The sequence below is a fragment of the Arvicola amphibius genome, chromosome 11 (assembly GCF_903992535.2).
Source record: "Arvicola amphibius chromosome 11, mArvAmp1.2, whole genome shotgun sequence".
Lineage (NCBI taxonomy): Eukaryota > Metazoa > Chordata > Mammalia > Rodentia > Cricetidae > Arvicola > Arvicola amphibius.
The window spans coordinates 23,876,709-23,948,797 of NC_052057.2; the positions used below are offsets into that span (position 1 = coordinate 23,876,709).

The 72,089-nt window shown below is 42.0% G+C and overlaps 1 protein-coding gene and 1 long non-coding RNA gene across 3 annotated transcripts; both read left to right on the forward strand.

Moving 5' to 3' along the window:
- The first annotated feature begins 4,407 nt into the window (after positions 1 to 4,407).
- On the forward strand, positions 4,408 to 38,267 carry LOC121677373. Of its 2 annotated transcripts, XR_006020930.1 has the most exons (4): positions 4,408 to 4,538; positions 22,352 to 22,504; positions 30,079 to 30,281; positions 34,402 to 38,267. It is a non-coding gene; the product is annotated as an uncharacterized LOC121677373 (long non-coding RNA). The 2 variants fall into 2 exon arrangements; XR_006020929.1 differs by lacking the exon at positions 30,079 to 30,281.
- Positions 38,268 to 60,669: 22,402 nt separating this feature from the next.
- Positions 60,670 to 60,948, forward strand: LOC119825900 (small nuclear ribonucleoprotein Sm D1-like). Its single transcript, XM_038346910.1, has one exon. The coding sequence runs from the start codon at positions 60,670 to 60,672 to the stop codon at positions 60,946 to 60,948; it is 279 nt and encodes a 92-aa protein (XP_038202838.1).
- The last annotated feature ends 11,141 nt before the right edge of the window (positions 60,949 to 72,089 follow it).

A 72,089-nucleotide genomic window follows, 5' to 3' on the forward strand; every position in this document is an offset into this window, starting at 1 on the left:
GGGATTAAAGGTGCACACCACCACTGCCTGGCTCATGGAAATTTTTTAAGTTAGGCTAGCCTAGAACTTGTGAAGTCATGGAGATAGCCCTGAACATCCTATTCTCTGGGTCCACTTCCTAAATGCTAGATTACGGAAGTGTGCCACCACACCTAAACAGAGCACTGAACCCAGGGTTTTGTAAGCACAAGGCAAGTATTCTACCAACTAAGCTCCATCTCCAGGAGGATGCTGAGACCAGCAGCTTCCCTAAAGGAGTGAAGAATCACATTTTGAAATACAGCCATCTGGTTCCAAAGGTCATGTCTTTTATGGGGTAAAGACATGAAGAGTTTAGGTTGTGGATCTTTCCAATTGGTGTGACCTCCGTGTAAGGAATTGGTTCTGACTCAACTATGGATATAAAATCTATAGGATGGACATGTTACCTAAGTTATATTTTTATTCTTTTATTAATTCTTTTTTTTTTTTGGTTTTTTTCAAGACAGGGTTTCTCTGTAGCTTTGGAGCCTGTCCTGGAACTAGCTCTTGTAGACCAGGTTGGTCTCGAACTCACAGAGATCCGCCTGCCTCTGCCTCCCGAGTGCTGGGATTAAAGGCGTGCGCCACCGCCGCCCGGCTTTTATTAATTCTTTGAGAAGATTATACAATATATTTTTCTTTACATTCATCTTCATTCCTTAACTCTTCCCAAATCCTCCCCACCCCCACCACACAACACTATCCCTTCCCTCTATCTCTTCCTCTCTCTCTCCATCTCTCCCTTCCTACCAATGCCAATTCGTGTCGGTCAATGACTTCTGGGAGGGCACTGAATTCATTAAAAACATCTATTTAATTTTATGTGTATGTGTGAACGTTCATTCCCGAGAGCATTTGCATAAACCATATATGTAGTGCCCACAGAGGTGAAAGAGGACATCATGTCCCTTGGGAATTGGGTCACAGATGGTTTTTGAGCTGCCATGTGGATGCTGGGAACTGAACCTGGCTCCCCTGCTAGGGCAGCCAGCACTTTCGACCCCTAAGCCATCTCTGAAACCTCATGAGTAAGATTTTGAACATGGTTTAGTACTCTAAAATAGTTTTGGGAGTTAGTGTAGGCTGGCATAAACTCACGGTTTGGATGACATTGCAAAACACTGAAACAGCAGAGTAGGAAACAGAAACTAAGCCAGGAGGGATGTATTGTGTGTGTGTGTGTGTGGGACTTCTGCTGACCTGTGGGATTCTAGGATCCAGTGGTTTAGGGCACTTTCTGGTAACTTCAGCTGCACCGCTTGTGTGGTTACAGGAGACTGTCTGTTAAAGCGGCCAATGATCTGGTTTTCAGTTGTAATCACCTTCCAAGTCTCCTGCTTGCACTGTTTCAGTGACTGCCTGTCTTTCCTGCCACAGGCATCTTTCAGACTGTTCTCTCTTCCAGAAGCCTTGGCTGGACACTCACATTCTGCTGGTATTTTCCTAGCTTGACTGTGGAACAGAGATACATGAACAGTTGCAAGTAGCTTTAATGCGGAGCTGTCTGGGCTCTGCTTGAAATGGTTTTAATCCGGATCTCTCCCCAAGAATGTCTGTTAGTGCTAGTCATTTGAATGTTAAAAGCGACCCTGAGTTTATAACGCATTCTGTCAAGGTTGTAACAATCACATCTAAGCCTCTGTTTGCTTCTCTCTGTTAAAGGTATTTTCTCTCTCTCAGGCTGGAAATAGGGAGTAGTGGGTAAGAGAGCATACTCTTCTTACAGAGGACCCGAGTTTGATTCCTAGCACCCTTGTCAGGCAGCTCACAAGCACCTCTAACTGAGATTAGAGGAGATTGGGTTCCCTCTAGTGGTCTCTTATGGTACCTGTTCTCAAACATGCATATCCCCTACCCCTGCTCCTGTCTTAGTCTTTCTCTCCTACACACACACACACACACACACACACACACACACACGCACGCACGCACGCACGCACGCACGCACACGCACACGCACACCACACACATGCACACACGCACACGCACACGCACGCACACACACACACACACACACACAGAGAGAGAGAGAGAGAGAGAGAGAGAGAGAGAGAGAGAGAGAGAGAGAGAGAGAGAGAGAGAGAGAGAGAGAGAGAATCTGATGCTCTCTTCTGACCTTCTAAGTATTGGTATTCACTCATACAATATCCCCCATGTACATATAATTAAAAATATAATAAATCTTTGCAGAATATATTCTCTCTGGGGCTTAGGAAGAGTGCTATAACCTTTCAGGCTACTTAGCCTTTCTCTTCCTCTTTAGGCAGGTGTCCTCTTTCCTCAGCTCATTCAACAGAAGGGAGTGAGCTCAAGTAGACTCCTCTCTCCCTCCCTCCCTCCCGCCCTCCCTCCCCCCCTCTGTCCCTTCCTTCATTCGTTTTGTACATTAAGAGCAGGTGGAATCGCAAAAATCTTTGTTCTGGGGACGGGAGGTATAGGTCTGGTACTGGCTTCAGTGCCTGCATTTATCCAGTCAGAACAGAACCCATGTGTCTGTTGTAATCCTGTTAAACCATTGCCACTGAGGTAATGGGAACAAGGAAATCGTAGCTCCACTCCAGTGAGTGAGCTGGTCTGGAAAGCCAGGAGTGAGGAGGTCCTGGCTTTTGCCATTTTACTGAGGTGACAGTGAGACACAGAACCACAAAGTGGGGTGATGTGAAGTCCCAAGAAAATAAAAAGATGAATGGCAAGAAGGTGTAGATCGGACCCAACTTTAGCTAAGTGAACATTAGCATGTTAGTTGGAAAAAGTGTACTGGACTTTTGTAAGAATTTTTCCATCAGTTTATATATAGATATACTTGAATATCAGGGATTATTAGCTGTTACTACTAATAGAAATGCCAGTACACATGATATAATCAGTAAATATGTGCATCTGTATATTACTTTGAAATCTACATAACTCTTAAGGTTGATATTCTCACAGGTAGGGGCTTTTGATAGCTTTAGTTAGTTGGTAAAGTCTATCATAACGTGAAATTTTCCACAGTTTTAGAGACTGTCTTGCTCTGTGCCTGCTGTGCATGTGCATGCTCCCACCTCCTGCTGCACTTGCAGTGTGTGTGTGTGTGTGTGTGTGTGTGTGTGTGTGTGTGTGTGTACATGCTCCCCACCTTCTGGTGTACTGGCTGTGTGCATGCATGCTCCCCACCTCCTGCTGCACTTGTGTGCATGCATGCTCTCCACCTCCTGCTGCTCTTTCTGTGTGCATGCATGTTCCCCACCTTCAGCTGCACTGGCTGTGTGTGTGTGTGTGTGTACATGCTCACCACCTTCTGCTGCACTGGCTGTGTGCATGCAGGCTCACCATCTCCTGCTGCACTTGCTGTGTTCATGCATGCCCCCTACCTCCTGCTGCACTTGTTGTGTGTGTGCATGCTTACCACCTCCTGCTACATTTGCTCTGTATGTGCATGCATGCTCACCATCTCCTGCTGCACTTGCTGTGTGTGTGCATGCTCACCCTCTCCTGCTACATTTGCTCTGTGTATGTGTGTGTGCATATTCCCCACCTTCTGCTGCACTTGCTGTGTGCATGCTCACCATCTCCTGCTGCACTTGCTGTGTGTGCTCCCCTCCTCCTACTGTACTTGCTGTGTGCATGCATGCTCACCACCTTCTGCTATACTTGCTGTGTGCATACATGCTCACCACTCCCAGTTCCATACATCATAGGTAAGTGCTACTGTCTTCAAAAGTCAGTGGACACATAACTCCCAGTTACTCATGTCAAGGGCAGTGGTGTCAAAGTCATGGAAAGTTCAGGTTTAGGTTCAATGGGTCAGCTCTTTGAAAAGTTGCTTATTGGAGGCAGCTCACAGAGGTCTGTTCATGGCAACTTTTAAAGGTTTTTAAAACAAATGAACAAATTTTTATTTAAAGGTCATATAAACATACCCTCAAAGGTTGTGGATGAAGAGTGTACCTGTCACTACGTGAGATGGATATAAATCTATTTCTACCTGCCGACTGCAGCTGATTAACAAGAAGGTTGAAGGCGATGGTGGGGGTCTTAGAGAGACGTGAGCTGAGTGGAGTTTTCTCTTTTTGAGCTTTATTTCCTTTTCTGAGATGTGAAAACAGCATTTCTGTCCTTGATTAAAAGGAAAAGCCCTCAGACATATGGGTTGCAAACCCCACTTCTGCTCCGGGTATCTTCCCTGTGACAGGCAAGTATCTCCAACATCAGAGGACCATGGAAGAACTCAGAGTTCATCTCTGGTTAGGCTGGGACTGTTCCGAGGGTCCCGCCATGCCTGCCCCACCTGTCTGAGGTACATCCTCTGTACAGTATGTGCTGATGTCTCATTATTAACCAGAGACAGTCACACGTGTGAGCCCAGCTCCAGGGAACCAGCTACGGTACAATGCTGAAACAGAATTTTCCACCCCGTGTTTGGCTTGGCCTGATCCCTGCGGTGTCTTGCCAAACCTGCAACCTCCTGTCAGGAGCCATTCAGCCCTGGATGGGAAATATTCCTCATGCTGTTGTCGGAAAGCTGATCTCTCATGGTAAGCCTGGCGGGATGTCTATTTGGCCAGACCCAAGCAGGGAGAAGCCAGGTTTCCCCTGTAAAGAACTCGTCTGCAGTGAACGGTACTTGTACTAGCAAAAATATTTAGGTTTGTGGTGTTGGCCCGGCTGCTCCACTTAAAAAAAAATGAGAAACTCATAAACGTAGAGCTGAAAAGCTCGTTGCTTAAAACTGAGGAAGCCAATGGCTATTTTAGTTTGGTAACCAAAGTAAAACAAGGGGGTACAGGGATGTTATCTTAGAAATAAAAGTTTGTGTTTGGGTCTATTGCCTCAGAGAGCCAATGAAACATCCAGGATGTGAGAGAGGCGTGCGAACAGCTGTGGAAAGCCAAAGGACTAGTGGTCTCAGCACAGGGTGTGTGGGGATCTACATCCAATCCCTGGGCCCAAATCTCCCATCCTGAGGCTCAGCAAGTGAAGCCCACACATTAATTCAGGAGGCATGCGGTATGTTTTATTCATAGCTGTACTGGTCATAGAGCTTAGTTTAAATTTTATAATTATATTACATATATGCATGCCTGGTTGTAGGGATGTGTACTGTGTGCATGCAGGTGCCCACAGGTGCCAGAACAGGGCACCAGGTTCCCTGTAACTGGAGTCGCAATGGTTGTGAGCTGCCATGTGGGCACTGGCGACTGAACCTAGGTTCTCTGCAGTAGCCAGTGCTCTTAACTGCTGAGCCAACTCTCCAGCCCCACAGAAGATAGACACATAGTTCAATAGATGATCACAGAGCACACATCCTCACACTTCTCCACACGTGTCAGAAATAGAACATTTATCAGTATCCCAAGGTTTCATCTTGGACTCCCCAGGGCCACTATTTACCTGTTCCATCTCCTATTTACCTAGAACTTTGAAATTTATATAAATGGAACCAATGGAACCATACAGTATGGCCTTTGGATGCCATTTTTTTTTTTATCTAAAATTAAGTTTCTAAGATACATCATTTACTTCTAAGTACCATTAGCTGCCATTCTCCATCATAGAGAGGATTCAATCACATGAATAACATCTTTGGTCTGTTCTACTGTAAATGGATATTTGGCTTTTTGGCTCCATGCTTCTGTGGTTGTGTGTGTGTGTGTGTGTGTGTGTGTATGTGTGTGTGTGTGTGTGTACATGCGCACATGCGTGCATGTGGCCTTGTGTGCCCGTGTGATATGTCACTTTCCTAGTTTGCTTTATGTTGCTGTGATAAATTCTATGATCCAAAACAACTCGGGCAGGAACGGGTTATTACGGTTTACAGGTTGTAGTCCATCACTGAGGGAAGACGAAGCAGGAGAGGGGAGCACAGACTGTAGAGGAAGACTTAAGTGTTGGCTTGCTGCCAGACTCTTGTTCAGTCCAGCTAACTTTCTTATACAGCCCAGGCCCATCTGCCTATTCCAAATTTATGAGCAGATTCTTCTAGACTACCTACTGGAGCATTTCTCTCTGTACATTTCACTCCGTGGTCCACCTTGATGTGTATTTTGAGTGTACAATGAGGTCCCTGTTAAATTGCCCCTTTTTCCTGTATGGGAAACCAGTTGATTCCAAACATGCTGAGATGATCATTCTTTCTGTTCCTGCCCTTCATGACCCCCTTGTGGGGCATCAGCTGTCTGCACATGTGTTTCCTATTTCTGTGCTGTTGGACTTGTTTGTACCTCTATTTCCATTATATTCTCCTGGTTTCTTGGCTTATGGTTTCCTATACTTTGCGCTTCTGGTGCAGAAGGGAATGTTTTTGTCCTTTTGATTTTCTATGTAAGTGTCATAATCAGCTTTATGAATGCATTATATTTGTAGATCAGTTTGGGGGAAGTGGACATTACAGCAATGTATTTTCAATCCACTGCCAGGGATTATCCTCCTATTCCTTTCATTAAGCTTTTCCCTTTATTGTGTTGTGAAGTAGTATATCTTCTTTTAGATTTATTGCAGAGACTTTGTGGTTTTTAATGATCCTCACGGGCTAATCCCTCAGGAGTAGATGAAAGTTACTTTGGTGACCAAGCAAGCTTTGGTGATTCATAGGGAATCAGTGCCTGTGGAAGGGAGAGCTGGAAGCAGAATCAGGCAAAAGAAGAGATAATTGCCCAAGAAGTATGCCTTAGGCAACCCACTGAGGTGGTCTGAGCAAATATGGTCCCATCAGACAGTCCCACGCTGGGTTGGACTGGTTGAATCCTTCGACTACCCGCAGGTGTTGGATGTGGCCCACCACAGAAAGGTGGTGTCTTCTGGGAGGAGGCTCTTTGCAGATGTTGCTCACAGAACTCCTGGAAGCTAGGGGGATAGGACTTTCTTTGTAACCCGGTGTCTAAGTGTGTAGAGTCCAGGAGCTGCAGCGTGGCTGCCACAGACGGCTTTTTACGCTGTGCAACCCCTCTTCTTCATGCATATTCACGCAACAGCTGCTCTGGGGCTGGGGCGGATTTGGAAACTCAGAACTCCATAGAACCAATACGCTGTCTGTGCGGATGGTGTCAGGATGAGACAGACAGTCCTTCCTCCTCTAGTACATAATTCCGTACCTTTCTAAACTCCAGCTCATCCTAATTTAGGTTTCCCCCAGGGGGTCTTTGTCATCATGCTCTGTTCTAACCCCGCGTGCTTTGCCTGTCACAACCAAGAGGTACCCATAGTTATTTCTACTCAGTTATATCTCTGTCTAACCATTCTTGCAAAGATGTCAACGCTCCTTCTTGCCTGCTGGCCCCATGCCTGGGTGTAGTTTGGAGTTGAAAGGGTCCCTGTTTCAATTATCTGATAAAGTATGAGCTCTTTAGGGATCTAGACCTCTAGTGCTGTGGGGATGAGAATTACAAAGTCACAGAGTGATAGCCACGGGGGGCATTGTTACTGCATTGGTTTTGATACCCTTGGATTTTTCAAATCAAATACAACAGTTGAGTTTTTGATTTCTTACGAAGGCTGCTTTACTGAGGATGAATTCCTAACCTTACACACTGAACTGGTGTGCCAGCTGTGACATTTAGCAATGCCAGAGGCTTCAAACTGTGATCCCGTTGGTCAGTTTTGCTGTTCTGAGTCCACTCTTAGACCCACCCAATAGTCCATCCTTCTCTGACGTGATGCTATGCTAGTGAAGAAGGCATTTTGTGAGAACTCAGAAAATGGTGTTCAGGTGAGACACAGAGGGGCGGGGAAAACAAATCCATACCCAGAATATACGTCGATTTCTTTAGCTGAAATGAAGTCACCCCTGTTTAAGGATGCAAGAGTCCCGTGTTGAGCAAAGGAAAAGTCTCACTATGACAAATTCAAAGTCTGAAAATTATAGCCTGCCTTGAAATGAGCAATGACAGGCATCGGCTGAATTAAAGCTCAGGACAGAGCCGAGAGACAAGCGAATAGTCTCAACCAGAAACACTGAAGAAGAATGAAGGTCAAACCAAGGGCCTGCCCTAACCATGCCAACCAGTTTGCCTCTAATTAAAGTGAGGACCAGAAGCGCAGGAGCTATTCTGCCCCTGTCCTAGCGGCATCCTTGCCGTGCCAGGGCTCTCCTAAGGCAGTGATTGTGTTGTTTCCCAGACCCTGCTGGAGCCACAGATTTATTCTCCCTCTGCGATCTATAGTGGAGCTCCAATTAGCTCAACTTATTTTATTTGATAAATACTTGAATGTTTCCATATTTTGTACATTCTGCAATTGTTCATTTCTCCCACGATTTCCTGTGGAATATTTTCCTTTGGCCTGTAGACCTCTCTTTGGCATTTATTTTAGAGCAATTCTTACAAGATGTAGGTGTTTTTCTTTCCTGAGTTTGGTTGCCGAAGACATTTCTATCTTTTTTTTTTTTTTTTTTTGCATACTTTCTCTCACTGTAGCTCTGGCGACTGTGTTCATGGCTCCTGCTATGTGGTGTTCCACTGTCCCGGGAGCTGCCATTTTCTGTTGTAAGTTGCCTTTATTTACTGAAGCTACTGAATGTTTTTTTTTTTTTTTTTTTTTTTTTTTTTTTTTTTTTTCACCTGGCTACTTTAAGTTTTTTTCTTCTTGCTACAGTTTGGATATGGAGTGTTCTCCACAAATGCTAAAGGCTTGGTCTTGATTTGTGCCACTGGGAGACTTGGGAAACTTCGAGAGGGATTGCCTTGTGGGATATCTCAGAATATTGAGACACCACCTCAAAGGGAATTATAGACCCCCCTCTCTCTTCCTCTCCCACCCAGTCTCCAATATTCATTATGGTAACAGGAAACTGACTAAAACACCGTTGATATCTTTTGCATTTTCATTATGATGCAGGATGCATTGTTGCTTTTATAGTTTATGTGTTTTAGAGAGTGAGCTGTGTAAATGTGTGGACTAATGCCTTTGACCTTTCAGAATATTCTCGGGCAGCATCACATGAAACTCTGGTTTTCCCAACCATTCCTCTCCTTCTTTCTCTTCAGTAACTTGACTATTTATGGTATGTTTATGCTATATTCCATGTACTTGTTCATTGCGATTTTCCATTTTTTCTGCCCTCTAATCTGGATGCTTTAAATTGATCCGATTTTCAGTTCTAATATCCTCCTCAATTTAATCTGAAGATCCCATTTAATTGAGTGGACATATATCTTGGTTTTAGAAACTACATTTTTCAGTTTGATGGATTACGCTTTCTCCCACGTGATTAAAAAAAATAAAGTTTTAGTTTTTAAATGTCTTTGTGTGAGAATCTGAAAGTTCATTGTATCCAGAATATGTTTCTACTTTTTTCCTTTCTCTCTCTCTTTTTTTTGAACATTTAATTATCTCTCTCGGCATGATGAATGTTTAGCTATTAAATCCCAGGTACACCTGGAGAATTACTAAACTGATTTGTGATGTTTTGCCTGACGCTATCTTCCTCAGGTGGGGATTAGGACTAATCAGCCTGAGAGGTCCCCATCACCTGGTCCTGGAGTTCTCTCTTTAATCCTAAACCTTGCCCTTTCAAAGTCTCTGAAGTCTGGCTTATTTATCTGGAGCTGTTTGCTTCGGGGCTCTCTGAACTCCAGTTTGTGTGTTCTCAGTCAGCTGAGGCTGTTGACATTTGAACTCAGATTTCCAGGGTTCTGATCAATGTTTTCTGCTTTACATCTTTGATCCTCTGTTGCAACCCTGACTTTGGCTGGGGTGGGTGGGAGGGAGTGGGGGTTACCCATTCAATTGTATTCAACAGACCTTCCCTCCAGTATCTTGAATACTCCAGTATTCAGATAATTACATGCTGCATTTTCTCCGGCTCTTCTAATAATTTCTGATTAACCAGATGGGAAGGTTGTCTGACATTTTCTACTAAGTCAGGAAAAGGAAACCCTAGTAAATTTTCCTTAAGAAAAATGTATTAGATTTATCACTGTATTCCTCGTGCCTTCTACAATTCTTGACCCATGACGATGCTCAATATTTTTTTAACAAATAAAAAATGCAAAGTAAGCATGAAACACCACTCATATCAGAGTCAGAATTCTTCTCCCCCTCAGGTTTTCCCCCTCTTCCCTCTTCTCCTCCTCCTGAAGTGCTAAGGGCCAAAGCCAGGGTCTTATGCATGCTAGGTAGGTGCTCCATTGCTGAGCCATGTCCCAAGCCCACCAAGCTAGTTTTTGATCTAATGAAGAACCAGGACTTTGTCAAAAGCTCCTTAATGCTTAGCTTTATTTCCAAGACATTTCATAATTTTCTCTTTCTTTTATCTTTACGTCCTAAAGAAAGTCTGGATCATCTCACAGAATCTACTCTTCAATCTTAAATTGCATTGACAACATATATGGTGTTAGAAGTTTGAAGTGTATTTGAGATGTTTGTACCAGGTGAACACTCATGGCCTGTCACTGACGTAACTGCTACACCCTCCAAGAAATCACAAGCTGTGCTAAACACAACGTGTGTTGACAGAGGTTTCTGTCCCACCCAGTCTCACAGCTGTTCAGCCCCAAAGAAACACACAGAGGTCTACATTAGTTATAAACTGATGGACCTATTAGCTCAGGCTTCTTATTATCTCTTATATCTGCCTATAATTCTTATCTGTGTTAGCCACGTGGCTTGGTACCTTTTTCGGCGAGGCAGTCACATCTTGCTTCTTCTGCTTCTGGGTGACTACTGCAGACTGAATCTTTCCTATTCCCAGAATTCTCACCCCGCCTCCATTTCCTGCTTGGTTGCCCCGCCTATACTTCCTGCCTGGCTACTGGCCAATCAGCATTTATTTTAAAATACAAGTGACAGGGTACAGACCATTGTCCCACAGCACATGTGCTAATCCCTCTTGAATCATGATGCACTCAGGGTTGAAATTCTGTTATAAACTTGAAGGATTCAGAAGTGTGTATTGGAAAAAATTTTTTTTAAAAACTTTCCCTCTCTCTCTCTCTCTCTCTCTCTCTCTCTCTCTCTCTCTCTCTCTCTCTCTGTGTGTGTGTGTGTGTGTAGATGCTCTGGAAGCCAGAGGCATCAGATCTCCCTGGAGCTAGGATTATGAATAGTCTTAAGCTACCTGACATGGGTGGAAGGAATGGAGCCCTGGTCCTCTGGAAGATCAACACATGTTTATAACCACTGAGTCATCTCCCCAGCCCCTAATACTCACATTTTAATGAAAATACTTCATTGGATTTGGACAGGTTGGGGATGGGTTGGTGGTACACAGAAGGTTAGTTTATCCAGATGCCTTGTTTGAGTCATTCACGGCTGTTCCCCTTGGCCCGAAGAGGGAAGAAAGGTTCAAAAGCTGTTTGCTGGATGCTAAGTATGTAGCAACTACACTGGTATTTATCTTGTTAGATTTTTTCATTTAATCTGAACAACCAAGGTGCTATTATTCCAGTTTCCAGATGAGGAAACTGAGGCAGGGAAGGTCAAGCCACCATCCCAAAGCTGTGACCTTAACAAGTGATGTAACAAGGGATGTATGTTGATAAAAGTACCACTATGCAGTTGTATTCTTTATTTCAAATAATGAGGGAAGAGTAGAGTTGTCTGATTCTCTGGTCTTGCTGGCCTCAGCACAGTCAAGGGAGAGAAATGCAATATCTGAAGACTTTCTTTCACCCCAGGCATTTATAACTGTCCTTCAGAGAACTCTTTCTGGTAAGCATCAGCGCTTTAACCATTTCCTCCCTTCATGTTATGGTTCCTTTTCATCTTCGTCTCTCCAGTCAGTTCCACCAAATTCAAGAAATCTACAACACTGTGAGGCATTGGAGGACATGTCTCAAAGTATTAAACAGGATGAGGGAGTTTTTCTGCAGTGCCAGGTGGAAGCATCAAGGTTTTTGCAGTTGGGAAGAGTAAATACTGTCCAGACATATCCAGACCAGAAAATCACAGAGGCCACTTTTTGGATGAGTAAAGATCAGAATATAAAAATTAACAACAAGATAGTGATACCAGTAATGTTTGAATTGTTCGTAGGGAAGAAGCACAGGTCATTCTCTGGAAAGAGGTGAGACACTTGATCCAATAGATGACACCCAAAGTTCTATTTCTACAGATATTCAAGGCTGGAAACCAATTAAGATTGCAATAGACTATGAGAGGAGGAAGGAGAGGAAGATGCCCAGTCAGGGGACTGCCTATCTTTGTCTGCTGGTTAACCAACACAGGCTCTTCAGAAAGGGACTCTAAATTGAACTTCCTGCAAATCTGATGATTGATAAAAGTACAGGGAGAAGGAGGAAGGGAGAGAGAGAGAGAGAGAGAAAATATGAAACTATCCTGGTGGGTGTTTCTCATTTGTGTTAGATAGCTACACAGCCAGGCTGGCCTAGAACCCACAGTCTCAGTGTCATTGACTGCTGAGATTAGAGATGTGTGCCACCATGCCTGGCTACCATGTTGTCAAAACATGTTACATTGTGCACCTGGAAGACATTCATGTGAATTATGTAACTAAAACTATGCCAAAAGGAAATTTGGGAATTTCCCAACAGAAACACATCTCTATGCTGTCTGTGTGCTGTGAATATATATTGCTCTCATTGGTTAATAATAAAGCTTATTTGGCCTATAGCAAGGCAGAATAAGGCTGGTGGAAAAGCCAAACTGAAAATACAGAGAGGAAGAGGGCAGGGTCAAGGAGAGAGAGAAAGTCATCCGCTAGGGAAGCAAGATGCTAAAGGACAGGTAAAGCCATGTGGCAAAATATAGATTAATATAAATGAGTTAATTTAAGTTGTAAAAGCTTGCTAATAATAAGTCTGAGCTATCGGTTGTGAATTCTGTAATTAATATAAGCTTCTGATGATTATTTGGGATTGGGTGGTCTGGACAAAAGAAAGGCTCCACCTCCGTTTACATTTCTATTCCACATTACTTTCACAGTTTTTTAACAATACTATGTGAAACAAGTTTAGGCATTAAAATCAATAGAGGGGATATGAGAAATAAAATCTTAATTTAAACCTTTCAATTGTCGTAGCCACTGAAATAAAGCAAAGCATTTAAAAAGTTTATCCAAGTCAAGACTTTTGTCATCTTTTGAACATGGCCTGCTACTTTCTATAACCATTAGATTTTATTTTGCTTGCTAATAGTTTAAAGTTAAACTAATTTTTCTCTATGTTTAATAATCCTTAAGATTTGTGGGTTTTTTTTTTTCGTTTTTAAGCGATATCCTATAAGGTATGTAACATCAGGGCTTGAATACTTTGAAATATTTTATGCTCTGAGACTACAGTTAATTTTAATGTAAAGACTCAGAGATGTGAGTTGTCATTCTTCAGGGACACAGATAGCAATAGCTGCTGGGATATCTATGAAGAGGAGGGGAAACATTGCAGACACCTGTGTACTCTGTTACTCTATGTTCTTCATCATGCAATGCTCAGACCACTCCCACTTTCTCTCTAGCAGGTCCTGCGCTCTCCTGTATGGTCATGACATGGAATATCTAGGGGGCATGCTCTAGAGTCAAAAGGAGGGTTCATGAAAGACAGATGGCATCGTTTCATCAGAGCTCCTCTGTTTTCTCATTCTTGTCGGGCACTGATGCTAGTCTGTCTTTTTGTCTGTCAAGTGGCTCCATTTGAAGTGTCCCTCCTGGCCATTCACCATATTGCTCAGTATGAACTGAGCATTCTGGCCTCATCTTAAAGATTTATTTTATCTTCATATGTATGGATGTTTATGACCAGGTTTGTACCCAGTGCCCGTAGAGGCTGGAAGATGGCATCACATCACATGGAACTGGAGTTACAAATGGTTATGAATGACAGTGTGGATGCTGAGCTGAACCTGGGTTCTCTTTGACAGCATCCAGTGCACTTAGCTGATTCACCATCTCTCCTGCCCATCAGTCAAGTCCTGATTCCTCCCCGAAGCCCCACAGTCAGTATCTGGTCTGCTTTTTTTCATTCTTGCAGCTTATCAAAAAGACACACATTTTTAGAGAGTTAAGGGCTTCTCTGGGAGTCAATGGAAGCCTACTCTGTATTTGGATGAATACTGCTGGATTACTGAGCATAAGGTTTGGGGTATCAGGGCATTTATATTCAGTTCTGAAAGATGAGGAAGCAGGACATGTATGTTCCCTTGGTGTTGTTTGCTTTTCCTGTGGATGCCCATTTAACCCTTGCTTTCTCTTTTCCTTTCTCTTGCTATTGAGCATCAACCCCTCCCCCATGGCCTTGTACATGCTCTACCCATGTAATCTATTAACTAGCTTGACACAAACATTGGCTGAATGGTGCTGCCAGCGTGACTTTACTAAAAAGCCCAGATTCCCGTGGACTTACTTGATATAATGTCAGAGATGAGTCAACTCTCTCACAGCAAGGAAGCAATTTACGATGACTTGACAGATAACCACCACAAGGTCTTCGAAATACTTCCACACGGTTCATTTCCTTCAACAACCTCAAACTTTGAATTCAAGTGAAGTCTCTTCGATTACAACAGTTATCAGTCATAAAACTTTTGCTCTGGCGTTCATCAGAATCATTTCCTTTTTGGGTTTTCAAGAATAAATTTTCATTTTGTTATAAGAAGTCCCTTTAAATGGTCATATTCAGCACGTGTGAATCTATGCTAACCCCATTCTTTTAAAATAATTTTGTAGTTGCCCAATTTGGTGGTATAAGCCTATTAATCCAAGCACATGCAAAGTTGAGTCAGGAGGATGAAGAGTTCAGGGCTAGCCTGGACTAGATGGCAAGTCTGAGGCAGACTGTGACATATGATGAGAATCTGCCTGAGAGAAAACAAAAGTAGCATTGTGTCACATGACCTAGTGCTCAACAGTGATGGCCAATTTTAGAACAACTCAAAAGAAAGCCAGAGAGCTTTAGGCCCTTCCGCTTGCGCTTATTTGATTCTTTGTGAACTTTCCTTCTTTCAAGATCACCTCAGGGTCTAAATGGATATTTGTTTCTTCTCTAGCAATTTATTTTCATAGTCCAGTCAGGAGGTACCAGGAAAGGACTAAGGAGAAAGGGGGAAGTTGGTGTGTCAGCTGCATTTTAAAGAGGAATTTTACTCTGGCTCAAGAAACTTCTGCTTGCATTCTGTTCTGCCATGCGCAGGACCTGGCTGCCATACCAAGCTACTTGTAAAGCGGTGTTTAAGTGACATCTGAAATTAGTGTTCTATCATTGTGGGGGACGTGCACTTTTGGAGGGGAAGTACCGTGGGGAGTGTGGGGGGTTCTAGATGGGAAAGTCCTCTGACTGACAGACATTTCATATGAAGTTTAGTCTTCATTTGTCTTCTCTTCCTCGTCAGGTACAGATAACGAGGCTGGAAAGAATGGGGGACATTGGCTGGTTTAATTTCAGTACCATCTTCACCACATTATGATAACAAACTATGGGCTGGGAGCTAGGGGGATGATGGCTCGGTGGTTAAGAGCACTGACTGCTCATGCAGAAGACCTACGTTCAGTTCCCAGTGCCCTCAGAGAGGCTCACAATCACCTGTAATTTCAACTTTAGGTGATCTTGGGCCCTCTTCTGGCCTCTGCTGGCGGTACTGAGTGTGCACAAAAGCAAAAGGCCAGAGTGGGGACAAAATACTCATACACGTAAAATGTAACTCTAAGTAAATCTTTAAGGTAAAAAGGGTGCCTTCTGTTACTCTGGGTTCCTTGCTTTGTAAAATTAAGGAAGTATAGAATATTTTTAGTCCCTTTGTAGATTTGCAGATATGATTTAAACTATCAGGTTCATTCTTTTAAGAGTCCACGGGAACTAACAAATTCTTTCTAAATTGAGCCATTAAGGTAGTTATCTGACCAAGATCATTGTAATTACTTGTTATATTACAGTCATGGTACTAAGCGTTTTATACGAAATTGGTCTTTTAATTCTTCTGAAAGTCTGAAATGTACATAGTGTTCTGCCCAGATTAAAGTTGTTCATCTCAAGACTCAGAGATTTAAGTATTTTACTCTCAGATCCCAAAAGTACTGTCAGAGTTGGGGTAAATATTTCATTCAAAGCTTATGCTTTTAATCACTGATCACTGTCTAATTGATGCTAACTCTATGCATTTTCTTTTAAAATTAACTTTGATTAAAAAGAAAAGTTTTTGAGTTTTCTGGGGCAAAAGGAGTGGAGGGAGACAAGGGATAAAGGACATCAGGGGAACAAGGCCCTCTAAAACAACTTAGCAAAGCTCATATGAACACACGAGATTGAAGCAGAATCACAGGGCTGACATGGGTCTCTACCAGGTCCTCTATGTGTATATTATAGCCTTCATTCAGTACTTTTATGGGACTTCTGAAAGTGTGAATGAGTGGTTCTCTGATTCTTGTGCCTTCTTTGGGGCTCTTTATTTTTCTGTTGGCTTGTCTTTTACAACATTGATACAATTTTTTGTATCTAATTGTGATTTATTTTGTTAAAAAATTAGAGTTTTCCAATAGATACAAATATGGATTTTTAATTGTAATAGTCCATTACTGCCTTATAATACACTATGTGCCCTTGAAGTATCATTAACTATGCATATATGAATTATTGTTTAAACCATCTTTTGGATGGGTCTATGAAATCAGATTAGAAATGATGTTAGGTTGATGGTCATAGATTTTTTTTGGACTCTGCGAAGACAGAACACAGACAAATATCCTGCAATTGCAGCAGAAATAAGTTTCATGAAAATAGACCCGGTTGTAAAATTAATAGACAGGATAAAGCCACCGCGGACCCTGGATGACGAGTGGGTTATAAAATGAGCAGCACTTGCACAAGTGAAGTCGGACCACGGATTCTACCATGCTTCCTCCTCTGGTCACATTACATGATGTAATCAGATGAGTCAGAAGTTGGATGTGCACAGGGAGATGTGGAAGACCACAGCTAACTGCTGCTTCTGCAGACATTCCAAAGGCCCTGAGATCATTCTGGAAAACAACCAAGGCTCAAAATTTCTCAGTGACATTTACTAAAATGCTTACACATAAACAGAGGTTTGGTCTGATGTTCCAGAAGCTTCTTCTCCTGGTCTCCAAGTAACCATTCAAAATAGGAGCCTGTTATGATGTCCAGTTTATCTTGAAACAGTACTAGATGTAACCTGTTGTGGGATTTCAATCCCTTTAGTCAATGGCTTTTGGGGGGTTATGAGTGGTAGGGTGTGGCACGTGACCTCTTAAAAGCTGAGGGGAGGGTCTCTCGCTCTGTTCCCTTACCCTTGTGCTCGCGTGGTCAGGGCCAGAGGAAGGAGTGGTTGCATCAGCAGCTGAATTGCTGTGACACGGTCTAATCTGTTCTTTGTCAGTGACTGTTTACTTAAATAAATTCTTAAGATCCTTTTTTAACAGACTCGCGTGGCTCTACATAACAGTAACTGCTTCTGTAGTGTTTCTTCTCATCATAAACTCTCTTTTGTGTCTAAGAACTAGTCTTCATTCATGTTGCTTGTCTTCTGGAGGCTTGTATTTATGAAGTTCAGCTAATTGGTAAAAGTTCCTCATGAAAAAAGATTGAAACTGAATTTTTCACCCCTCCTAGGGTGCATGTTTCTTAGTTACTGCTGTGAAGAAGCACAATGATCAAGGCATCCTATAGGAGAAAACATTAAATTGGGGCCTTGCTTCAGAGGGTTAGTGCGTTATCATCTTATGGGGTGGGGAACATGGAAGCAAGTAGGCAGCCAGGCATGGTTCTGGAGAACTGGCTGGGAGATACATCCTCATCTTGCAGACAGCAGGCAAAGAGGGAAAGAGGACCTGGTGTGGACTTTAGAAACCTCAAAGACAAGTTCCATTGACACACCCCTTCCAACAAGGTCATACTTCCTAATCCTTCCTAAAGAGCTCAACTAACTGGTGACTAAGCTTTCAAATATATGAGCCAATGGGGGCCATTCTCATTCAAACAACCACATAATGGTAGTTCTTCAAAGCCTGGTTTAATTAGACGCAGCAAGCTATGATTTAGTTCAGACCCCTTGCCCTGCCATCAAACTGACCGAGGATGAGAAAAGAGAGAGTTTAGGAACTGCCCAAGCTGCAGAATCAGGGAGTCTGTAAATGACTCATGAGAACCAGCCTTCCAAACATAATTTTTGGATGTTTTAATGCACATTGAGGACCTCAAATCACTAATTTGTTAGGTTCTGTGTTAAAGGACTAAGCACCTATGATAAGGTATTTGAAGCTCCTTCTCATTCCTTGTATGGATTTCTCCTCTCTCCCTACTTCCCTTTCTCTCCCTCTCTAACTGTGCAAAAGATTTGAGGACAAATCTGTGATCTGTAAAGCGTTTCAAGGTCTATTCTACCAGCACCTTTAGAAATTCCTCATGGATGGCTTCTGCAGCCAATCATATATGTATTTTCAGAAGTTCTAGATTTGAGACTCAGGATGTTGCCAAGTTTTTCCTGCCCCAAATAATCTTCTCTTTCAGCTTTCTGTTACATCTCTTCACTGACTTTTTCTTCTCTGATAGATACCAATGAATGTCATGTCTTTGGGTGACATGGCAGTTTTTAGATTTGTCCAGTTGTAAAGTATATGATGATCATAGGGGTCTAAAAATGTTCAATACCACAAAATATAGCAAACAAAATAAAAGTGGTTTTTTTTTTTTTTTTTTTTTTTTTTTTACCTGAAATGGCATCTGTCTTGATTAAAAATAGTTTGAGAGCATTTTGGTGATTGAATTTTCCATTGACATTCCTGTAGTTTGAGACTTCAATGTGCAAAAGAAGGAGAAAACACAGTAAAGAGCAGTAGATTTGGTTATAAAGTGAAGTAGTTACTTTTGTCATCAAGGAAACTGGATAGGAAGCAGTCTAAGAGAGGTTTGTTTTGGCTTACAGTTTGGTGGGACACAGTTCACCTTGGTGGGGGAGGCCTGGAGGCAAGAGAGAAGCAACTGGTAACATTGTGTTCACAGTCAGGTTGCTGAGAAAGAGCAGAATGTGGAGCCAGGCTTTACAATCTCAAGGCTCACCCCACTACTCCCCTCCATCCCCCCGGGGCTCACTTTCTTCAGTGAGGCTCCATCTCCAAAGTCTCCATACTTCTCAAAGGCTTCAAACCCTTCTAAAACATTGCTCCTAAAAGGGAACCAAGCATTCAAACACTTGAGACCATGGGAGACATTTTAAATTCAAACCACAGCCTGAGGCTTCAATGTTATCTAGATAAGAAGAGTCACCTGTTATTTTATTTTATTTTATTATTTTATTTTATTTTATTTTCGAGACAGGGTTTCTCTGTAGTTTTGGTGCCTTTCCTGGCACTCACTCTTGTAGACCAGGCTGGCCTCGAACTCACAGACCCTCCCTCCTCTGCCTCCCAAGTGCTGGGATTAAAGGCGTGCGCCACCGCCGCCCCTCTGACTCACCTGTTCTTACAATGCTCTCACGGCACTGACAGCCTAGACCTGCAAGTATGGCTCTGTGTCAGGTGAACCAGGTAGACTTCAGTGGATCTCCAAGATCCCATTGGAGAGGTGGCCATCTTTTCCCAGTGTTGGCCACACTTGTGAAGATATAAAGACATGGTAAGACATGCAGTATGGACACCCAGAGGAAGGCAGCAAAGACAGCGAGATAAGCCAGCGTTAGCTGACATCATTTAACCCCTTTCTTCAGACAGTATTTGAAAGTGAACATATTCTTGAAGTTTGACTTATATGAGTCAATATATTCACTTTTTTAAATAGTCAGTGTGTATGTGTAGGGGTGTGTGTGTGTGTGTGTGTGCATGGGGAGGGGGAGTTAGAGGGCAGCTTGTGGGAGTCATTTCTCTCTTCTACTACGTGGGTCTCTGGGAGGTTTGGTGGCATGTGCCTCTACCTATTAAGCCATCTTTCCGGCCTCATCTGTGGGTTTTTTTTTTTTTTTTTGAGGAAAAGATGATCATATATCTCAGATCCAATCTTCCCATTTCCTGTTTTCATCTCAAGACCCAGCCTGGCACATACAGTGTCTTTCCTCTGCTTTCCTCTGGCACCCGCAAATCAGAAGTAACTCCTTGCAGCCATTTGATTTTTTGCCAGTTTCTCCCCGTTGCTCTAAGCCTTCCCTCATCCATAGTAAATCTTCATTTCCAGCTCATTTGTGCTTGCCTTTGCTCTCCGAACCGTATTCTTCGAAAGCAGCAGCTGGCTTTCCTTTTCACCTTTCTGTTGCCATTGCAGTGTGTCGCATCTGTGTTTTCAGACCGAAAATGCTCACAGGCTTTCTTCTTTAGTTCCCCAACCTGCTCTTGCGGCCGCCACCACCAACATAAATATTCTCAGACTTTTCTTAGTCCCCTTTGAGGGGTGTCATGTACAAGGCTAGCCCCACAGTTGGCATAATGGATTTTCGGTCCACAAAGGCACTTGGAGACAGCCAACATACTGTAAAGGGGAAGCTTAAAAATAGTTAACTTAGCAGTGAATAGCCACAGCTGGCAATGTTGGGGAACTGCCTGGAAATGGAAATTAGTCTAGGAGGAAAATGGGAGAAAAAAAAAAAAACCTAAGAACTGAACCTGGAGAGCAGAGAATCAAGGGTGAGGAGAAAAAAAATCTCGGCTCATGATGCTTAGGGCTTACGTGATGGACAGCGGGGAGCTGGTGGCAGTCTTTATTGCCTATAGAGTACACATCCTTACATGCAATTAGGAGTTTTCTTGCCTGCAGTGAGAGGTATCTGTCTAGACTAGTTAGAGGGAGGTTATTCCTTCTAGTTAAGGTGCTGAATTGGTAAACATTCCTATTGTGAGATGTGAAGAGAAATTCCATCTGCTGTATTCTCTCTTCTTTGTTCCTTCCCTCCCTCCCCTTTCTCCTCCCCTCCTCTTCTCTTCTTTCATCCCCCCCCCCCCATTTTTCTTTCTGTGATATCAGGAATTCATCTATTGAGGACCTGATACATGCTACATGCTAGGCCGACATGCTACCATTGAGCTGTACTCTTAGCTCTCATGATGCCTGTGACTGTGTTTGTACTCATATACTCAAAAGCAAAGGAGGACTCCTCCAGTCTCCTGTTATATATCATAGACTTCCAGATGACAATAAAATACTAGGGAAAACAAAAACAGACCCAGGCAAACATTAGAATAGAAATTATCAAAAAGAGATTCTTTCAAATTTGGAAACTGCTGGCAAAAATTGACTGCAGCCCTAGGAAATAATGGATTTACAATTAATAATGGATTCCTCTACTGGCCCATTAAATCAGAAAATTCATCTTTCAAGATACGACCAGTCTAAGAGAGCTCATTAACCTAAAGGTTAATAATAGCCACAGAACAATACTGCAAACAGCAGGATGCTGTAACAGCAAATACAGAGAGTGGATATAAACATGATTTATTACAGATAAGGAGGATGCCGTGTGAGTGTATGCCTGTGTGTGACTGACCCTCTGGCATGAATGTCCTAATTGGTTAGTTATTTTCTGTGGTAGTTTAGATGATAAATGTTTCCCATAGTCTGGGACATTTGAATATTCATTTCCAGTTGGTGGAACTGTTTGGGTACATTTAGAAAGTGTGTCCTAATGGAGAAGGTGTGTCACTGGGCATAGGCTTTGAGGTCTCAAAGTCTGGTGCCATTCCCAATTTGTTCTCTCTGTTTCCCGTTTGTGGTGAAAGATGTGAACGCTTAGCTTTCTGTTCCAGCCACCAAGTCTCTCCTTTGCCATTGTAGACTCTTGTTCCATTTGAACCATAAGCCCAAGGAAACGTCCTTCTATACATTGCCTTGGTCATGGTATTTTGTCAAAGCAATAGGAAAGTCTTTATTTTAGAATGGAGATACTTAGATCACTGGGCTGACATGTATGGCTTGTCCAGTGGTTGTCAATTAACTTTAAAAGGGTAAGTCCCTTGGTCGAGAAAATCTACTCCTTAATGCTTAGTTATCATGAGCTTTCTTTTAGAGTCTGATTTCCTTTACGGGTGTTTGATAGCTGGATCTACATGGTCATCTTGAAGAGATGGTGTTAGCCTTGTACGAAGCATCGTGGTCTCAGCCATCTTGGAGCTGATGAGAAGGAATAAAGCTCCAGGCTATCTGGAGGAAAGCAAACCCAATCATCTCTATAAGGCACACCTTCCAACCAAGAGTAATTCCTGATAAAATGGATTCCCGTATTGATTCTCTCTCTCCTGGGGGCTCTTTGTAGCCCTGTCAGATCTCCTCCATCGGCGACAATCGGTGGGGCCTCGCTCAGGTGCAGGGCCTCTGGCTTCTCAAAGGACATGGAGCAATCCTAGTTGCTTCTCAGCACGATTTAAAATCCTAAACCCATGGGGTTGGCTTCTCGCCAGTTTCTCCAGTGGGCATTAGGAGTTTTCCACCTGGCTTGGAATGCGGTATTAAGTCTTTTATTCTGTTCACAGTTGTCTTTGTGGATGGAGGGAAAACACCGAGGAGTCTGAAGGACTAGTTAAAACAGGCTTTCTGAAAAGAAATCTACATGGCTTAATCTCCTTCATAAAACACCAACGCAGGGTTGCCAGGAATCTGCGTGCCGATTGGATCCAGACTTGCTGGTGAGTCATGGCTGGAACACTTGTGAGGAGTTTGGCTGTGTTTTTGGATGGCGTCTTTAGCATCACCGAATGTTCCAAGGGAACAATACATCTTGTTTTATGTTTCTTCTCGCAGTGGAAAAAAAATCAAACAAATATTTACATGATTTTTACCTAATCTAGTTTCTCAATAATGAACCAGGGCTATTATTTATCCACGGTTAGTAGAAATATACTTCTCTGTTCTGTTCCCATAACTTTTTCATCTTTAGAGTTTCTTACGTATCCAAACATGCCTTTCTTATTCATAATAAAAGCTGAAATTGGCTGCTTCAGTGGAAACCCGTAGTTGGGTGCTGCAACCTTTTAAGGGATTGTGTTCTGTCTTCCCTATTGTTCTGACAGGATGCTGTTGCTCCCATGGTGAAGGCAAAGAACTGGGCAGTGGACGCAGGTCCTTCATGAAACCTGAGTATTCCTTTAGCTGAGTTCTTTAGACAGACTCCCTCCAGACTCTAAACCCTGACCATCCCTTTTATTTCTTTGCAGATTGAAATGTAAATCTTTTTAAAAGCTCCAGCTTCTTTATGTAGGCATTTAGTGCTTGGAACTTCTCTCTTAACACTGCTTTCATTGTGTCCCATAAATTTGGGTATGTTGTGTGGACATTTTCATTGAATTTTAGGAAGTCTTTAATTTCTCCCTTTATTTCTTCCTTGACCCACTGATGATTCAGGCGAGCATTGTTTAATTTCCATGTGTTTGTGGGCTTTCTGGAATTAGTGTTGCTGTTGAATTCTAATTTTAAGCCATGGTGGTCTGATAAGATACATGGGGTTATTCCAATTTGTTTTGTATCTGTTGAGGTTTGTTTCGTTATCGAATATGTGGTCAATTTTTGGAGAAAGTTCCGTGAGTGCTGAGAAGATAAAAAGATGTTTTCTTCATTGGTAAGAGCGTTCTTGAAGCACTCTTGAAGAGACCAGGCTAGTGGGCCAGGAATGGGGCAGGAGTAAGAAAAGTCAAGCATGGCAAGTGTTGACACCCAAGTTTCATATCCAAGTTCCACCGTGAGAGGTGGTTCTGTCTGAAGCTTAATCTTTCTTTGAGCTTGAAACATAAGGCATTTTATTTGCCTTTTCTGTGTCCTTTTTAAAAGCTTATTAATTTTTTTTTTTTTGGTTTTTCGAGACAGGGTTTCTCTGCAGCTTTAGAGCCTGTCCTGGAGCTAGCTCTTGTAGACCAGGCTGGTCTCGAACTCACAGAGATCCGCCTGCCTCTGCCTCCCGGGTGCTGGGATTAAAGGCGTGCGCCACCACCGCCCGGCATTAATTTTTATTTTATGTGCATTTGGTGTTTTGTCTGCAAGTATGTCTATGTGAGGGGATCAAAACCCCTGGAAGTGGCTGGGCGGTGGTGGCGCACGCCTTTAATCCCAGCACTCGGGAGGCAGAGGCAGGCAGATCTCTGAGTTCGAGGCCAGCCTGGTCTACAAGAGCTAGTTCCAGGACAGGCTCTAGAAACTACAGGGAAACCCTGTCTCGAAAAACCAAAAAAAAAAAAAAAACAAAAAACAAAACCCTGGAACTGGAATCATAGATAGTTTTAAGCTGTTGTGTGGGTGCTAGGAATTGAACTTGGGTCCTCTGCAAGAGCAGTCAGTGCTGAACCATCTCTCCAGGCCCCAAACTACTCCTTTTTGTTTTATTTTGCTTTTCGAGACAAAGTCTTTCTTTGTAGCCTTGACTTTCCTGGAACTCACTCTGTAGAACAGACTGCTTCTAACTTATAGAGATCCACCTGACACTCTGCCTCCCAAGTGCTGAAATTAAAGGTGTGTGCCACCACTGCCTGGCTACCTTTTTTTTTTTTTTTTTTTTTGTTTTGTTTTTTTTTTCGAGACAGGGTTTCTCTGTGGCTTTGGAGCCTGTCCTGGAACTAGCTCTTGTAGACCAGGCTGGTCTCGAACTCACAGAGATCCGCCTGCCTCTGCCTCCCGAGTGCTGGGATTAAAGGCGTGCGTCACCATCGCCTGGCCTTTTTTTTTTTTTTTTTTAATAAATAAGGTAATTGCAGTTTTTCATTTTATTTTGCCTGTGTGTGTGTTTTACCTGCGTGTATGTCTACGCATCACTTTCATGCCTGGTGCTCTCAGAGTCCAGAAGAGGGCATCAGATCCCCAGGAACTGGAGTTACAGACGGCCATGAGCCTCTATGTGGATGCTGGGAACCGAGCTCGAGACTTTGAACTCAAGAGCAGCCAGGGCTCGTGCCTGAAGGCTGAGCATCTCTCCAGCCTCCCTACTTTTATTTTTATACTAAAAGATTTTTTTAAAAATTGTTCAGCTGACGCATTTTGTATTCATAGTATTTTAAAATATATTTCTGACAAATGCAGCACAAGCTAACGTTTTAAAATGAATTTAACTTGTATTTATATTGACCTTAATAGTTAAAAAAATATGAACTAACTTCCCCCAATATTATACCTTTATTGAAGATTCTGCAGGCCGATTGGCAGACTAGAACATCTCAAAAATTGCTACTTATTTTAAAATCCAGAGCCCATCTGTAGACAACATAGTAGTTTGGTGTGACACAAGAACCAATCTCTCTTCTGATACGGACACAAAATGGCCCAGACGTAACTGAGTGCTCCTGCGTCTCCCTTCTATATTATAATGACACTTTCTTAGACCACCTTCAGCTCCCTAGGTACTAACACAATAGAATAAATGAAGGGGAATTTCATTTCCATTTATTATTACACTGTCTTATATACCACCCATTCCCTTTTAGCCATCAGAGATTCCTTTCTTTGCTCTAGTGGGCCAAGTGCTCTCCAGGCTCTTTCCTGGTTTTGTCTTGGACACGTTCATCTTCAACCTTGGACTGTTCTTCACAATCCTAGATAGTGGATTCCTTATTTCTTAGACTTCATTTTTCCCTGCCCTTGTTGTCTTCCTTCCTAACCATGAAGCATGTCCCGCAGTAATCAAGCTCTCTATTAGTATAATAATAGATACTCTATTTGGTATTTCTAAATAGATTCAGATCTTGGATGTGTGGAAAGGTTTTATGACTGGACTCCCATTTGAATGATACTTAGGTTAGATGTACACAGCCATCCCTCAGTATCATGATGGATCATTTTCAAAAAACCCCTCCATTGTATCCACATCTGCACATGCCTGAACGTCTTAAAGGATAGGACTGTGTTTGCACATAATCTGTGCACATCCCCTTAAATGCTTTTTCTCTAGGTCGTGGGCAATCTCCAAAGCAGGGTAAATGTGTGAATAGATGTCTTACGGTATTATTTTGGGAACAATGAAAAAGGTGAAGCAACTTTACATGGTTAGTACAGATACAATATTTTTGGTCTGCAGCTGATTAAACCACCGATGTGGAAACCTTGAACACAGAAGGCTGCTGTAATTCTAAGATGGGCGTTGTAGTCCAGTTGTGATCATTACTTCAGAATGCAGGTGCCTTCCTGATTTCTTCTAAACGTTTTCACCTAAGAACTCATCTCCTTCAGTCTTCCCACAGCTCCCATTTTCTGTTTTCTCGTCCCAGTATTCCAATTAATCAGATGTTGGACATCGTTTAAGGAATTGCTATAAAAATCCTTCTCATTCAATTTCTTGCCCCTTTGCCTTTGGTTAGTTTCTGAAAATTTTCTATTCCACATTTTACAAAGCATGTGTTGAATTCTTTCATTGGCACCATCACATTAACAACTGGCAGCTTAGGAGCTGGGAGATGGCTCCCCAATTGAGAGCACATACTGCCCTCGGAGAGGATCTGAGTTTAGTGGCAGCACCACATTGAGCAGCTCACACCCACCTGAAGCTCAAGCTGCAGTGGCTCTGATACTGTTTTCTGGGCACTTTATGGGCACTGTAAGCATGTGCACCCCTACACAGACACTTGGGCACAAACACACACACATAAATATGGATATATATATGTATATATATATAAAATTGAAAAATAAAAATAGCTTTTTTTTATTTCTCTCTCATACAATACATCCCGACTGCAATTTTCCCTTCCTCCACTCCTATCAGATCCCCCCCCCCCCGATCCACCCCATCTTTTTTTCCCTTCAGAAAAGAGCAGGCTTCTCAGGGATAAATAACTCTGAAGGAAAGATATCTATTTAAAAACTTACTCTACTCGCAGATAAGTGTAGGTACAATCCTCATCATTGGAACTCCTCTTTACAGCAATTAGAGACTATCACAGAAGACCACAATTGAACACAGATGCAGAGATCAACAGATCATGGGGAAACCTAGCCCCAAAGGATAGAGCTGCGTCTTTGATTCAGGGAACATCTCGGAAGAGGAACCTGTAAGAGCTAGAATACTAGAAAGCCTTCTTTGAAACAGTCTATCCTAGAAATGAATGCACAAAATGTTCTGTCGAAACAATGGGAATTTCAACAGACATTAACATGGAAGGGGAAACTTCTTATGGCTCTATTCTTAAACGAAGAACTACAGGTAATTATTGACAGCTGGGAGGAAAATTAGCCTCTCCTGTGAATGAATCCTAGTGTTGGTAGCCCAGTGCAGAGAAGTTAACCTTGAAACTATATATACACAGTTTACAAAAGTGGACTCAACAGGTTTTGTGTGTGTGCACATAAATACACCTATATAACGTATAATCAAAGAAAGAGAGACTATCAGCTTAAGAATAGGGGGCATGGGAAGATCTGAAGTGAGGAATAGGAGGGATATATTTTATGTTTACTTGGGTTGCCATTTGCTACATTTGGACTTAGTATGGCTTGTTATCAACAAACTGGAAATATTATTGGGAACTTGGATGTTCCCTCTGACAACAGCAGACCTGCTAGGTGGAGCTACTAATGGGGGGGGGGGGGTCAATTTTTATACTGTGAAAACCAAACACCTTTGTGAACTTCTAATATATTTTATTCTTGAGAACGACGTTGGGTGTTACTGGTGGTGTGTTTTGAGATGAACTCTGGCTAACCTAAACTCATCGTCCTCCTGCCTCAGCTTTCTGAATGCTTGAGTGCTGGGATTGTGAAAGTGTATTTCTGCTTGACTGACCTTTGTTTTGTTGGTGTATGTTGTCCATGTGTGTTTGGAAGCATTTAATTTCATTTGCATTGGAGAAGTTTTACTTTTGAACTCTACCAGTAAGGCAAAGGTTTTTTGACACTACAGACATTTGATTCCTTAACAAGTGAACTAGTTAATGCCTAATTCTCAATGGAAACTTAATAATGGAATAATAATAATGTTGTTTATAAAATTAACTATGGATTTGGCTAAAGAAAAAGGTTATAAATCTGTCTCCGGGCATGAATTACTGATCTGTCTTTTTGAGATTTAACAAAATTTACTCTTGGACAACTTAGTTCTTGTCACCGAGGGAAATCAATGGGCTGTGTTAAATATTACACTGTGCATTGGAGAACTTCAAAGATGAATTTGGCATGTGCCATTGTTGATGTAGCATGAAGAATGACTTCTGACAGAGGCATTGCTTACTTGCCTTGCTCATTTGCATTTCTTCTTATGTCTCTTGAAATTCAAAGAACATTAAGCTATTTAGCATAATACTTTGGGCAATCAGCACAGACTTTCCCATTTACTTCCACAGTGGTAGGGTCAGATCTGCCTTCTTCTTCTTCTTCTTCTTCTTTTTTTTTTTCCGAGACAGGGTTTCCCTGTAGTTTCTAGAGCCTGTCCTGGAACTAGCTCTTGTAGACCAGGCTGGCCTCGAACTCAGAGATCCGCCTGCCTCTGCCTCCCGAGTGCTGGGATTAAAGGCGTGCGCCACCACCGCCCGGCTTGGATCTGCCTTCTTTAATACTCCTTTTGGCAACGCTAACCAGGATTGGAGATGTTTCTCTTTTAATTTGAAACTAAAAACATTGCAGACCACACCACATTTGGCTCACTAGAGTAAGGTTGAAATAAAAGATTTATTTGTGTTCCTGACTTAATCTGATCAAAGGAGAAAAGAGGAATAGGGAAAATAGAAATATTTATTCTTTGAACAGCAACATGAAAATTCAGACTGCCTGTTCTGCAGGAGAGGTACATTCACAGTGTTTTTACATATTCATGTCTGGATAGGCATTTTCACTAGTACCAATCCCAGATCGCAGTGCCCAGAAGCAAAACATTTTATTAGGTGGACTATTTACAGGGCTTTAAGAGATTAGTTTTGTGAATTTTAAACTAGTCTGTCTAAAAATGTAAACTTATACCTTCAGATTACCAAGGATTTAGCCTTCTAGCAGTCTTGATTAAAAAATTTTGATTAAAAAATAAGCAAAGAAGGCCTCGAAAATGTCAAAATTATATTCGTAAAATCCTAATACTGAAGTTCACATGGTTATTTCAAAGACCGGCCCTCCCTCCGTCCCTCCCTCCGTCCCTCCCTCCGTTCTTCCCTCCGTTCTTCCCTCCGTTCCTCCCTCCCTCCCTCCCCCCTCCCTTTCTCCTTACTTTTCTCCCTCCTTTCTTCTTTCCACCGTTCTCTTCCTTCCTCTGTCCACCCCTCTTTCTTTATTTTTGGTTGTTGTAATCAAACCAGGCAAGGGCTTCACCAACGGCTCAACTCCAGCTTGCCAGGTTCAGGAATTATATGACTGAATGTGTTTGTTAGCGTTCTAAAGTCCTCATTTTGAGATTCTGTTATTGAACTAGATATGATCTGCCTGTGTTTCCAGCAGTGTTTCGGCTTCCTGCTGATTATGAAATGAAGACGGTGTGAGGCCAGATGGTGAGACGTCTGGCAGTTTGTTAGAAAGGAGGGTGAGGGGACTGGGAGGAGAATACAAGAGGTTGGGATTAGGGCCACCACGTGGAACAGTAAGCATATTTATATACCCATTGGTGTATCACCTTTCAGGATGGGTCATGAGTTTTCATGGAGACCCAGTCATTACTGAGACATTGTTGTGAGTTACACTGTTTGGGGTAAAGAGAATGATGTTGCTTCTTTCCCATCAGCATCTTTTCCCTCCATTGAGGATTTGAGTATTTTAAAACTTTGTCAGTGAAGTTCAGGAAGACCCCTGTATTTTACGTTTTCTCATTGTATTTTATTTATACAGATATTTTGCCTGCATGTGTATATGTAGGGTACCATGTGCATGCGGCACCCGTGGAGGCTAGAAGATGGCTTTGGATCCCCGGAGAATGGAGCTACAGAGGGATCTGAGCTGCTTTTGTGTGTGCTGGGAATGGAACCTGGGTCTGGTGCAAAAGCAGCCAGTGCTCTTAAGTACTGAGCCATCTCTCCAGCTCTAAGATCCCTATATTTTATGTGACTTGCTGGTCTGCTAGTGTTGGCCAGCTTTGAATAAAACCAACCTTGAGCCCCCTTTGATACATGCATGCAATTGTCTCCTTCTTTTTCAGTCAGTCAGTGCACAGCTGAGGCCAAAAACTCTTCCTTCCAGCTCATTGCAGCAGGGTGTGGCTGGGTGTGCGTGAGCACATGTGCACTGCTGGGTAGAAGCTGTCAGCACTTCCAGTCTAAACATTTCCTGAAACCTTGAAGTATGCGTAAAGTAATCAATAATTCTGGGTCTCTAGATGCGTGCGGAAACTCTCCTCGCTGCTGCAAAGGGTTCCATTCAAGAACATGACTAACCCTTAATGAAGCCTTCCAGTTCGATGTTGATGTATAACGTGAAGGAAGAGAAGCTGAAAAATGTGAAAAGAACAGATGTTCTGTGGTTTCAAGGAGAACACGTCACGTTCTTTGGAAAATGCAGTTGTTACACCTTAAAGTCCCAGTACGTTTAGAGAAATAAAGTCTACATTAAAAAGTATTCTTATATTTTTTATGTGTGTGGGTGTTTTGTCTACATGCACATCTGTTCACCATATGTGTTAAGTTCTCATGGAGGAAAGGACATTGGACCCTTTGGAATTGGAGTTACAGGTGGTTGTGAGGCACCTTGTGGGTGCTAGGAACCAAACCTGAGTTATCTGGAAAAGCAGCCAGTGTTCTTCACTGTTGAATTTTCTCTCCAGCTCCTCACTTTACACTTTGTAAACTATCTATTGTGGATGAGATTTAGGAGAAACGTGATGTTGCTTTGCTGGGTCCTTAGCAGTTTGGTTCCTAGAACATCTGCCTGAGGCAGAGTTGGTTGATAAGACACACAGGTGTTGCTGCCGCCATTACTGGGAAGAGTGGAGCTATGAAAACATTCTGAGGCTCTGAACCCTCACAGAGTTGACCACTGTAGTAGGACATGGGGAGAAATCACAGTGTGGACCACAGTACTGGGCAGACAAAAGTTCTTGGCTAGGAGATGTCTCGGACTCACATATGCCAGGCAAACACTACTACTGAGTTCTCTCTCTCTCTCTCTCTCTCTCTCTCTCTCTCTCTCTCTCTCTCTCTCGATTCCTCTCCCTTCACTATTTTACTTTGAAACAGGATCTTGCTAAACCGCAACTCTTCCTCCTCAAAGCTCAGGCGGGTTTTGAACCTCTGATCCTCTTGCCTCAGCTGTCAGTTTTTTCGATTATAAGCTGCAGTGCCAGGTTCATCATAAAATATATAGCTAATTGTTAAAAATATCTTAAGCAAGTTATGTTGTTTGTAGGCAGTGTGTCAAAGCAGGGTAGAGGAGGTTTTTGGTGAAAGCTATAGCTACAGAATTTTAAACTAGTTGATAGAACATAACCTTTTATTCAACACATGCTTTCTGCACAATTGTGTAATTTTTATAAAGCACAAAGACTACAGGATATGTGTGGGAGCCATGGCTGCCTACAACTAAGATCGTTTTGGGTACTAGTTCTGCCAAAGTTTTATGCCTGGGAGCTAATAAGACGCAGTCAGCAATGTGATTGATATACAATCCCCCTCCCAGTAGCTAACACATACTTTCCAAAAAACGTATTAACTTGATTCACGATATTTTTTCAGCAGAAAAACACCTGTTGATTAAGTTTGGAGATACAGATGCTAATGTGGCATGAATCATTCGCTTGACAGATTATACAAGGTAGAATAGATGCACACAAATTCTGTGTGTGTGAGGAACTGCTATATGAAGTCTAGGAGAGGCAGATTCTCATGTTTCTCTCTACCTTGATGTGGGCAACTTTGTTCTGATCCAAGGAGCTAATCAATAGTTTGTCAAGACCATGTGCTTTCTCTTCTGAAAGACTGCCAATGGAAATTGAATCCTACATGATTTTTGAAAAAGATTCTTTTTTGTTTTTTAAATTATGTCTCTCTCTCTCTCTCTCTCTCTCTCTCTCTCTCTCTCTCTCTCTGTGTGTGTGTGTGTGTGTATGAGTATGTGCACACAAGTCCAGCTTGTCTGTGGGGGTCAGAAGGGTGTGAGATCTCCTGAAACTGGAGTTACAGGAGATTGTGAGCTATCTGATCTCAGTGCTCACTGTAAGAGCACTGTATGCTCTTAACTACTGAGCCATCTCTCCAGCTCCAAAGTATAATTTAAAAAAATCCATGGTTAAATATTTGGGGGGAAATTATCCCTCTGTCAGAGATGGACAGTTTAGGGATAACCTACTGAAACGGTGTTGGGTGCAACGGGGTGAATCCCAGGCCTTGTTTGTCTTTTAATGCCACTCGGGAATCCTCAGAGAACAAAAGCTGTGTGGCTCCTGTAGTAGGGAATCTTGTAAATCTTGTAAATTCTGTCAATGGCGCCATTCCCCGTGTGAGCATTTGAGTTCTGCTGTGGAGGGGTCTTTTGGCATTTCCTGGAAGGCCTCTTGGATGCTGTGTGGCGGACAAGCCAGGGCAGAGGGTTAACATGAGGAACGTGGAAGGCTTCCTTTCAGGCTGCAGCCATCAGTCATCCTTGCCCGGACCCAGAGAGTTCTAGCTGCTGGGCCCTGGAGTGGTCTCATCAGGAGTCTCTCAGTCTGGGCTAAAGAACTGCTGTGGTCTGAGCTAGTACTTCGCTTGGCATCTTTTTTAATAATCAGTTTTAAACTAATGATTTATGTTGGAAAACACTGGGGAGATTTTGTAGGCTTTTCTTTGTTTAATATGCTTCTTATTTGAACTGGAAAGCGGTTCAGGAAAAAGTGAAATAATGCCTCAGAAATATTTGTGGTCCTTGATATATGAGCCAGAAATGAGAAGAGCATAGGTTTGTTCCATGTATAAAAATACATGTTAGCATTGCATGAAAAACCCAAGTTTTTGATGTAGAATATCAGGAATCATATTAAATGATTTTTCTCTTGAAGTGGATAAGGTAATTACTCGTTCTGGGCTGTAGATCTGAAGCTGTTATAGGGTAACTGTGATCTTCTTGTTCTGAACTCTTGGGGAATGGTTTCCAGATCTGTTCTTTATTCATTTTGGGCATTAGAAATGTTAGGTGTTGTGAATACACCCAGAACCATGAGAATAGTTTGGGGAAGAAATGAGTAAAGTTGCTTTGAAGGAGTTCACAGTTTAATTTGGGGACATGAATGCAAATGGACCAAAGGGCATATTCTACTAGAGAGTGTAAGATTATAGACTTTAAGAACTCCTGGAAAATGATATTGTAATATCCTTTTGATTTTTCTCTATTAGAACATGAGCTATGATGTTCAGAAATATTTTTCAAGCCAATTAAACTTATCATCTTGATATTTTAACGATTTATTTTTATTTTATGTGTATGAGTATTTGCCTCTATGTGCACCATTGTATGTGCGGTGCCCGTGGGCATTGGATTCCCAGGGACTGGAGTTACTGAAGGTTGTATGTCTCTGTTTGGGTGCTGGGAATTGAGGCTGGGTCCACTGGAAGAACAGCCAATGCTCTTAACCCCTGCTTCCCCATCTCGATATTTTAAAAATATTTCAGCGAGAGGTTAGTATTACATTTTCTGAGCAGGAATTCGCTTAGAGATGATTCAGCCTAATATTTTCACTAGATATCTGTTGAAACTGAGTCTAGAGAATTCTCTAGGAATTCCAGTTTTCTCTAGAATACTCTAGGAAGAGTAATAACTAGGACCTAGGCCCTGGCCATTGATATGGTTCATTAAGAAACACCGCGTTTTGGTGTTATCTTCTGTTAGATGTAGGGTTATTACATTTTCTTAGTTTTTGGTCTGACGTCAGGGCCTTTCTGGGATTGTCAGTATAGCTGGGTTGGCCTAGGAAATGTCTTCAAGTTGCTTCAAAAGCAGTTAAGATGTACCACAGTCAAAGAAGCCTTTGTTTAAAAAACAGGGTCTTGTGTAATCCAGACTGGTCTCGAACTCATTCTGCAGCTAAGGATGACCTTAGCCTCCAGAACATCCTGCCTCCACCTCATGAGTGTGGAGATGACAGGTGTTGCCCCCATGACGGGCGGACGCAGTGCTGGGCATCCATGCCGAGCTTCACGCATGGCAGCATAATAAATAGGTTTTACCTTTCCCTTTGCACTGCAGCTGCACACAGCTCTGTGTTACCTCGATTTAGAATGAAAAACTTCCACTGGGTATTTTAAAATGCACAAATAATAACAGATACCAAACATAGACTTGCCGTTCTTAAATTTGCTTCCTAATGTCTACTGTATCCCTTCCCCAGATTGACTTGAAATGAAGGTAAGGTCTCTAATATGGAGGCTGGAAGGACGTGGTTAGTGATTTTCACTAATAATAATAATATAATATAATAATAATATCTATTTTCATTAAGCAACACTTGGGTTGGGTTTGAAGAGAAGATTGGAGATGTAAATCTTTGGGCTCTTTCCCTTTCCTCTCCTTCTATCTTTTGTGTTTTGGTCTCGCCTCAATCTCACTGAGTAGCCAGAGACGCCTTTGAACTCTTGATCTTCCTGGCCTCTACCTTGAGTGCTGGGTTCACTGCTGCATACCACCACATCCGACAGGAACGTGTCTTCTAAATCTGGTTGTCATTCTTTTCCAGGACACTGGAGATTTCAAACCACAGCTCAGGATACTGGGAAGATGAAAAACCAGCAGGCGGCTCTGAATGGAGCTTCGTTAATTCACTTGTCAGCTGATGTTCATGGCTTTGCCTAGCGCGCTTGATATTGTCATGGGGAAGATTACGGCGTCCACGGCGTCAGGGAGTTTGTATTCTTATGCGGTATATAAAAATGTAAACACACCTGATTGAAACAGGGATGATGATCATGAAGAATGGTCGCCAGCAAGATGACTGGAGAAGTTTATTTCGGTACAGTGGTGGAGGAGGGATGCTCCAAACTGTATCCCAGTGGAGATAGCCTGCTAGTGATGAGCTAGTATTACTGTAATCTGGGGGATGTTTCTCAGAAGACAAAGAGCCATCATTAGAAGCTCAGGGGTCAAAGGGACTTTGAAAAATGCCAAGTGAATAGCGAAATTAAGGGATTATGATTATTTATACCCACGATGAGGTAGAAGACACTATAAGCAACTTTACCCATTTATTCCAATATAGGACATAGTGAAGACTAGAATATCAGTGCCAAGAGAGTTGTACTTACACTGAGCATTTAAAAATTGCTTTTATTTTATGTGTCTGTCTGTCTGCCTGCCTGTGTGGGCGGATGTGCGCGCCGTGTGTGGCAGAGTGGAGGGTGCTCCCTATGCAGACTCTTAGCTTCCACGCCAGGAGCCTACTGCATAGTTAACAATTTCAGATTTTCAACCCCTGGCCCCGTGACTGTAAATCTCTATTAGTTATTGCTTGTCACCCGGCCCATGGTACTCCGTTATACAAGACAGCTGAACTTCATTAACTCATTTGCGCATTAACATTTTACAACTATTTATTTGAAAATCAATTTATTTCATAAAGGGAACGGCCATAAATATGAAAGAGACATGAGCCTATGGGGACATTTCACATTCAAACCACAGCATAGAGATTCAACAAATTAGGAAGGAAAAAAAGCTGTTCTGAAGAGGCCTGGGATTGAATCCAGTGCCCGAGAAGAGTAGTAAAATCACAGTGGCATTGGAAACGGGAAAGAGACTGGCAAAGGATGGATGGGAGGGATTTCTCGCAGTTTTGGAGTGCTGCTGAGGGTAGAAGCTGTATCCTTGAAATGGGGCCACCAGCGAGCAAGCAGGTGGCTTTCTTGGAGAAAGTATTGCTGTCTGCAGGAGGCCGGTGTTGGCAAGAGCCCCATGAGAGCGGCTTGGGGGATGGTTCCTTTGAGGAGACACAGAGACCCACTTTAGAAGCTGAGTAGCACAATGAGAGGCAAGGGGAAGAAGATATTCTGAGCTTGCAGACATGCATGCTTAAACATGTGAACAAGAGCACATGCGACACGCATGCTCACATACACCGTAAGTATGTGACTGCCCCCTTCCAGCTATGAAAAGCTGGCCGTACCTTCAGAGATTTTTCTGCGGTCAGCACAGGCCTACCTTCTCGGTGTAGCGTCCGAGTTACTTTTTGTTAACTTGACTGGAGCTAGAGTTATCTGGAGAAAGGAAACCGAATTGAGAAACTACCTTCATTAAGTTGCCTGTGGGTAAATCTGTGAGACATTTTCTTGATTAATGATTAACAGGTGAGGACCCAGCCCAGTGTGGGTGTTCCCATCCTTGGAGGGGTGTTTTTGGGTTCCCTAAGAAAGTAGTCTGAACAAGCCATGGGGAGCAAGCCCACGGGGAGTGGCACCCCTCCATGGCCTCAGCTCCGGTTCCTGCCTTGGCTTCCCTTAGTGTTGAGTGGTTACCTAGAAATAGAAGATAAAATAAACCCTATCCTCTTCAAGTTCCTTTTGGTCATGGTGTCTTATCACAATAATAGAAAGCTGACTAAGACAGGTGATTAGTCTATATGAAAGAGCAGGTGAAAGGAATACAAGAGACTGCTCTCCCACCCTGGTGTCAGTTTGGATGGCCCACTGAACATCACGATGGTACATTACTAATAAAGAAAATAATGTCTTACTTTCACAAGCAAGAAAACTGACAAAGTAGCCATCACTGGCAGCTTCTCTGTTTTTTTTTTTTTTTTGTATGTTTTTGACCTGGGTTAAGTCCCTCCCAAGTTAGAAATGCAGGCACCTCAGTTAGATTGTCAAATCACCATTTTTCCCCCTGAAGACTGGACTTTTCAAAGGAGGCAAAAAGTCAAGAGAAGAAAAGTTGAAGCAACATGTCCCCTGTGAGTTGTTCTTTGTGCTGCACACAGAAAATTAAAAGTTGAGTGGATCTCCAAGTGAAGAAACAGCAAAACAGCACGCTGGCTCAAATTAATACAACATGGTTAGTATGCATGATTCACGCTGTTGGGCTTCATCATGACCTACAGGGAATAAAGAGGCAGTTGCTAAAGTTGACAGCTAATAAGGACATGGGATTGAGGCCTTTCTTATTAAATAACCAATAACCAGGATGTGTCCATTTGTTATTTGTTTTGAGACAAGATTCCATTTACGTTAGGGTCAAAAATGGCCCTGGCACATCAATCAGACTTGGTCTAGCCATCTGTGTTAAGTAGGTTAATTAAAGATAAAAATTTGGCCACATAGATGTCTCAGTCAGTAACATGCTTGCCCTGGATTTAACCATCAGAATGTATATAAAAATATTGGACTGGTGGTGCATTTGTAACCCCAGTACTGGGAAAGCACAGACGAGATTATCACTGAAGTTCACTGGACAGCCCCAGTCTGGCCTAATTGGTGAGCTCCAGGCCAACGAATCTCAAAGGAGGTCGACAGTCTTCCTTAGGATGATGCCCAAGGTGGTTCTCTGAATTGCACATCATCTTCTTGCTTACACACACACACACACACATACACACACACACACACGCATGTACACATATGCATGCACACACACACACGCACGCACACATGCATGCAGGCAGAGAGCACAAAAAAGATACTGATAATAGTGAAATTTATTACTACTTACCCAAACTGTAAACTCAAAAGTCTCAAGTCAGGAACCAATCAGACCGAGTATATTTCAGTCTGAGATTGAGTTTTGCACATGAGTGTACTATTAGGGAGCAGAATGTCTGTTTTCCCGCAACAAGCACGTGGTTACTCTAAGGATGTCAGTACTGAATGGATGTGTTCTCCAAATGCCCTCCAGGGAATCCTAACTGACAATTATTTTTCTTTGAAATAAAAACCAGTAAGAAGAACAATGTATTCAGAGATATAAGAATGAACTGGTGTCTTGATGTTTTTATTTATAGGGTTTTCATTTTATCCTTCAATTAGCTTTGATTAATAAACAACATAGATGGTATTAGATTCCTCTTCTGTGTGTATAAAGGTACATGACTGTGTGTGCAACCAAATTAAGGACCAGTTTTTGAGTGATGGACCTCTCTAGCTGTGTATTTCTTTTCTCTTCTTAAAAGTAGAATCCTTGCTCATTAAAAGGAACCTACACTTTTACCTCCCGTGTGCCACTCTTTCTCGTCTATGGATTGATGGATGAGAAACATTTGATCATAATTAATTAATTAATTCATTCATTCTTCACTCGGCTCTGCTGACCAAAAAACTTTCTGTGAAGCTGATAATGCTTCTTCAATGAAAGACTGAAGATAAGACTATCACTTTCTGTCTCATTTCTTCTGGGGAGAATAAAAGGAAAATGTCTATGTATGTAAAAAAAATGTGGAAAATTGTTTTGCTTTAGGAACATGAAGATGTATTTAGGGAAAACCTCCTAAAATAAATGATACCTCAGGCTATATAATGGTGGGATAGACTATGTTAATGTATTTCAAACAAGATCATAATCAAATATTGTGTTTGGTATTATTAATATTAAATATATCAAGGATATGAAGTTTCTGTTTTTTTTTTTTTTTTTTTTTTTTTTGGTTTTTCGAGACAGGGTACGTAGCCTTACCACTTGAGATGAATCAGGATAACATGGAGAAGTCCCAAACTCTACCAAAATGTTTTACTGATTTCTTCATATATTTATGGCATTTCCCCTAATTCTCAATGTTATTAAAAACAAGCAAATGAGAAACAGTGACGTCAGCAAGCTACCAGAGAAATTCGCAATTCACAGCACACATTTTCTTTCAATGGATTTGAATTCCACAGTGTGAGAACATAGGCCCGGAGGGAGCTAGAAGATTATTAATCAAAGGATGATGGGATATTGGATTTAGGCCCACGATTTCAAATCCTTGGGGTGAAAAGGGAGGAATGGGATGTATTATACAGCCGGGCTTCATAAGAGATGCCAACCACACTAACTCAATTTTATTTAAATAACGAATACTTTCTGTGTGTCATTTGATGCTTTAGCATTACTTTCTTAGAAATATGAGTCACCTTGGGTGGTTTTCTAATTCTGGAAGGATGCCACATTTTAGCCCACCTGAGGGAGGTCAGTCCCTTGTGGCGTTAAGCAAGCCGTTTTGGTTTGGTGTGCCACGAGTAGCCTGGGGATGAGTGATGGAGAGAGAGAGCAAACAAGCCCTGAAAAGGCGCTGCTTGCTGCTGACCGTGTACCACGGGCTGAGGAGGAGGACCCTGCCAGGTGTTTCCGCCTGCATCCACTCTCACCAAAAGTTCTACGTTAGAGGAAATTCCGTTTTCTAGCTGGGTCAGTTAATGACCTTTCCATTCAATTTGAACTCTCTGCAAGTAAACGTGGTGGTGATGTTGAGAGAAGGTTGTCCCTGTGGGTCACTGTTGACTCCCTTCTTCTCCCTTAAACACCCACCCTTAGGGGATGGGAGATGGCTCAGCTGTTAAGAGCACTTAACTGCTCTTGCAGACGACCAAGTTTCCATTCCCAGCGCCCATATGGCAGTTTAGAACCATCTGTATGGTCAAACACTCATACACATAAAACATTAAATAGATAAATCTTTAAAAAATACCCACCTTTAGCCATCTATGCAATTTTATAAACTTTCTTTTTTCTTTATTGCTGCAAGTCCTTTCCTGGTTGGGGATTGACCGATGATCAGTCTTAATATTCTTATAAAGATGAAAACATTAGCTTTACTACCGATAAAACTGTACTGCAGAGTGGAGCATGCATGGTTTTGTGATCAAAGCAAGACTCCAATTCACCATTCAGGTCTGCATCATGGACTCACCCGAAAGACCACGTGTACCTTTCGGTGTGAAGCACTGGAGATGACAACTGGTAACATATCCCGGGCATGATGTGGGTTGTCAACGTCCCTCACAAATGAAGACTTGGAATTCTGATCTCTAACAGTCGAGATCTTTCTTTTCTCCCTCCGCCCCCCCCCCACCCCCCCGTCTCTCCTATATCACCACATACCACATCACATCACATTTTGGTCAAGATCTGGCCTCAAACTTGCAACCTCCTAGAGCTGAGATTCCAGGTGAGGGATACTGCGCCGGACCTGCTACTGGCTCTTCTCCTGTGGGAAGTCCAGGTGGAAGGAAGGCAGTAACCTTGACTTGGGATAGGTCTATTCCACAGAAACCAAGGCTGAACAGCTCTGGCTCCTTTCCTCATTCTTTAATTGTATCATTCTCTTCTGTGGAAGGCCAGAGCAAGCAGGTGGGTGGTGCCACGGTGGAGAGGAGGGCTGCAACTTTCTCCCAACACTTCTTTTGATTTTATGGTGGAAAACACGACAGGAAGGAAAATAAAGAGCATTTCTGTATCGCTGTCTTCAATCAGCTTATGCTGAACTTAAAACTGCTATATCTGATTTTAATATTACCCTCTAGAATAAAGGTTCTTGTAGAAATAGAGCTGCAGCCACTTGCATTGGAATGTCCACACTCATTTCTTATAATTATTTGAATAAAACATAGAGCTCTTGCTTCTTTGCGCATGATGCTCTTATGATCAAGCGTGTGATGGAGTGTTGGGTTATGTTGCTCTTTATGCCTCAGGAAATCATTGTTACAGGCTCATTGAGCTTCTGGAGGTTGCTTAACCATTCATCTCTGAGCTACATTTTGCCATCATTTTAAACGTTCTTCATGCTGACAAATTTCTCCATTTGTTATCTGGATAGATATAATTAATCCTCTCAGATTGACTAGATCAAGATTAGTTCTAGTTGGACACCTTCGTTGAGGAACTGATTCAGGATCATCCTCAAGCCAGGTTCAGCTTATTCCAACGTTTCTTTTAGAATCTCATGCTTGTCTGCTAGAAAGGCTTTCATCTCTACATGTTTTCTCTGTAGTGCCCAGCATACAGTAATCAACTGTTAAACATTGTCAGAATTTCTCACTCTGCTTCCCTCCTTAAATAGCATCATAGATCTGATATTTAGTGAGTGGTAAACGTATATCACAATAAGTGACTTCCTCTTGTGAGAAGTCGACTTGAGAGAATAGAAGCCTTGGTAATATTTTAGTGATTTTGGCAGGATGTGCTTCTCACTAAACTGTAGTTTTGTTTTTCTGATATCAACATTCTTTAGAAATGCAAGCAAGCTGACTTTAATAAGCTTTTCCTAGTATTTGTGGAATAGTCCCGAGAGAGTAAAAAAGAAATATGTTTCATGGTTCAGATTCTGGAATGTCAGTTTTTAATCATTTCTAAACACTCATCAGGAGAGAATTCTGCTCTAGCCCAAACAATTTAGACGGTGGTATTAGGAACTGAACGTATTTATATCTAGTTACATGTTGAAACAGATATTAAAAAGGAAGGAAAGCTCCTATAGGAGACAGGGACCATGTTATGTCAAATGGCTTTGAACGGGATCCTGAAACGTTTACTGGGTAGATGTTAAACATTTAATGAAAAATTACACAGTCTGTAAGAATTAGCTATCAGAGACCTAATTTGTTAAATGGAGGCTAATGCAGAAAGTGGCCATTTAACTTACCTTTAGATCCACTAGACAGAATTATCGTAATGTTTTGGAGGATACATTTACTTCTTGTTTATCTCTGTGCTCAAATTTGTTCAATGTGGGGAGAATATTTGAGTGGTATATATGACTACTTGGGAACTGAAAAATGTGGTGTGAATTATAAAGACTGGAGTCTTAATCATAATAAAACCTTCACTGTTAGCAGTTTTTCTCAGCTCACAAAGGTCTGACCTTCAGAGGAAAATATCTTTATCCATTTACCCTTAAATACACACGCACTCGGTATCTCTTTTACTGTGGCTATCCTGTGCATGAGAAAGATCTTTTCTATTTATATGTTTATTTGCAGGATGTTTATAACTTTGGTAACTTTATAACGTACTCGGGAATAACTTGGAGACTAGTCTGGTATGCTTTTGTTATAGGCCTCGAATACGTCTTGTATTTGTGATTGTCTCCCACTCTGACCAGATAAACTCTCAGGAGAAAGGACTCATGCTGGCCCATGGTTTAGAGGTCCCATCCATCATGGTGGGGAAGGCATGGCATACTGTCCATCACAGCTGGGAAGGCGTGGTTTACTGTCCATCGTGGTGGGGAAGTCGTGGCGGCAGGAGCCTGAGGCAGTTGGTCACAGAGCATCTGCAGTCAGGAAGCAGAGAAAGATGAATGCTGCGCTTGGGTCATTTTCTCCTCTTTCTAAGCCCAGTTCTCCATCCCATTGCAGGTTTCCTTTCTTCTAGATCCATTGTCTTTAAGGACCAGTTAACATGTTCCCTGCCTGCTGTGAGGCTTTTCTTTAGTCTGGCTCTCCATGTCCTTTTCCTGTCTTGTTTTCCTTCTGTGGTCCAATTCCTACTTCCCGAGCATGTCACGGGAACTCTATCTATCCAGTGCACAGTTTAAATGTTGAAAAGCTCTTTCTTGTGAAACGAATTACTAGGTAAGAGAGACTGCCTAGTGAAATAAGAGTTTCCATCAATATCAGTCAGGTATTTAGGTAAACCCCCATTTTAGGCTTTCCTGTTCTTCTAGTGCTGGGACAAAATAAGAGCCTTTTCCTAGATGCCCACGCAAAGTGTGTGTGTGTGTGTGTGTGTGTGTGTGTGTGTGTTAGAGCACAGATAGTGATGGAATAAATAAAATTTATAGTACATTATGTAGTGATGCCAGCTGTGGAGCAAAACAGAATAGTAGGTGAAACTTTGGGTAGCTTTTTCTAGAGAGTGAGGGGGAAGTTTAGCCTAACTGAGGTGAGAAGGCAGATCTCCTTGGAGAAGAATGTTTAGGGCAAAGAGAACAGTGGTGAAAAAGCCCCAGAGTTAAGTATGCACACGTAGGTGTAGTCAAGAGACAGCCACGCAGCCATGGAAGGTTGAGCCAAGAGATACAAGTAAGAGGCCAAGAAGGTCAGAGGGTTAATGGATGGCAGATCCCAGCAGGCAGGGACCTCTGTACTCTCCATATTCTAGATACAGTACTGTCCTAATAAATGTTCAATGAAGCTCCTTCTTCAAATCCATTCCTGAACTTGTGTTGGGTGTGCTCATGATGTGGAATCGTGGGGGAAGAGTGTTCTAGGCACAGAAATGGCATAATGTGATTAATGTTTTAATGGTATCAATCTGGCTACTATGTTAAGAAGGGAATAAAAAATCGTTCTGTGGGAATATCCCGTGGAAACAGAAAGGAAGGTTATCAACACAGAGCAAGTATAGGTGAGAAGATGCCGGAGGAGAAAGCATACGGAGGAGAATGGAGGTCAAGGGTCAGGATGGTAATTGGTTGGCCAGGTTGTGACCTTGAGAGTGAGTGGTGGCAGGGGGACAAGTCCCATCTGGAGAGAGGCCTCTGAGTGTGTCTGTGAGGCTTCGATTGCATTACCAGAGGGGAAAAGACTTGCCCACTGTGGGTGGTGCCATTCCCTGCGTGGGCCTTAGACTGTCTAAGTGGGAAATGAGATCTGAGCAGCAGCATGCATTCACACAGATTTCTTGCTTGTAGATACGATATGAGCAGCTGCTTCAAGTTTCCGCTGCTCTGGCTTCCTGACTGTGTTGAACTTTACCGTGAACTTGGAGCTAAGTCAGCCTTAAATCTACTAAGTACCTTGGGTCCCAGTACTTTATCACAGCGCCACGGGGAGCAACTAAGACAGTGATGGCTTCGTTGTTGTGTCTCTGGAAAGGAAGTAATTTGTGATCTCCAGTCGCATTCTCATGGGCTTCTAGTTTCAGCTGATTTGAAAAAGTTTCACTAAGAACCAGATGTGTTACCGTGAGAGCAATGAGGCAATGCTCTTTTTCACAATGGTCTAAGTAGCTTCCCCCTCAAATATCAGTTGGTCACCTTCCCACCCACCTGAAATCTCGGCCGTGCTCACTCTGAAGGCATTGTCTGCCTATGTTAGTAGAGCACACACTTTGTTCTTCAGTCGTGACTCAGACAGACTGGGAGACGATGACGGGATGTGGATCTTCAGGCCAAGTGTGGTTTTTAAAAGTTATTCATTTTAAATTCCTGGGAAAATCACTCTATTTGTTAACTAGAAATGATTTTCTCGTCATTAAGTAAACAATTTCTTTAGCAGGAAGGAAAAAAAAAAACAATCTCATGCTTAGTTCTGAAGAATTCGTCACTGGATGTCTCCAGAGAGGATGCAGAAAACCCATGGAAGCGAGACAAACAGAAGTGTGGTTGCAAACCAGGCTGGGTAGCCGAGACCAGTGTCCAAGCATCCGGGTAAGTGGATCCAGAAGATGAGTGACACCCTAATCTAACAGGTCTACCAGATGATAAGAGGCGAGTTGAAAGGGAAAGGAGCCATGTCTAAACTAACTTCACTGTGATGGAAACTGTTGTGTTGCTTCTGGGCGGAGGTTCCCAGGGTGGTCGTTGGCCAGGGAGTGCTGATAAACATGGCTAATGGCCCTTCACCCCTGTTTATACAGATGGCACTGATTGACTTAGTGGGTTTAACACAGAAAGGGAAATGGAGGAGAACTGGGATGAACTGAAGGGTAATGGGGAGTATATATGATCTAAATACATTATATACATGTATGAAATTACCAATGAATAATAATGAACAATTTATGTAGATAATTGAGAGGTGTTGATAGCAAAAGCCAATGATCCATAGCCTTGATTCAAAGACAATGCAATGTGTTTCTAAGTGGTACATGTTTCATTAACTGGAAAATTTTTTACTAAATTGTGAAGGGATCATAACTGCCGATCAACCACACACCTACAAAATTGTCAATCATTCATATTTAATTACTAAACCTGGAATGCTGTAGGTATTACCCATGGTGCTCCAATCCCTCCTTCATATTCTATATTTTGTTCTATTGCTCATTACTCAGGGTTCAGGTTCCTTACCGTCTCCCCTGGACTGAATGTGCTGCTTGCCTCAAAGGTCAATGGAATTGATTAATGATTCTACCGGAATCAACCACTTTCCTTCAACACAGTTGTGAATCCGACAGTTTCTGTCTTTGTTTGACTGTATGGGAAGCTTTAATTGTGAAGCACAAATGTGAAATTACCTTTTAAACCCAGGAAAATGAGCAGAGCTAAAGTCTGGATTATTGGACTTTGTTTTAGGCTGGGTGTTACGTTAATAAACAAAATTTTCTTCTTAGCGCTCTGACTTTTCACCCATTCTGGTCATTTTCACAGTATAATTTCATCACTGTTTCCAACGCAATGCAAACTCCAAAGAGTGAAACCTACGTAAAAACGTTAGTACAAAAGGATATTCTGAATTACATTGCGGTGTCTGGAATATTGAATTATGCCATGACTTTTCTCCAGAAATGTTTGCGATCTAGTCTTGGATATAAAGGTATATATGCAGATTAAGTATTCATTAATATGCTTTACAGTGGAAAATATGTCAACTGTACTTAAATAGCTATATAACTTCATAAGTCTCTCAACTGCTTTCTTTAGATGATTTCTTGCCAAAGGGGGGAAAATTAAGTCAGAAATCTAGATTTTTTTTAACTGCTTCATATTGTTGGTACTTGGCCCTTGGCTGCAACATAGATTTTAGAGTTTATAGTGGTATTTTAGGTGTTTTCAAAATATGACAAAATTAGGTTATGTTGAAATGTTGCGCAATTGCCCCAAGGAGAAGTGATTAGGGAGGTTTAATGAGGCATGCCACTTAGTTAATCAACTTGCTTCTGCGAAATGTTTGTTCTGAAGTGTGGTGGTTTGAATGATATGCCTTCCATATCCTCAGGCATTTGAATATCTGGTCCCCAGTTGGTGGCACTCTTTGCAAGAGGGTTAGGAGATGTGGCCTTGATTCCAAAGTGTGTCACTCGGGGTGGGTTTTGCGAGCTTAAAGTCTTGTGCTGTTTCAAGTTCACTCTCTTTGCTTCATGTCTGGGTTTTGAGGTGTGGAATGTCCGCTGCTGCTTTGGTCACCATGTCTGTCACCTGCTGCGCCACTGTCTCTGTCATTGCCGATCCTAACCTCCTGGAACGGTGAGGCCCAAATCAACCCTTCTTTCTCTAAGCTCCCTTGGTCGCGGCGTTTGTCACAGGAACAGAAAAGTAACAAATGCACCTGAGCCCTTTTCTCCCGAATCAAAATCTTGTGGATATCTCTGTCGTTGTCAGCCTGAGCTCTCCAAATAAGGATAATCAAGTACGCAGTTAATCCTAAGGCATGGTGTCTATGTGACTTCAGATTCTCACAAAACCCTCCTGTCTCATAGGAGAAACAGTACCTAATGAAGCCTTTATTTTTGACTGGAGATTTTTTTTTTCTTTTCATTTTATTGTTTGAATGATTCAAGTGTTGCCATTATTTCAAGACAGACTGCCGCCATTTTGAGGGATTCAAATGGGCCTGATAACCGAAGATCGTCATAGCTGTACTGATTGGATTTTGAAATTTCCTCTCAGAAGGAGGGGATGGAAGGAGCATGTGACCCTCACCTGTGTACTCAGTCACCTCTCCCTGTGAGTCATATGCCACTCTACCCTGATCACATGTGGTCTTGTGGTCCAGGGAAGGATCAGAAGACATAGACGGGGAGAGTCTCTGGAAGGGGGATCCATCTATATACCTGTGGGGTGGCAATGGTGGGGGGATCATCCCTGCTGGCCAAAGGCATTCCAGTGTGATTGCTTTAGGGCACACTGTTGGCTGTAACCCTTCACTCCTTACCCTGTAAGCAAGCCTCATGAACTCTTTGGTTTTCTGCATGAACTTTAGTGGTATCATACTTTGAAGTGTTCTAAAGACCCTGATGGGGGAGTCATTGCTTGCATCGTTCCCGGGGGAAATAATTAGTAATAGGTGCTGACTGTCGGTAATTTGATCCTGTCAATTATATTGATTTGTGTATTTGCAGAGGCCAAAGACTTACCATTCATAATGTGTTTAGAGAGGTAGTAGCCAATGGTTTGCACATATGCTACACAGGTGTGTATATATGTTATATATTAATGTTGTAAAATATGCATGTATTGTAAATTAAGCTGTACATACATAAGCCACAATGTTTTCATAATATGAATAAACAGAAGAAAATTCTACTTATAATTTTCTAATAGTGCAGCTGTGACCATGCACAGATCAGTTGGTGACACACAGAATTTTCTTTTTCACATACTACTGTAGTTTCCAGGAAGTGAAGAATGCAAAGAAATTATCTGACATGGCAAGGAGAACACTATCCTCTTAAGGTATTAAAGTCGACCTCGTCAAGAGGTTCAGCTGAAAGAGGCAAAGGGAAGAAGCGTGGCGCAATTATCGTGAAAACAGAAAGTCGATTCGTCAAGCTCACGTTGCCAAGTTCCCTAGGCTTCTTCAGTAACTCTGAAGCAAAACACGACTCTGGCTACTTTCACTAAGGAAGCAGTCCCCCTCTGCTTTCCTTCCACTTGTCTGTGCCCAAGAGCCTTCGAAGGCCAAGGTCATGTCTGTTCAAGGAGCACTGCTACTTCCTACTCAGAGTCAATCACTTAGTGTTGGGTGAATGGATTAATAATAGGTGTGGGTATGGAGGTGTATGGGGTGTGGGTGGTGGGTGGTGGGTGGTGGGTGGAGTGATCTTGGCTTTCTTAAAATATCAGAACCTCATGAAGAAAATCTCACTAAAACATTTACAAACAACATGTGATATATTGTGATTTTCTTCAACTAGGAAAGAATTTTAAGATCGACTGAGGATCCTTTTCTAATAAATTGAAGCCTCAATGAATGAGATCCCCTTAGGAATTGGACTTCTCAGGAACGTTGCCTTCTGAACCTGTGGGTACTAGATGGTTTCCAAGTGACCATTTTGTAGCACATGCCTACTTATAACAACTGTCGTGGCAACTGGGGACACAAGTACATCTTGGCGCTGTGTCCCAATGTCTTTCTTCTAATGGTAGCAATATTAGTTCCTTGACGGAATCAATACATTGGGCAGAGTCGATGGACTCAGGTTGAATTTTTGTTCCTTCTTCAAATCAAGACAGACACATTTTAGTAGCTGTGCTGATTAATAAACAATTCCAATGGTGCAGATGCTAGAAGTCTGCCCTGTGAGGTGAACGATAAAGCTCTCATTTCCTAACTTCTCAGGGTCAGAAACATGCATGGAAGGGTCCCAGTCTTGGTCTCAAGGGAGTGCTGGTTTCATTTCTACTGTGTTCACTTGTTTATTTTATTCGTTCATTTGTTTATTTTAACCAGATTCAAAACAACAAAGGATGTTTGCATTTTGCTCACTCTTCTCCCATTGTGTCCACTAATGTGATCCTGTTGAGAGACAACCTATTTCTCCCTAGGAAAGGAAGAGGTGGGGCACGAAATAAGCCCAGCTATTTCAGGGTCTGCCTGTGTGTTTCATCTCCTTGACTTGGCCTCTTCCAGTCTTTCTCTCAGCTGGGGCTCGGCTGCACTCTCCCTGTGTGGCAGCCCCATACTATACTGTGCTGTCTGAGCAGGCAGCTCCTCCATGCTTGACCATTCCAGGGGGAGTTTATCTTTTACTCTTTCAATGTCTGAACAAAATTCCTTCTAGGGGATGTCTCTTATTGATCTGCTGGATTACATGGGCATTTCTGCACCATTACTGCATATGAGGCCATGAGATACTGGGTGGAATAGATTGGGGTCAGGCTAGGGGCTCCTGCTGGGGTGTGTGTGTGTGTGTGTGTGTGTGTGTGTGTGTGTGCATGGCAGGCTTTATAGCCATCAAAAATATTGAGGAATGTGTGTGTAAAACTGATTCTGAGGATAAATATTTGTCCCTCCACTAATTCTTTTTGACAAGCATGTGCAAATTAAAGGTATAAGTAGGTTTGACATGCCCTAGTGATAGTGCAAAAATAATACAAAATATCCCAAAATTATTTATTTGTTTGTGTATATTGGGGTGCAAGCCAGAGTGTGCATGTGGAGGTCACAGGTCATCTTGGCAGGAATTGGTTCTCTCCTTCCATCATGTGACCCCTGGGAATCACTTTCAGGTCATCAGGCTTGGTGGCAAGTTCATGTACCACTGAACCACCTTGCCAACTCTAATAAATCACAAAATATATAAAGACGAGTATTGATTTATTACACAATAACTATTCTGTTCTGTCTTGTAACTTAGTGCTAAAGAGCATAATATGACTAAGCCTTCCTCTCCAAGTGTACTTACACAGTAGCATTGATTGGTATAGGAAACTCTAATATCAAGATGTCAACATGCAATTCTACTGTGATTTTTAGGAAGAAAGCATCCCTCAGTGAATCACCATTTATAAAAAGCAAACTAATTTTATATACAGTTATGTACATATTTTCAAAGAAATTATGTATGTATTTGGTTATTCTAAAGACAAGATTTCACCCTGTGTTTAAGTTTTGGCTGGCTTCTAACTTGTGATCCTCTTGCCTTCGCCTCTTGAGTGTTGGGATCACAGGGCATGCACTACCATGTTCATCTGAAAACTGATTTTGTTAGCGGCTAGTTTTCGGGTAGCATGATACTCTAAAACAGTGGTTCTCAACCTATGGGTCACAACCCCTTTGGAGACTGCATATCAGGTATTTGTATTATGATTCATAACAGTAGCAAAATACATTTATGAAGTAGCAACAAAATAAATTTACGGTTGGGGGTAACAAACCATGAGAACTGTATTGAAGGGTCGCAGCATTAGGATGGTTGAGAGCCACTTCTCTAAAGCCATTTATGAAGAAAGAATAACTTCAGAATGGTTATCATCATTACAGAGGCTTCTTATATTTTAAAGGATGGTCATAATTAGCACTTTTTTCTAAGAGAGTATGAGAACATAAAGAAAACCTTGGGTGGGACCCTAGACATTCCTATGTACCTTAGAAACAGGATATAACACCTTTGAAACTTATCTTTTTAATATTATGCTTGTTTTAAATGTCACAAATAACCAACTTAAAATATGTTGATATGGTCAGAGTGAGTGGAGGAAGAGCTTCAGGGCAGGCCATATAAAGAAACTAATGCTTTCTGCAACTTTTTGTAGAGCCAGGATATTTTCCATGAAAAATCACACCTCAGCCAAGTCAGGAAAATGCTACTACAAACCAGGTTCTTAAGCTCAGACTTCCCTGGAGAAGTCATTAACACACTGTCTATCTGCCCAGTATGTAGTAGGTAGACAGTGTGTCTTTCTCAGAAAGCATATAGTTTGGGTTATCTGACATATACTGGTAAAGAAGGGAGCTGAGCTTTTGGAACTAAGATTTAGACAGAGCTTGATTTTGAGCGATGTGCACAAACAACATTGGTCCTTGACTTAAGACTGTAAGGCCTTGTTGCTAAAATTTCTTCCCATGGGAAGACACATCAGGATCTATTTCGCCTCCTAGGTCCCAACGGCTGAGGGAGAAATGATCCCCGCCAAGTTCCACTCTAGGAAATCAATGTGTCTATTGGCGTCCTTACAGAGCACAGAGGAGTGAGTCACATGATTATGGGTGCTCCTCCCCCAACAGGCTTCACCTGGAAAGCTTTTACTCAGCAGGAGCAAGGGCTTTACCACAGCTGTGTAGATGGGGCCTCTCTGCTAGTCTTTCCCAGGCTACATATTCTAACTCCTCCCTGAGGTCACATCTAATTAAGGCAGAGTTGTGTGCAGCCAGTAGTAGGGAGGCTGATACTCAAGTGAGGGTCTTGTGAGCCTCCCCAACTCTTCTAAAATGTGGTTTAAACAGTGAACAAGCCCAGCGGGGATGAAATTTTGTAAGAGGGTGCAGCTGAACTCAAGATCATGGTTGCTTGGATCTTCAGATAGTCACTCATGCCAGACCTCAGCTATCTCAGTGAACTTATTTTAAGAACAAAATTAATGCATTCACTTAGCAGATTTATCCAGTTTTTATCTAGCTACTTATGCCAAATATAACCATGAGAGATATTCATGACTCAGTTCGCAGACTCTTACCCAACATTATTCTAAATGAAAGCACCCATGACTATAGAGTTTATGTGTCTATGGATTGTAATTATGTATTTTATTAAAATGACCTAAAGGGCTAAGTGCCACATGTCCTCAGTGTGTGAAGAGATGGTCCTGTAGAACAACCGAATGACATAGTGTCCTTAGATACTGTGAAGGACGGTGGTGGGCTGGGAAGGTCAATAAAGCCACTAACATGATAGGGAGAGGGAGACAGTTGGGCACACTACAGAAACTACCTTATGACAGTGTGTCTGAGTTTCAAGTGAGCAGGAATGGAGAGAGAATTTCTGGCACATGAATTTCTCATTAGTGATCGAAGAGACAGACACTCTCAGTACTGGATTCTTACAAATAGCATATAAGCATTTACTCACCGTATCACACCTACAAAATGGCCTAGACACCTTGTCACAATGAAAATAATAAACCCAAGTAAATAAAAGAATAAGGAACAGTAGAGAAGCACTTGCTTGCACAGCTCAGTACATTCAGAGCCACCCAGTGTCCCAAACACCAAGACCACTACGTTAACAATGACTAGGTATTTTTCCTTTTAAGATTTATTTATTTGTTATGTGTGTGGGTGTTTTGCCTGTATTACATCTGTGTACCATATGTGTGCTTGGTACCCGAAGAGGTCAGAAGAGGACATCCGAAAGGGCACCAGATCTTCTGGAACTGGAATTACAGATGGTTGCAAGTCACCATGTGGGTGCTGGGAACTGAACTCTGTTTCTTTGGAAGAGTGACCAGTGCTCTTAACCTGTGAGACATCTCTCCAGCCCCTTGTTTGTGCGTTTTGAGAGGTACTGTAGGCTGGTCTTAGACTTGGAGCAATCTTCCCTCTTCTGCCTCCCAAGTACAGAGACTATAAGTTTATTTAACCACACCTGGCCTGTAGTAACTAGTTTTAATGGGTATTTGTGCCCACAATTCATATTTCTTGCTGTCAATCTAAAAATAATCTTAAATACCATTCTGTCAGATTTGCAAAGTTTATGGCTCTATATGCTTGCTTTGGTTATATTGCTGATGTAGTTTTAATAACTTGAATGCAAGTTTTATTTTGAAAATTCATATTTTAAGGCTAGACAGGGGATTTTTATGCCTTAAAAATAACCTTGGTACATTTACATATTGGAAAATAGAATGTATTTCTTTTTGGTGTCTGAACACAGAGTGCTGAGATTGAAATCCTTGGCTAGCCATATTAAGTGAAATAAAATTCAAGGGGAAAATAGAGCAATTTATTGTAGCCCAAGCCAAGAATGACTGAGCGTAAGTTAACTGCGATTTCCCGCAACGTTTATGAGATATGTCTTCAGGCATCAAGAGAGGAGGTGAGTTTTGGAAAGGTCTCTGGGTCGGATAAGCAATACTCTCTAAACGTGGCTTCCAGTGATAGGATAGAGTAGCTGTGGAGAGATATATAGAGATATGTGGTCTCAAACCTATGCTGCTCTGGCTGAGAATGACCCCAAGTCCAAGCCTTTTTTTTTCTCTCTCTGTCCCCCAGCTGTTCGCCAGGAGGTAACCAAGCTGGAGGCCAGAGGCTCCCAAGCCAGACCTTTTTTTTTTTCCTGGCCAGAGAGCCTGCCATCCATTCCAGTTCAGTGAAACGTTACTGTGTTTTCATTTCCATTCTTCCGACATTACTGGAAAGAGAAACTGGACAGATGTCTTGGTCATTCCCCGACATTTACTAAGTGGGATCCAGGGAAGTCGGAGAGGTCAGAAGCCACGCCCACTTGATTCCAGCTACAGCCTGCTTACTGGGTGTGTACCCTGCTACTTCTGCTCAGGTAGCTAGCCCTATCAGTAGGGAGGAGAGGGATAGGGCACACTTAGAAACACACATGGCAAACAGAGTGGTTAGCATGGTTTCCATTCCTCCTTGGGCGTTTGTTTAAGTGTCCATGTGTTCTGCCGAGGAGCAAAGAAGGCCAGATGCCCCTGTGGTCTGTGCTGTGAAGACAGAGTCCAGACCTTTCCCTCACATTCTATCAGAATAATGGTCACAAGATGTAGTCAAATCCAAAAGGCACAAGCTATGGTATCTTCCCTGTGTCCCCCCACTGCCTTACATATTAGTGATGTGGAATTCCTCTCTGTATGCTGTGAATACCATTGGCTAATAAAGAAAACTGTCTTGGGCCTACTGAAGGGCAGAATAGAGGTAGGTGTGGAAAATTAAACTGAATGCTGGGAAAAAGAAGTCAGAGTCAGAGAGACGCTGTGTAGCTGCCGCAGGGCACAAAAAAGCCTGAAACAGGCACGTGGCAATACACAGATTAATAGAAATGGGTTAAATTAAGATGTAAGAGTTAGTCAATGAGAAGTTAGAGCTTACAAGCCAAGCAGTGATTTAATTCATACAGTTTCTGTGTGGTTATTTCCAGTCTGTGCAGCCTAGAACGAGCCAACAGCCTCCTACAACAATTTAGAACAGTGTTTCAAACCTTTCTGGAGTCCTCCTACGTACCTGGAGCAAGTTTGGCACGAGTGGAGCTTCACGAGGAGAAGACGGGTTTGAGGGGAATAATATAGATCGTTTTTTAATCTAGAAAAAAATTTCTAGAACAAATCACGGGTTTTTGGAGGCTAGGAACTGATATGCTGAGCACATCAGTACCTGGCTGACCTGTGAACCTATTTTTTTTCCACTATCTTTGGCCATTGCTGTGTCCATGGTCATCGTTTTGCAGTCACATCCCTAGTCTGTAAAATGGTCACCACATAGTATCAACCTCTGAGTGATGCACGCACCTTCAGGGGCAAACACCTCTATGAACACGCCCTCAGATGCCCTTCTTCTCATACATTGATAGCTTTATCACAAACGTTGGACATGCCTAGAGATGTGCTGTCTAGCATCTTTCTGAGGTAAGCTGGGTGTGTCTGTTGTTATTCCTGTTTGCCATACCAACCTATCAACCATATTCTCATTGACCTTGGGCTACGCATGCCCCAAATTATATCTACTATCTTTATATCAGAAACTATGACGTTGAACATTCTCCTCAGGGATGTGCCTGACTCTGATACACTTTCCTGCTCAAGTGTGTTTGGCTCCCTGAATAAAACCCTGTCGGTTCCCTTGTTCTAGAAGAGGCATTGCCTCTCACTTCTCTTTCAGTTATTTGGTTGTTCATGCCTTTTACTTTGTATTCACCAAGAAGTGAACCTGTTGCATTTGGTTACAGCAAGAGTCATACAACCCAAATTCCCTTTTTTTACAGGATGACGTGGTAGACTCTTACGCTCTTAGAACATTTGAAGGTGCATTCAGTTCTAGGGTATTCGTAAGAAAGGATTGCTCTTGAGTTACCCTAATATGACTGATGTCTTCATCATTTTGGACAGAGATAAAGTGCAGAAGGTTGGATGATTTAGAAACAAACTCTGGGGCCAGCAGGGTGCAAGCCTTTCCACTTTGCAAAGTGGAGACCTTTTGTTATGGTTTCACACGGTTGAGTGAGAAGAGCAGAGAGTTCCAAGGCTTTGTAATGAAAGCACTAATCTTGTTCATGAGGGCTCTACTTTCATGACTTATTTCTATACTAAGGGCGTTACATTGGAACTTACCATCATCTGTGGCATCAGGATTTCAATTGATGAGTATGAATTTATATGCCAGGTATAAGATGCATGCTTTGATATACCTTTCGATTTATGAAGTAACTTTTTGACCACTCCACACTATAATTCTCCAGTAGAGAATCTACATGTCTGTGGTAGGCCATTCGGTGTCACGCTTTCTTTTATTCTACTACAATGCACCTTTTCCCGATCAGTTCATTCTAATTAATGTCAGAGAAAATGATGCAAAGGCATTGGCTCCACCAGTGATGCACTGATGTTGTTTCAATTAGTTGTCTGTGTAGGGCACAGGGTATCTCTGATCATTCAGTACTCCCAGTTCAGCGAACAAGTTGGGTGCTAGTCGCAAGAAGATAGCAACCTTGTTCTTCTTGTCCAATAACTCTTTACCATGCCCATAACATGGCCAAATGCTTTTGTATTTCTGTTGAAATAATTTAATGTAATCACATTATATCATCTGGGTAATTCTACTTCTTTTCCCAGCTCAGCGTGTTTCAGGCTGAGGGGTCTACAATGAAGCCTACCATGGTGGGCACCTTCCCTCTCTCTGTTCTCTGCTCTGTTCATTCTCCATTTTTTTTTTTGGAGGGCATAGAACTCTTCTATGTTCTGGGTTTAGAACAGGGACGAGGGGAAACATCTTCAGGGCTGGGGAGAGATGATCCACTTGTCAAGGTGACTGTTTTTCAAATGAGGACAAGATCAGGGTGACAATGATTATCTGCGACCTCAGCCCTCAGGGCACAGAGACAGACAGAACTTTGATGCCCATTGGCAAGCCAGCGAAGCTGAATTGATGAGTTCCTGGTTAATTGAACATCCCTGTTTCCAGAAAAAAAAGATGAAGAAGAGAGTGATGGAGAAAGACATCCATTGTCAACTTCTGGGCTCCATATATGAACGCACATGTACTCACATACACATGTGAATGTACTGTGAACATGTGTATATAATACATAACAGGCTCACACCTGTCTTCTAAAATGCCTACTCAAAATGATGATTTATGTTATGAAGTCTTTTGTGGACCTTTGGAAGGTGCCTCTGTTTCTTTCTCATGGGAAGTATTTCCTAGTATTAATTGCTTAAAAATTTTCCTACAATGCTGCAGAATTTGTATGTATGGATCTAAAGTTTCTTGTTGGGTTCTCTCCAGGCCTTCCTTTTAGCAGATACCATCTACAGAATGACTCAGACTAGTTTCCTTCCGTGGAACTCTCATTCACCACCAGAGAAGATCACATGACCCTCAAATCCACGAAATTCCTGACTTCACCATTTTTCTCTTGCTCTTATGCCCTAGACCACTGGGATAAACAATGCTGTTCTGTCTGATCATCCCTCAAATTCCAGTGCATACTTAACAATATATTCAAAATGAGTCTGCTCTTTATGATGCCAGGGGTGCAAAAGCAAGTCAAACAAACCACAATATTTGTTTAGTCCAGAGGTATGACTGAAGTCAGAATGTGCTGCGTAGTCCACAAGCCTGCTTTGCAGAGATAACCCAACCCTTTGCTTTTAGACCCAAAAGTAGATATTTATTTTAAATGTTTTTACTTCTCTAACTCAGCTGAACTGAGAATATGGCAAATGTCACACTTAGTATGCCATGACATTGTCTAGGTTTGTTACCACCCCGTGTTTGACAAGTTATGGGTGTTCACTTCGAAAATTGTCTCTGGTGGAGACATAGACAGTGGTTGTAAACATCTCAGTGGATTTGCAAATGACTTTGGTGAATACATGCTTATCAAATATTAAGTGTCATGGAGACAGCAACAGGTAACATAGTTAGAAACGTTAGACCAGAATCATTAAAACTCTGAAAGAATAGTGATCGGGGGTTGGGAGCAAACAGCCTGATGCAATCTTTATGGGAAAGTGAATGGGAAGTGTAGTCAATGTTGTCATGTAGTTTATGGAAGGCTTGCATTGCACGTTTACCTGTCAGAATCTGAAGTATTGGTTCCGGGATTGCTCTGGAGATAACCAAATCCACAGATGCACAAACAAACCTCTTACATCAAATAATATCTGCATGTAATGGGCATGCACCAACCTGCCTGTTTCAGATGATCTCTGGATTACTTAAAATACCCAAATGCAATAGGAATGCTAGGAAAATAGTCACTCTGCTAAATTGCTTCGGGGATTTTGACGAGGGAAAAAGCTGTCACGTGTCAAATATACACATACAGTTTTTCCAAGCATTTTTGGTCTGTAGTTGGTTGGATCCGAAGATGTGAAGGTCTAAGTCATGAAGAGCTGACAGTACATGTTAGATGCAAAAGCAAAAGCAAAAACAAACAAAACAAAATAAAAACCGATACGCTTGTTTCCTCGAGATTGACTCCCAACTCTGTTATTCAACCTTTTCCCTTCTTCTGATTAACAGGCCCTGTGAGAGGATTTAGGGTAAGAGCTCATGTGTGCAGAAATTGAGTTACCCAGAGACACTCAGAAGTTTCAGTAAACAGGGTCAGGAAGAGTCTGTCACTATAGCCATTTGTCATCAGAAGGCCTCTGGGCCCCGGCCTTTGACTGTTAATTTCTTCATGAAGGCTTCTGTTAGCTCAATTTCCCACTAGAGTATAACCCCAAATTTTAAACAACCAGTTATTTCAAAACCAAGTCAAACTAGCTCATTTATAGTCATTTCAAGCCAGACTGCTTGTGTGGCCTGCTCTCCCTTTAAATGTCATTCTTCCTCTGCTAGCCATAGGTGTCCCCTAGGCCATGAGGATGTCACTCTGTCGCTAGCCACTGGGACGCTGGGACTGAGATTCCCCACTGGACTGCATTCAAAGGTGCCTGCCCATAGGAGTTGCCTTGCTCTCCCATGCTTCTTCGGAATGACTGTGCCAGCACCCTGGGTAGATTGCTAGTGTGATGTCCCCACATGTGAACCTGTCCATATCCTGTTGAAGATTGCTGTGTGCTGTTGAATGTCACTTATCATATTTTTTCTTTGGCATTCCCTAAGTGCTCTAAAACTGCCCCCATAGGAGGCAAGACTAGAGAGGAGGCAGGTTGAGCCTATGAAAATGATATGGTAAGATACTGGGGGTGTTACTTCTCATGACGACTATACGCAAGAGAGGGACACATCCACTTTTATCCGTTAAGACAGTCCCTCTGGTTGTAGGATATAGAGTGGGTTAAAGGGACTGAGAATGGAGGTAAAATTGCTGTAGTCTTAATCAAGGAAAGCAATGCTAGAGGCAGGGCTCTAAGGGAAGGCCAGATGTGGAAGTTGGGGGACAACTGGAGATGGGAGATGGATATGAATGACCAACAGTGATGCATCAAAGAAAGGATTTTCCACTGGTGTGGTTCCTGAAACGGAATTATTAACCGTTGGAGGGGAGAAAGGAATGGGAAGGAGAGAGAGAGATGAGAGAGCTAAGAGACGCCGAGAGTTGGAGAGAGAGATATAGAGAGCGAGACGTAGATATAGAGCGGCAGATAGAGAGATGAGAGCTAGATCTCTAGTCTGCTCTCTCTCTATGTCTTCCTCTTTTTTCTCTCTTCCCTCTCTCTCCGCTCCTCTCTCCTTCAGATTCCGGTTGTACCCCTGTATATAGAAAACCTAAGCTAAGTGTTCCTCAGAGGAAGAGTATCTATGAAGCTCTTTGAAGCTCTTGGAGTGGGCAAGCGCCCTCAGAGAAGTGTGTGGTAGAATGATATGTGAAGGATGGGGAGGGAGGGTAGAGGAGGGAGTATGGGAGGGATAATTACACTAAATATCTTTGAAATAGTCATACGGAAACCTTCTACTGGAGGAACTTCCTAAAAATATATGCATAGCACCTACAAAGGGAGCTTAAATGGAGTTACCATACAACTGGAGTGCAGTGCTTCCCGCCAGCATTAAAGGCTATTCAATAAAAAGCCCAGTGCCAGGTCGGGGTTAACTCATTTTGAGTTGATGGCCAGCAATGTCCCATATAGTCTCCCAAACATTACAGACTGCTACCATTGTTATTCTTCAGAACTTGATGGTATGACCCTATCGCTAAAGACGGCAATTCCTTGAGTCACAGGGCACAGAGAAATCTAGCTGGTACTGACCTGGAAGCTTCAACACTGCAGCACTTTTACAGTGTTTGAAGGTTCCATGCAGGGTACTGAGGGAGAAAAACCCATTAACACCCTTACCCAGATATGAACCCTACCAACTACAGAAATGACTGACTTTGCAAAATATCCATTAGTGTAACAGCCGTCATGGGAGCAACCAACCACTTACTTTAAAGCCTGGTGTGCAAGGTAGAACTAATGAAATACCTAATGAAATGAAGGAGCAATTCTCAAGAGATGGAGATAAAGGGCCAATAAGCATGAAAAATATTAAACCTCAGAGAAATGCAAATTAAAACTATGCTGAGCTTCTGCTTCACCTCAGTGAGTATGACATTCACTAACAAAACAAATAACAGGTGCCGGTAAGGCTGTAGACAAAAGAGATTCTTATCGACTACTGGTGTGAACGCAAAATAGTCCAGTCACTAGGAAATCAGTATGGATTTTTTCTTTAAAAAAACTGAAATTCGACCAACATTTGATCCAGGGATAGCACTGCAAGTTACCCAAAGGACTCTGAGTCAACTGTCAAAGAGATACTTGCACATCCCTGTTTATTGCAGGACTCATTGTAATATGTAAGTTATGGAATCAACACAGGTGTCCAACAGCAGAGCAATGGATAATGAAATGAGATACATATGCACAGTGGAATTTTTCTCAGCCATAAATAGGAACGGAGTGAGAGCATTTGAAAGAAAATGGATGCAACTAGACATAGTTGAGTTAAGAAATGTGAATCTCATGTTTTCTTTCAGGTGCGGCTCCTATGTAGATACAAATATCAGATGTATCTAATATTCTGAAGTAGAATCAGATCCCTCGAGGAATGAAGGAGAGTAATGGCTGTGGGCAGGAGTATTGCGCTTGGGGGCGTATGTTCAAAGTCCAGTGGGGAAGTGCTCTTCTGAAATTCAATGTCACACATGATGGATGTATAATTAAAGGATTTGCGAGAGAAAAGGAGAGCGGGGAGAGAACATACAAAATAAACAAAAGTAGAACCGAGAAGACATCGAGATATCTGGCTGGGTTAAGAGAAAGAAAAGTGAAAAAATGAGAAGTAAATTCTTTGGTTCCCAACTGGTTCCAGTTTCCAGTTCACGCTGCAGCTTATTTCTTTGGATTCTGCGAAGTACCCACTTAATCTTTCAATAAATGTTTTCAGTCACGTCCTGGGCAATGTGCACAGGAAATCTAAAGTCCAGACAGGTCATTTTTTTTGGAAGGCATAGAGCAAGCGGTCAGAGACCTGTGAACAGTCCAGGAATTAAGGCCACTCTGTTTGAACGCATGGAGCTGTTGGCAAGATTAGAGTCACGGTCAGGGAAAAATGTCTCTAAACCTCCACCAGGCCCTATGTAGGGCTCTCTGTGTCTTTGAGAATTATGAGTGGCCTTTAAATTTTCAAAGCACATAGCCTCACCTGTCTGCTAATATTTAGTAAACAATCTCTCCCCATCATATTGTTCTTAGTCTTAAATTCTTCAATGGGCATTTAATTTTTAATTCCTAATCTAAAGTGCAGCCACCTTCTGCTTGGTGTCAGAAGCATGTAATTCCTACTCTTTGAATTAGTAAGAATCCCAGATCTCTACCACAACAGGAAAGTCCCTATGATATACGCATCGTGTTTTATATATTAATACTCACGTCTTTATACATGTTGGCCAACGACATGGCTACCTCTAGAACTGAGAAAAGCAAACTTGGGCAAGAAGAGAAGAACGTGGTCTAGGAGATAATGACTGTGGGCACGCAACCTAGATATGGGAGTTTCCGATATTAGAAGCAATTTCTTTTTACAGGAAAACTTTTGATCAGTTTTTTTTAGTGTACGTTCTTGAGATTTTCATATTAAAATAAAATGTTAAAGCAAGGAAAATTTGATGTATTTTCCAACTATCTATTAAAACAAACCCCATTCAGTCTAATTCAGAAAGTATTTCTTTGTTTGAATTCCTGGTGGGAAATATAAGAGTAATTTTAAAAATAAAATTTCAGTAACAATTCACATGCCTAGTCTGTAAGTCTTTGGAGCCTGAATTCCGTGTCCCGTTGAACCAGAAAAAGGCTGGGCAACTAGGATGAAGCACGTGAGATTTTTGTTTTGTTTTGTTTTTCGAGACAGGGTTTCCCTGTAGTTTCTAGAGCCTGTCCTGGAACTAGCTCTTGTAGATCAGGCTGGCCTCAAACTTACAGAGATCCACCTGCCTCTGCCTCCCGAGTGCTGGGATTAAAGGTTTGCGCCACCACTGCCTGTTGTGTGTGAGATTTTTGATGAGACTGAGTTATGAAACCATAACCATTGAATGGAAGAACGGAGCACAAGCCCACGGACCAATCATAGGTGTAGATGTCGGCATGAATACACATCCCGAAGCTGGGGAAATGACCCTGAAGAACAAAGAGCCTGTACATCTGGAAACATTGAGTATTCGAGGAAATAACATTCGATATTTTATTTTACCTGACAGCTTGCCTCTGGATACACTACTTGTGGATATTGGACCTAAGGTGAAATTGATGAGAAGGGAAGCTGCTGCGGGAAGAGGCTGAGGCTGAGGTAGAGGAAGAGAATGTGGTGGTGGCAGAGGAAGAGACTGTCCTAGGTGACAATGTCTTTCAAGATTACTGTTTCAGAGTGATGATCAGGAATTGGGGGATATTTTTTGTACAGGCTTTGTTTGTAAGTTTTTAATAAGTGTGGGGATGGAGTTTTCTGCTAACTATCAAAAAAAGAAAAGAAAAGAAAAAATTTCAGGGGGCTGGAGAGATGGCTCAGAGGTTAAGAGCATTGCCTGCTCTTCCAAAGGTCCTGAGTTCAATTCCCCACATGGTGGCTCACAACCATCTGTAATGCCCTCTTCTGGCCTGCAGGCATACACACAGACAGAATATTGTATACATAATAAATAAATAAAACCACAAAACAAAAAAGAAAAAATTTCAGTAAACAGACTTCTGAACAAATAATTTATTCAGAAAGCGTTTCTTTTCCCAAAGATAAAACCTTTAACGTAGTCATAATAATTATGCATATTTTTGGGATATTTTAACCATGAGCTACTTCAATAGTATATACACTATGTAATGACAAGATGAGAATATTGTCTATCCAGTGCCTCTAATATTTACCGTCCCTTTCACTGGGACATTCAAATCCCCACTGCTAGCTATTTTGAATGCACAGTTCATTGCTTTTTAACCTAAGTGTCCACAGGCTGTTTGAAGGTTTTCCTGCTGTGCAGCTGCAGCCGTGTACCTGTGTGCTGTCCTGCCTCTCTCCCACACTCCCTCCCACCATCCTTCCCAGCCTCTGGGGACCACTCTGTTCTGCTCCATTGCCGTGAGGTCAGCTCTTGAGTTTGTCTCTTGGAGGCTCCCTGACCTTCTTTGAGATGAAGTCATCATCTCTGCTTTGGATTATCATTATGGTCTGATGTTTCCAAAATGTCACAAATGAAGCTAAGGCTTTGGATCTTGGCTCCAGATGGAACACCCAGTTGCTTATCTGATAACTGTATGTGAAATTTGAAAACTGTTCTGACCCTAGACAAAACTTATCCGATCTCCCATCACGCTTGGTCTGAGACTATGAGTCCATGCAGTTTTTATGCAATAGTAAATTCCCTAATTTATTTACACCCCAGCCTTGGGATCTTCCTTCTTTGAAATATCTCCCTTTTCTCACCTCCCACTCTTCGATATTCTATTCAGATTTATTTTTAATTAACATATAAGATTGTATGAATTTAGGTCAGGGGGTTGTAATGGATAAAGGTGCTTGTCATGAAAACCTGGTGACTTAAACCCTGGAACCCACTTAAAAGGTGGAAGGAGAGAACTTACTCCATCATAATTGTCCTCGGATCTCTATCTGTGTGCCATGGCATGTTGTCTGTGCACCCATGCACCATGCATGCTCACGCACACGCACACAGATAAACATGCGCATACACACAGTAATAATTGTACGCATTTGTCATCCAACATTATAGAGAGGTTAAATACAGTTCCTTGTCAGACGTATTTCTTCACATAGCTATTAATTTTGTGGTGAGCACATCCTACACCCACTCTCAGCATTTTCAAGAACACTGTGTAACATCATTAAGTCTACTCTCGATGCTAGACACTAGGTGTCTTGTTCTATGTAGGAGTCCTTTCTGGGGCATCCCCCTTTCCCCTCTCACCACACTGCCCATGGCAGCCACCGGGCTGCTCTCCAATTCGATGAGATCAGGGAAAACAGAAGCATTTTTCTGTGTCTGGCCTATTTAGTTTTACATAATGTCTTACAGGTGCAACCAAGCCCTTGGGAATGGCAGGATTTCCTTCTTTTGTGATGGAAGGGTCCTGCATTGAAATCTTAAGAACTCCTGTCAGTTTCCCTCCCACTTCACGGCTAGTATCTTGCTCTTGTGAAAACCACTTCTCAAATAAACTGCTACAATGTGTCCTAGCAAGCTTCCGGTGCCAATTTGACATAAGCTACATTCACCCAGAGATTTGGGAAGAAGCCAGAGAGTGAGCCAGTTAGTAGCCTTCCTCCATGGCTCCTTTCTTGAATCCCAACCTGACTTCCCTCAGTGTTGGATTGTGATCCTTTTCCTAGCTAGTACTTTTGGTCAAAGTGTTTATCACAGCAAAAGAAAATCAAACTAGAATAGGATGGGTTTCTTTTGCCTGCCAGGAGGATTTAGCTGTCTTATAATAGGGACTCCCAAGTCTCAGTAGTCTGTGACAATATGTATTTCTTTGGACATATTTCTGTCCCATTAAAAACAGACTGAGGTACATCTGTGAACTTAGGTGCCAGGGGACTGGGTCAGTCATCATCTAAAGCCATGCCAGTTTTTATAGCAAAGGAAAACATGTGTAAGAACATTGGGTGGCCACATGCTGGCAATTCAACAGTTCAGCTTCGGCACTTAGCAAAGATTTTTGTTTTCTCATGGCTTAGTGACTAGAGTTAGTCACATGACCTCTGTAAAACAGGAGAGTGCCAGGAAAGGCAACTCTTTTATGAACATGGAGCATGGTGTCAGACTGTCTATTTTTAGTCTTGCCTTCTTGCACTCAATTCTCTGAATAGCCACCAAAAGAACACTTTCAAAGCTTTATTGTTGTACATAAAATATCCTAAATATTGGTGGTATTCAGGGTCCTGTACACCTTGACCCTCATTGCCTTCCAGTCTAGTCCATAGCTGTTCCTGACTCTAACATGTGATCTCACCACACATAATTCACATTCAGTTCTTCCAGTCTGGATTTATGGAACAGCCTCCATCGACAGTATAGAGCAGACTCCATTCTGGAGTATGTAACAGTCTCTATCCTGGCTGTGTGGAGCAGCCTTCATCATAGACGTGTGGATTATCCTCCATCCTGGATTGTGGAGTATCAACTCTCCTGAGTGTGTGGAGTATTCTCTATCCTGGATGTGTGGAGTATCCTCTATCCTGAGTGTGTGTAGCAGCCTCCATCTTGGGTGTGTGGAGCAGCCTCCTTCCTGGATGTGTGGATCAGCCTCTGTCCTGGATATGTGGAGCAGCCTCCATCCTGGGTGTGTGGAGCAGCCTCCATCCTGGGTGTGTGGAGCAGCCTCCATCCTGGATGTGTGGATCAGCCTCTGTCCTGGATGTTTGGAGTATCCTCTGTCCTGAGTGTGTGGAGTAGCCTCTGTCCTGGATGTGTGGAGTATCCTCTATCCTGGGTGTGTGGACTAGACTGTTCTGTGCTTGGCTAGCTTATCATGCCTTGATCTTTTGCTTTGGTTCTGATCTTAACTGTAGTAACCTCAGAGATACCATTCCCCAATCACCATTAAATCCCATTTATTCATTTCAAAGCTCTGTTTTTTAAGTGTCTGAAATTATTTTGCCTTTAAAAAGTGAGTATGGGGCTGGGTGGCGGTGGTGCATGCCTTTAATCCCAGCACTTGGGAGGCAGGGCAGCGGATCTCGGTGAGTTTGAAGCCAGCCTGGTCTACAAGAGCTAGTTCCAGGACAGGCTCCAAAGCTACAGAGAAACCTTGTCTTGAAAAAAAAAAAAAGAGTGAGTATGGATAGTTTTTGTGTGTATATGTATCATGTTGTATGTTGTATGCATGCATTACATGCATGTGGAGGTCAAAGTTCAACAGTGGGTATCCTTCCTAAATCATCACCACCTTATTTATTTGCTTAGCGATAAAGTCTATCACTGAACCAGGAATTCCCCAATTTTGCCAGACTGATTGGCCAGCAAGCCCTGGATATGCTCCTATCTGTACCTCCCCAGCCCTGGGATCACAGGGCTTTTTAGGTAGCTCTGAAATAAGACCCTAACACGTGTTAAGTGAGTACTTTGCTGACTGAGCTGTTTCCCACCCCCAGAGTTATTATACCTCCTTATTATCCATGACCATTACGGAAATTTAATGGTGCAAAAGGCAGAAAAAGAAGTAGAGCAGACACCTACGGACAAACGAGACGAGTCAGACAGTGGCTGGGTTTGGGAAGCACATCTCTGGGCTTGTCTGTTACTGCGGTGGTTTAGCAGGACTTGCGACAACATACGAGTAATAGAGACTACCGAGAAAGTCTCCAGCTGGGCACAGGCGGCCTCATCACAGATGCTGAAAAACTATTTGAGACTCAAGACCAGAGTGGCCAGCCCCTTGAATCAGCACAAAGAAATTATAGTGATGGTTTGTACATTTGGTAACATGAAAATTTGGTAAAATCATTTAATAGATTAAAAACCTGTTAAAATTACAGTAAAAAATGATGAGAAGCTGAAGTGATTGATCTCAAAAAATTAACTAAAAATTTTATGATAAAAGTTGGAATCCTGCCCATCTCTCAGAAGTCAATAAAGGGAAGCTTGGACATTTGTGAATTATGTTTTTTTAATATGACCTCAACCTGAGTGGATATACACCATGCAAATGTTTTCCTAAGGGGCAAAATGAGCAATGAGCTTGGGAACGTTTTTACAATTGGAGACAGTTAGCGTGAAAGAAGCCATAAGCGAGGTCAATCATGGCATGTTCCAATTTTGTGGCTTTTATGGTTATCTGTTTTAACAGCAACCAAGCTCAGAAGTACGTGGCTGCTACAACCATTAGATATTTAGGTCAGATGTTTCCAGAAACTTGGTGAAGTAATTTGAGATGGAAGTTGCTGGCAAGAAACCGTAGCAGGAAGCACGGCGAAAATGAGATTTTGATGTGGAGGTTTCCAGATCTAGTTTCCTGTCTTACTTATTCTGCCTCTTCATGAAGACTGGATAGGAACAGGAGAGAGAAAAACAGAGCAGGATTACAGTGTGTCCCTGCTTTACTTCCTTTAAAAGGGAGGAAATGACTTCAAAGGACAAGCTGAAAATAGACAGCTGCTTATTAAATAGAAATAGAGATGTTGGTTACAGTATAAATGTTTCCTAAAGAATTGCTAATTATGTCATAGAAAATTATAAGTGGAGATTATTTGGGTCAGATTTCTTGGGTCAAACCCTGGGTCTATCAGTTTCTTAAGCTGTGTATGTCTTGTCTTAGAATTTTCTTTTCTCCCTGTGTCAGAGGTCATCAGAACTGAATGAATGAATGGCTCAGCACCGGGCTCTTTTATCATTGGGAGCCTCATTCACTATAAATCTATTCCTAATGATTTTTTTCAAAGCTAGGATTTGTTAGGAACAATGATGAGAAAGCCCATTTGGTAAATTTATTTAAAAGCAAAACTCTTTTTTCATACCCTGAAAAGATTCACGTGATTTTTGCCAGGAATAGGATGCAGGAGTCCAACAGGATTTGACGGTTCTTTTTCATTCTGTATCTTTAGCCCAAGTGGTTTTATCCATTTCTGATGTTTGTTGTGGCGTGCCTACCACAGAAGACTGCTTAGACATGGGCTTCAGCCAATAGGGAAACTTTATTAACCGGTCATCGACTATACTGCATGTTCAGGATCCCAGTGTAACACCTAGCCTTTCTCAGGCGAGATTTTAAACACAAAAACCATATCCTGGGCTGACATCCTTCAGTTAACAAGAACAGTTAGCCAGAAGTCGACTTTCCAAGAACTATGGACTTTGATGGATTGGGTCTTTGCTTCCATTTTGGTAGGTGATGCGGCCTACGTGCTAATGGCCTGAAAGGTACTTCCATCATGGAGTCAGTTGTGCTAAGGTCTTGGGGCCTGTTATAATGTTCTATCGTTATTATTACTGTTGCTATCATTATTAATTTTAAGACAGTGTCTCTCCATGTACCCCTGGCTGTCCTGGAGCTCATTATGTAGATCAGGCTGGCCTTGAACTCATTGATATCCATTTGCCTCTGCCTCCCAAGTGCTGGGATTAAAGATGTGTACTACCATTCCTGGTTCCTGTTGTTCTTTCTAAAACAAATGTCAAATGTTATTGTATAAAATGTTCAATTTCTTATAGAAAGAAGGTTATTTAATTAACTTATCTTCTCCAAGACTTCTTATTTACCTATGCTATGTATTTGAGCTAAAAATAATCAAATAGCCAAACAAATCACAAAATGAATAGTTTGAAACAGAACATTTAGAAGAATTTTAGTCAATTAACTAACAATATGGGAGTTTAAGAAAAGATTTATTTTATTTTATGTGTGTAAGTGTTGACCTGCATATATGATGTACACCACGTGTGTGTAGTGTCCTTAGAGACCAGAAGAGGGTGTCAGATACCTTGGAACTAGAGTTACAGATAGTTGTGAGCTGCCTTATGGATACTGGGAACAACACCCAGGTCTTCTACACGAGCACCAGGTGCTCTTAATGGAAGAGCCATTTCTCAAGCATGTGTGTGGAGGTCAGAAGATAGTTTGTAGGGGTTAGCTTCTCCTTGTTGGAAATGAAGTCAGGTCATCAGGCTTGGTAGCAGGTGTCTTTATCTGCCTAGCCATCCCATGCATTTGGATTGTGGATGGTGACTCATCTTTCTCTGATGGTCTGTGATATTGCCCACTGTTTCTTATACTTTGATAATTTGTATGTTCTGTGCTGATGAGGAAACGGATTCTCAACAAACTTGAAAGCCTATTTTATCCGTTTTAGGAATTATTTTCAGGGAGGTTATTGATTAATGTAGTAGTCCTTCAGGGCTCACGGGAGGCTGACTAGGAGGCTCACTTCCATCCTTTAATTCAGCCTGACCTTTATAAAAGAGATGGATCTTATATTCTTGCCATGTCTGCCTCATGTGCACCATGGCACTGCTTCAGGCCTCTAGAGAGATACAACACACCAATGCTTGTGCAGCTGGCACCAGACTGCTCACCACCTCAAACAGTATCAATATCAGTATCCTTGATTTTTCTGATTACCTTTGAAGGAGTTGGCATAGTCAGAAAATGAACCACAGTTTCACCTTCTACAGTAGCAATGACTTCATTTTCAATATGCGTGCATCACTGAGCAGACATAGTCCGTACAGACACTTGTAACAGATCTCATGTAAACTGGCTGTTTCCCGGAAGCCAGTCGCTGAAGATTTGTGACTAGGGGATGTGTGGCTAAAAATATATCTTCAGCGTTTAGGATTTGAGCCAACATATTAACACTTCCATCTGGACCACCGTGATAACCTCTGCAATTTTGTTCCTGTTATGTCACTTCGTAGAGACCCAACAGATGTTTGACACACACCAGTGCCCTGTGCATATGACAATGCAGTGACTTAGGCATAACTCTGGAAGTTATCAAAAATCCATGCTTTATTCTATATGTATCTAATTTCCTCTGTCTGTTTATAGCTTGCGTGGGGCCCGACATTGCTAATTTTGGAGAGTGGATTTGAGGGTTGCCCCTGTGGGTAGATGGCTTTACAATCTTGAGATTCCATAATTCTGTGGTTTGATATTTAACCCATAAGTCACTCAATATATATTTTAATATCTCCCTCCTTTTTTATTACTTTCCTTCATTCTTCCCTCCCTCCCTTCCTTCTTTCTCTTTCTCTTCCTTTCTGCTTCCCTTCCTCTCCATTTCTCCCTTACCCAAGCAAAACAATCACAAAATAAGAATTATTACAATTTGCCTATTGTATATAAAATAACAATAGGTTACATAGACTCTTACTGTTCATGTAAGTTGGCATTTAGGCATCTCAGGTCCAATGTAATAACTCAGCAGCCTGGGACACCGGTTACTTTGAGATTTCTACATATCATCCATGGGGGATAAGTTTCGCTCTTCTGGTATCTACCGTGTGCCTCTAGCCCTCATACACATGGTCTCAGTAGAGACCGGGTGGGCTGGTTTACATTTGACTTTATAGTACATGATATAGGATATTAACCTCATCTCTAACACCTCACTGATTAGATTATATGGTTGAATTGGCTAGATAGTTCCACAGGTCACAATGATTATAAAGAGGCTGGAAGGGTAATCCCATTACATCTCTCTCTACTGACAAGGTACCATTGCAAACAAAACCATAACACTTATTAAAACATGCTCAGACATGAATGCATTTCATTCCCCCTCCTAATGCCCCAACATGTTAAACATAAATACATTTTTAGGATAAGGCAGTTACACTTTCTGTGTCAATGGAAACCTGATTCAGTGGAATTATAGCTGAGCCTAGTGTGCAAATGCCTCAGTCTTTGCTTCATGTGGGTGCACGTGGTGTTGCCACTTGTTTGATTCCAGCAATCTGGTCCCTGTGGTTCATTATTGTTCCACCATAACATGCCTACAATCACATACAACTTACAGATATGCTCTTATAGTTAAGTGTCATAGCTTATGAAAAATTAATGTAATGATTTGAACATGTTGCAAACAATGAGGTTTGTAAATTCTTTTCTTTTTAATTCCCCAGTCCTTGAAAATAAAAGATGAATGAGTCATAGTCCTTTCAGTGTATGTGGCCCATGGCAGTTGTTCTGGAGAGAAGAATGAATGGAGACTGGTCATAGACTGGTCATAGACACTAGGGGGACACTACTACTATCATTCTGCTAAGTGGTTAAACTATTAAGCTAACCCCTAATGGCTTGCACTATATGCATAGATCAGTGCATCTCTCAACCCCCATCAGTGAAGCCTCCTCTTGAAGTAGGGAGTGATTAACACAGAGTTTCTCAACTGGCTGCAGTGCAGAGAATAAGACTGAAGAATGCTCAGCCCAAAATGAGACATCTAGATCATACCTTGTCTCCCAGGGTTCAGGGATCATCATGGAAGAGGAAAGAGACTAAGAGGTAGATGGGTAGACAGCTTACAAGGAAACGGTGTGTTCTGGACCCAACAGGGCAGTTGCATATGCTCAATCACAGTGGTTGTGAGAGTATGCACAAGACATGGACATGATCAAACCAGACAAAATGTCAGCCCTGAGGGGACAGGTGGGTACAGAGCCCCATCCCTAGCTGAGGAGTTTTTGGCAATTGATAGTGGCTGGGAGAGGAAAGTAAGTTTTCCTTAATGGTATGTCCCCTGGTAAGTTGACCATGCCCTGGGGGAAACCCCCACATCCAAGAGTATTTGAATAACACAAATTGTACTTATGACTTAAAAAGAAAGAGGGCAGGATGTTGGGTGGGTAGAGAGGCGGGGGTGGATCTGGGAGAAGTTGGAGAAGGAGGGTGACTATGATCCAAATACAATGTATGAAATTCTCAAAGAATTAATAAAATTTAAGAAAAGATGTTTTCATGACATTTGTAATTCTTATTTGATTAAATGGCCTAGAGTAAGTCATTCTTTTCTTGACTCTGAAGTTTAAAAAAGCAAAGTGTCAAAAGTCATAATACATATCAGGTTTCATACTTGAAAAATTCTGGCACACCACTTTGAGTTATGGGTCTAGCTAGGATTAATGCATTCTCAAATTTGTACTCCCCGAATTATGCAAAAATATCCATTACCCGTTGAATAATTTTTTGTTGTGCGTGTTATTTGTTCCCCTTCACCAGGAGACACAGACCTCTGGCCTCATAGACCATTCCTGCCAGGAGCGAAGAATTCACTGCCGGGTAGGTTTATCCAAAAGCAATATCCATAAAACACACTTCATAGTTATTCTAGTAATGGAGTACTTCAGTGCACGAGGGATGTGTGCCGGGAACTGAGGATGCTTTGATTTCATCTGCTCTCAGAGAACGGACTGGAATCCTGGAAACCTGACCTGGCGGCTGGGCTGGAGGTGCCGGAGTGTTCTGCACGTTCTGATGAGATCAGGAGTTAACTCGAAGCCATGGAAGATTTTATGGATGTACAAGCTGTGACTTAGGACGGTTGGGAAAATGATTAAAAGGAGACAAAAAGCAGGGGATGACTAACTGGCTATTTTAACGCTTTGTCTCAGACTGGAGTAGGACATTTGGTCACTGAAAGCCTTCATAGTGAGTCTGCGTCTAGGAATGCTCAAGTGCGTGATTTTGCCGTGTGTTCAGGAGGAAACTGTCCATGTGCTACTTTTGGACAGTCTTCAGGCATGCGTGGGAGGTACCAAGGCAGATGACAGTCAGAACTCTGCTGTTCAACTTCCTGGGGAAAGGCTTTGCCATTGTATTTCCACTTGTGGTTTATCTTTTTTTGTTTTTCTTATGTGTTTTAAGTTCATCTCTGGTTTGGGCATATTTTGTTTTCTTGGTTTTGCACATGTAGGCTTTCTTAGTTTTCTATGCATGTGTTGAGGCCAACAGCTTAGGTTACCTCTGAAAAGATAGTCCCATTCCCAGGAGAATACCAGGAATAGTATCACACAGCCCATGACAGCCCATAGCCAGTTCGAAGACAGAAAGATGGAAAGTCTAGCAACTTGCCAGCCTTCTTCCACAGTCTTCTGGCATTTCTTGTCTGATTTCTTGATGAAAGCCATTCTGTGCAGGGTAAGGTACAGTCTCAGGGAAGTTATAATTTCCATTTTCCCAATACCAAATTATTAGGGATGTTGAACACTTTTATTTTTTTAAAAAAATATTTATTTATTTATTTATTATGTATACAATATTCTGTGTGTGTGTCTGCAGGCCAGAAGAGGGCACCAAACCTCATTACAGATGGTTGTGAGCCACCATGTGGTTGCTGGGAATTGAACTCATGACCTTTGGAAGAGCAGGCAATGCTCTTAACCACTGAGTCATCTCTCCAGCCCTACACTTTTAAAAATCCTTATTGGTCGTTTGTTTCTACTTTTAAGAACTATCTATTTGACATCAGTTCACTCTTTGATTGGGAACTGTGATGTGTGTGTGTGTGTGTGTGTGTGTGTGTGTGTTTGTGTGTAGTGTGTAACCTTTTAGTTCTTTACAATTCTGCATTTATCCACCTCTGAAGTATAGCTGGCAATGGCTTTCTCCTGTTCTTCTGGCTCTCTGATTTGCTGGCAGTTTCTTTCGCTGTGTAGAAACTTTTAAATTTCACGTGCTACCATTTGACTATTTGTCAATCCTTTGGCTAGTTTCCATGTAACCAAAACCCTGTTGAGACAATTCCTGCCTATGCTTTTAGCTTGAAGAATGGTCTCTATGTCTTCCTCGAGAAGTCTCACTAATTGATTTGGATACAAGCCTTCCGTTATCAGTTTTGATGCTACCCATCTTCAACAAAACCCGTTGGTCCTTTGGTTTTCAGTTTCCTTTTTATAAAGGTGGGTTGAGATTATGTAGTCTCTATGTCTTTCCAGTTTTATTTTCCTATGTTGCTAACATAAGAAAAGCATATG

Excerpts from the sequence above, each read along its gene's own strand:
- LOC119825900 (XM_038346910.1), top strand. The coding sequence starts at position 60,670 with ATGAGACTGAGTTATGAAACCATAACCATTGAATGGAAGAACGGAGCA.